Source organism: Erinaceus europaeus, chromosome 3 (assembly GCF_950295315.1).
Source record: "Erinaceus europaeus chromosome 3, mEriEur2.1, whole genome shotgun sequence".
NCBI lineage: Eukaryota > Metazoa > Chordata > Mammalia > Eulipotyphla > Erinaceidae > Erinaceus > Erinaceus europaeus.
The window spans coordinates 146,619,455-146,691,543 of record NC_080164.1 but is presented as its reverse complement, the minus strand read 5'-3'; the positions used below and the strand labels follow the sequence as shown (position 1 = coordinate 146,691,543).

General features: G+C 39.3%; 1 protein-coding gene and 1 long non-coding RNA gene across 5 annotated transcripts; both read left to right on the top strand.

Annotated features, from left to right (window-relative positions):
• The first annotated feature begins 32,135 nt into the window (after positions 1-32,135).
• OCIAD1 (OCIA domain containing 1) lies at positions 32,136-64,659 on the top strand. 4 transcript variants are annotated; one of them, XM_007539693.3, is made up of 9 exons: positions 32,137-32,327; positions 33,565-33,627; positions 34,192-34,272; positions 39,775-39,828; positions 52,063-52,110; positions 53,985-54,120; positions 54,570-54,745; positions 60,010-60,162; positions 64,129-64,659. In XM_007539693.3, the coding sequence occupies exons 2-9, from the start codon at positions 33,570-33,572 to the stop codon at positions 64,164-64,166; spliced, it is 744 nt and encodes a 247-aa protein (XP_007539755.1). In that variant the 5' UTR covers positions 32,137-32,327; positions 33,565-33,569; the 3' UTR covers positions 64,167-64,659. The 4 variants fall into 4 exon arrangements, with proteins under 4 accessions (XP_007539756.1, XP_007539757.1, XP_016040394.1 ...); XM_007539694.3 differs by lacking the exon at positions 60,010-60,162 and having other exon boundaries at positions 32,136-32,327; XM_007539695.3 differs by lacking the exon at positions 60,010-60,162 and having other exon boundaries at positions 32,136-32,327; positions 54,570-54,790.
• On the top strand, positions 54,797-58,857 carry LOC132537557 (uncharacterized). The gene is made up of 2 exons (XR_009549034.1): positions 54,797-57,083; positions 57,389-58,857. It is a non-coding gene; the product is annotated as an uncharacterized LOC132537557 (long non-coding RNA).
• Positions 64,660-72,089: the final 7,430 nt, after the last annotated feature.

Below are 72,089 nucleotides of genomic sequence, written 5' to 3'. Positions count from 1 at the left end.
ATGGCTGTTGTGAAATCCCACTCAACACAATTTAGTATTTTGGATCTATTTATAGAAGTCCCGCTATGTGAACATTTTTAGCCTGTACGATGTCAGCCTGGTAATTTTCACGCAAGAAAACAATTTGTTCTTGCCTCCAAAATGGTGCTGACATAAAAAGTGTCCTTCACATTGGAACACTTGTGACTGAAGAACTTCCAGTGGGGGGGGGAGTGAGGGGAGATGGCAGTAATGCAGTCCTCAAGTGGCAGTACTACTAATGGGCGAGCAGTGACTTTTAGCATAATGGAGGCAGCAGTCTTTGTTGAGAGATGGCAAGGGAGAAAACATCTGAATTCAAAGTTAATCTCTTCCTGACATGAAGATTCTGCCAACCTCAGAGAATCTGGGTTGTTTTTTTTTATGGCAATTTTATTATTAAATTATATTATATTTTATTATTTTTATTTATTTATTTATTTATTTATTTACAGTTTTTACCAGAGCACTGTTCAGTTCTGGTTTATGGTGATGTAGGGGATTGAGCCTGGGACTTCAAAGCCTCAGGCATGAGAGTCTGTTTGCATAACCATTATGCTATCTACCCTCTGCCCTTATTATTATTTTTTTTATCAGAGCACCGATCAGCTCTGGCTTATGGTGGTGGTGTGGGGGGACTGAGCCTGGAACTTCAAAGCCTCAGGCATGAGAGTCTTTTTGCATAACCATTATGCTACTTCCCCAACCTTTAATGGCAATTTTACTACTGATCACAACCTATTTTTTATAGAAACATCTCCCATTACTCTGTAATATTCATATCAAATTGTTGTGAATACTATGTTTTAAATTTCTTCATTTCCCTTGCCTACATGTCAGAGAAAGAGCTTGGGAGAAAAAAAAAGGGGGGGGGACCTTTAGAAGGTTAACAGAGAATCAGGAGAGTAGTATTTGACCATGGTGTCACTGAGCAATGCTGAGATAAGAAAGCCTGCCTGCAGCCCCAGTGAATTGGCTGAAGATGACAAGAAGAAGACAGATGAGTCATTGACACCTCTGTGCTTATTCAATAACTGTGGAGAGACAAGCTAACCAGGGTATAAACCATTGTCAGTTGGGAGACTGCACTGATGTGTTCTTAAGGAATCTGAAAATGATAGGGGTCTAAATGTCATTTTGAAGTTTATTGAGAAACCAGTATACACTGAATCAGGAGCAACACAAAGTCATCATAAAAAAGAATCTCTTCTATCCCTGCAAAAGTTGTCCTAAAGGGAGGATATGTAGCATCATATCATAAAAGTCAATCAAATATAGCAGTAGGCACATGCTTAGTATTCAGGCAGTGAAATTGGAAAATCACAGGAAACTACTTTACATGTACTGAACTCACTGACTTCTTAAAAATACTGTATAGGTTCTATTGTTGCAAATGGCAGAAACCAACCCAAACTAACTTAAGCAAAAAAAAAGGAGCTTTATAAGAGGACGTAAGGATGTTTCCAGATGGGGAAACTGCTGAGTCCCTGAAGGCCTGGACAGAGAGATAGCAGGTGCAGCCTCAGGCTCTTTCTCTGGTATTCATAATGTTCATTTCTACTTTTTAAAGAAAGATCTGCTTCCTTTTTCTTCTTTTCTTCTATGCATTCCAGCCCCAGATAAATCTGACAATATATATGGACAGGCACCATCACTCTGTGGTGGTAGCCTCTAGTCCCAAATTCGCATCGTATCAATTACGCAAACAGGCCTTACTGCATAGAATCTCTGGGCATAAATTACAAATGCCTGGGAGACAGAATATGATTAGCTCTACTTAAATAAGGAATTCACTGCTTATCCATTTCCCTGTGGACAGTGGTGCAAGGTCACAATCTGAAAACTCAGATACTTAAGGTCCACATTTATGGCAGGTGGAAGGGAGGGGTAGTGATTATTCTGTGAGGAAGTGAGGCAGTGTGACCTATGCAGATATCCCAAACAGTTGTCTACCACAAGCAGAAACCATTATTATCTTCATTTTACAGATGAGAAAATTAGGGATTCAAAGCACAAGGAACTTGCCCAGGGTCAGAGAGCTAGTCAGTGATAGACTCAGGATCTGAAGTCAAGTCTGTCTGAGTCTTAATGACTATGTTGTAATGATCAGAAATCTCTATTCTCCAAGCAATGTTATTTGGTGTAGCTTCATATGGAGATATACCTACAAACGTGCTGATTATATAGATGTCACATATTCCAACTCATGTGATAATTATGGCTCTCATCATAAACTCATAAATTGTTGGGTAGTATGCCACCTCCCCCTGGCTTCTGCTTAACCATATGCCTATATAGGGATTTACTGATCCAAAGCTTTGGTCTATTTACATAAATCACTTTTACATAAAGCACTCCAGGGCATTGGTGGTTCAGTGATAGGATTCTCGCCTGCTCCACCCCCTCCTTGTCACACCCTGATCCCTTCTTTGTCACACCCTGATTTTCACCAGTCACTTTTCTCTCTACCCTCTCTATATCACATCCTGTTTCCACCCTACTTGGAGAGTATAAAAACAGCTGCTCTTCTGATTAAAGACACTTGGAAATTGCTTTCCGGCTCCGAGAGTTCCAGAGTGTATCTCCTGCGGAAGTTGGTGCAGCACGAGTTCCTGATCCCTCTCCCACACAGCAGCCTAGATCAGCTCCAGTTGAGTTCTCTCCAACCCAGAGAGCACTAGCTCGGGAAGAAGTACCCTCAGGCTATCCCGGCAATAAATTGTCTTTCTGGTTCATATATCATTATTATGAGTTTGGATAATATCAGCCTAGTCCTATGGAATGGCTCTGATATTAGTATTTTAACAATACTGGATTTCAGAACCTGTAAGGTTAAGGCTGAGATCCCCAGTGAAAGATGTTTATAAATCCCAGAAATGCTGTTGGCCTTCCTGATATGATAATAGTCTTCGTCATGCAAGAAACATTTTAATTTCTACAAAAATAGGGCCTTTTTCTCTACCAAGTCTAACCAAAAAATTGCTGGATTTCTTTTTGTAAATAAGGGAATTTCTATTTTCCATTCATCTTTTTGTTCCACAGTTATTACTATAGCCAGTCATATGTCAGTGTGCTAGGTACTATAAATACAGTAAACAACACAAGCATGGCTTTTGCATTAGGTTTTTTTTACAGTAAAAAAAAAAAAACCAGCTTAGAATTTGAGGCAAGTAAGACTTCTCCTAACAGACTATGGAAGGAGCATGAGATTAAAACAGAGGGAAGAAAGTCTCCTGGGAGGAGACATGTGGATTTTTTCCCATACTTAATTTCTGTTTCTATCCAATATTAAATAAATAAAAATAAAAACCTTAAATCAAATACCATGTTTGTGGTTTTAAAATCATCTAGAGGGAGATTTCATGAGTGTTCATGAATACATTAATCATGAGCTTTATGTCTTCCATCTCACATCCCACTGGGGAAAAAATACACTAAATGAAGCAAGTCTTATCTAAAAAGTAAATAGCATTACATCTATCACAGGGAGATGAGAAATTGTATCCATGTGTCAACAACTGTACTTTAAAACATTAAACATCCTCTCTCTCTCTCTTTTCTTTTTCCTCAAAGGTTATTGCTGGGGTTCAGTGCCTGCACTACAAATCCACTGCTCCTGGAGGCCATATTTTTCCATTGTTGTTGTTGCTGTTGGACAGGATAGAGCAACTGAGAGAGATGGGGAAGACAGAGAAAGGGAGAGAAAGATAGACACCTGCAGCCCTGATTCACTGCTTGCAAAGCAACCCCCCTCCAGGTGGGGAGCTGGGGGCTCGAACTGAGATCCTGGCTCCAGTCCTTGTGCTTTGCAATGTAAGCTTAACCCAGTGTGCTACCGCCAGGCCCTATTAAACATCTTCTCAATAAAATAATAATAAAAAAATTAAAGGCTGAGGGACAATATAATGGTTATGCAAAATGGTTAAGTGCACGTTGGCGCAAAGCAAAAGGACCCGTGTAAGGATCCCAGTTCAAGCCCCCGGCTCCCCACCTGCAGGGGAGTCACTCCACAGGCGGTGAAGCAGCAGGTCTGCAGGTGTCTATCTTTCTCTCACCTTCTCTGTCTTCCCCTCCTCTCTCCATTTCTCTCTGACCTATCTAACAACAATGACATCAATAACAACAATAATAACTACAACAAAAAAAGACAACAAGGGCAACAAAAGGGAAAATAAATAATAAAAAAATGCTTTTTCCCCTGAAGGAATCATGCTAAGTGAGATAAGTCAGAAAGAGAAGGATGAATATGGGATGATCCCACTCATAGACAGAAGCTGAAAAATAAGAACAGAAGGGAAAACACAAAGCAGAACTTAGACTTGAGTTCATGTACTGCACCAAACTAAAAAACTCTGGTGTGTGTGGGAGGATTCATGTATTGGAACATGATGACAGAGGAGGACCTAGTGGGGGCTGAATTGTTATGTGGAAAATTGAGAAATGTTACACATGTACAAACTATTGTATATTATTGTTGACTGTAAGTCATTAATCCCTCAATAAAGAAAAAAAAATGCTTCCCTCACCCTCCGGTGAATAATATGGAAAGAGAGGGGGAAAACAGTAGTGGGTGTATTTAATGGAGTAATTAATTACAGTTAGCCATATAAGGAGAAAGGAAACAGTAGCACATGTAGGAAAATGGACAGCAAAAAGGTGGTAGGTAGACTGACTTTGCCAAATACTTGACTGAGGGCAGAAGTGATAGTAGAGCTAGAAAAATAACAGTTGATTTATCAGAGGAGTTTGGAATACTAGAAATCAATATTTTGGGAGCTGATATAATGACAGTCAGAAGTTCTTTAAGGGCGCAGGGGGAGATAGCATAATGGTTATGCAAAGAGACTTTCATGCCTAAGACTCCAAAGTCCCAGGTTCAATCCCCACCATAAGCACGATAAGCACCACCATAAGCCAGAGCTGAGTAGTGCTCTGATTTTAAAAAAATCTTTAAGCCACTCTCATTGAATAAGTAATTCTTTTAAAAGAAAATATTGAGAGTGAGAAAATTAAGAAATTCAAAGTCCAGGTGTTGTTTTCATGGTTCATTTTTGTAAATGCTAAAGTCAGTAGAGTGCATGAGAACCCAAGTTCAAACTTCTGGCCCCTACTTGCAGTGGGGAAAGCTTTTCCAAGTGGAGGAGAAGTGATATAAATGTCCTATCTCTCTTCCTCCTATCTATCTATCTACCTACTTCTCACCCTGTATCAAAAAGAAAGGGGGGGGGGGAGTAGGTCACCAAGAATGATACAGCCAGGCAGGCACTGAGCCCCCAACAATAATTAAAAAATATAAAATATTAATTGAATAAAGAATTAATCCAGCTCTTGACGAGTGACTAAAAATAGGAATGAGAAAGATGGATTATAAGGGGCCAGGTGGTGGCACACCTGGTTAAGTGCACACATTACAATGTATAAGGACCCAGGTTCAAGCCCCTGATCCCTACCTATAGGGGGAAAGCTTCATGAATGGTGAAGCAGGGATACAACTGTCTCTCTGCCTCTCTCCCTCCCCACTCAATTTGTCTCTGTTTCTATCCAATAATAAATAAATAAATAATCATTTTAAAAAGGAATAATAAAAAATTTTAAAAGGAGAATGGTATATAAGATCTGCAGAGCATTTGCTTGAGTTACTAGATGAAAGAGGTGTTAACTTCTGCTGATGTGAACACCACGAAGGGAGACAAGAAGTTTGACAAATAACAGGAAGATTTGATAAGAGGCTGGCTGACAACTCAGTAATGAAGTGGAACTAGCTAACTAACTAGCTAGCCAACTCACACAGTAGGACACATACTTTATCAGACCATTTTTTTTGTCATCTCCAGGGTATCAGCAACTCTAGACTTACTTTTTCAGCCAGAGACAGAGACATAGAGATAGAAGAAGAGAGAAAGAGAGGGAGAGAGACTGAAGCACTCACTGAGGCTCCCTTCATTGTGGTGGGGCTGGGCTCCAACCTGGATCACACTATCCAAGTGAGCTACTTTGCCAGCTCACACTTTACCATGCTTAGGGACCCATGTTTGAGCATAACAGGTCTTGCGGTGTCTCTCATTTGCTTTTTCCTCTTTGTTTCTCTTCCCTGTCTCTAACTTAAATTGAGTAAATGAAAGAAAAAGAGCCTGAGAGGAATGGTGGAATCTAGTAGGTAAAAATGCTTGGAGCCCAAAGAAAAAAATTAAAATGAGGAAGGAGGAGGAGAAGAGGAAAGGCGGAGAGAGAGGGAAGGAAGGAAGGAAGGAAGGGAGAATGGTAGTGGTCTGACAGCATGTACTTCAAAGAAATTGAGTTGTGGTATTTTCACCAACAATAACATAATTTCAACCAAAGTGAATTGCTATTATTTTTTTTCCTTTTCCTCTTTTTTTCTCCCCCCCTTTTTTCATTTTTCTTCTTCTTGAGTTGCTATTATTTAGAGAATAAAAACAATAAAAATAAGAACAGTGATTGATGATAAGCAAGAACATAACTCCAGCTCCTCTTTAAGTACAGTGAAGGAGAATACAGAACTATTACCTTAGAGAGTTTAAAAATCATCAAAGGGGAGTTGGGCGGTAGCGCAGCAGGTTAGGGCACGTGGCTCGAAGCACAAAGACTGGCATAAGCATACCGGTTCAAGCCCCTGGCTCCCCACCTGCAGAGGAGTCTCTTCACGGGGCGGTGAAGCAGGTTTGTAGGTGTCTGTCTTTCTCTCCCCCTCTCTTTCTTTCCCTTCTCTCTCCATTTCTCTCTGTCCTATCCAACAACGACGACATCAATAACATCAACAATAACTACAGCAATAAAACAAGGGCAACAAAAGGGAATAAATTAATTTAAAATTAATAAATAAAATCATCAAACATGGGGCTAGGCGGTAGTGCAGCAGGTTAAGCGTACATGGCACCAAGCGCAAGGACCAGAGTTAAGGATCTGGTTCCAGCCCCCAGCTCCCCACCTGCATTGGGGGTTGCTTCGCAAGCTGCGAAGCAGGTCTACAGATGTCTATATCTTTCTCTTCCCTTCTCTGTCTTCCTCTCCTCTCTCAGTTTTTCTGTCCTATCCAAAAACAGCAATAGCAACAATAACAAGGGAAACAAAATGGAGAAAAGATTCATAGTGCAGGTATAGAGCTCCAGCGATAACCCTGGAAACAGAAAAAAAAAAAAAAAAAGTCTACAAAGACTTGTCAAACTTGAGTTAAACAAAGAGGAGCCGGGTCGGGCGGTAGCGCAGGGGGTTAAGTGCATGTGACACAGAGTGCAAGGACCCGTTAAGGATTGGTTTTAGCCACTGGTTCTGCACCTACAGGGAGTCGCTTCACAGGAGGCAAAGCAGGTCTGCAGGTGTGTCTATCTTTCTCTCCCCCTCTCTGTCTTCCTCTCTTCATTTCTCTCTGTCCTATCCAACAACGATGATATCAGTAACAGTAACTACAACAACAATAAAACAAGGACAACAAAAAGGAATAAATAAATATTTTAAAAAGCAAATTAAAAAAAATAATAAAATTAACAGAGAAACCATAAATTCCAAACTACATACTGGAGGGGTGTGGATGTGCTGAACTCTATGAATGAGCTTTTAGGTTTCTATTGGTGAGCAAGAATAAGCAAGAGCTTTTAGGTTTCTATTGGTGCTGCTGTGTACGTGTACACGCGTGTACGTGTACCCACGTGTGTGCGCGCGTGAGCACACGCGCACACACAGTTTGGTATAATGAGATTTTTATAATTGCTTAACGGAAGATGCATAGAGATCTTCATTGTTGCCTCTACTTTGTACCTGATTTCATAGCACTGGATAGCAGAAAGACAGGTGGTGTCATGATCACTGAGGAGAGACAGTTTTGCCAGTTGTGGGACTGAATGTGGTGTCAGAGTAGAGAAAGAGTTGATTTTACAAAGACCAAAGGAGTTCTCATGACTGTGAGTAACTCCTCTGTGATTTTCTACACATAATTCCATTAAACCACCAATAACACACTCTGGGGGGTGGGGGATATTGGGAGAGAGTTCTCCAGGTAGAACACACAATTTGCCAAGTACATGGATTTAGGTTCACACCCTTGGTCACCACATAGAAACACCATTCACAAGGGAAACTTCATCAGCAGTGGTAAAGTGCTACAATGCATCTTCTCTCTCTCTCCATCTCTCTCCATCTCTATATCTTTCTCTCTGTACCTAAAGAGTCCTTTGGGAGCAGTGGAGCTGTGTGGGTAGAAGCCCCAGAGAATACCCTGGTGAGAAAAGGAAAAGAAAAGAACACATTCCCTAGGAAAATTCCTTCCATCAGTGTCCAAAGGCATATGGCCTAATTCCCAGGCACAGCAATCAACAGCTTAATCACTTTTACTGAATCCTCCTTACCCTATGGATCTTTGAGCATTGAGATGGAAAAAGCAGCCATCTAGGACTGGCATTGACCTTTCCTAGATTACACCAGTGAAAACTGATGTGATGTAATGGTCCTGCTCAAAGGATGTATATAATTAAGAAAAGAGCCACATAATCAATGTCCCTTGAGCTCCCTAAAACCCATAATTAAAACACAGTATATTGGAAAACCATAACTATTTAAAATATATTATTTCCTTTTTGACAGTTGTGAAATTACTTCACAGCTAACTTCCAGCACATATTAACACTCACCATTAGTCAGGATATCGTTTTTTTAAAAAAATGCACCTGGTATAAAATTAGAAACAGTTTTGAAAAGAGAAAGGAAAAAAATGTACAGGCTGCTAGCTGTTTATCCAACAACAAACAGCTCTGGATAAATAGGAGGAGTTCTTGAGTTCAAAGAATGGAGACTCATGTCTCAACAAGCTAAAAATTATTAAAGGAGTCGGCATAACAGCCTTTTACCCCCACCACACAACATCTCTTAGCATAAATTCATGATACAGAATGATGTTTGAAACAATGGGTGTTTTGTTTAGAAACTTCAAGGCCAAAGTAGTGAAGCTTACTACTGGAGTTTGGAATGCCCAGATGGTTGGGCTCCACAACTGATTAACATGCCTGAATCTTGTTGGGGCAAAGCACAAGGTTAATGCAGGTGGTCAAAGCCGACAGTCAATTTAAAAGTTTTCTTTTCCCTTTGGTGTGGAGGCTAATGGATTACGATACAGCTATTGACACATGGGTACAATTTCTCATCTCCCTGTGATAGGTGTTTTCAGAACACTCTCACCACCAACTTAAGTCCTTTTGTACCATCATGCACCAGGACCCTACTATTGTTACAATGATTGTGAGCTCTTAATCAACGCTAAACTCAAAAGGATGGTGGAGAGATGAAAAGGTGATTACAGGAAGCTGAACTATAAACTCATAAAGATTTAAATATTTATTTACTTGTTCACTAGTTATTTTTACATAGAGACAGAGACAGAGAGAGCTAGAGAGTGAAAGAGACCACAACACTGAAACTTCTTTCAATATGGTAGGAACTGACCTTGAACCTGGGTTGTACACATGGCAAAGCAGTACATTATCCAAGCAAGCTATCTTATTAGCCTCATCCCATAAAGGTTTAAAACAGGTGGCACTTGTATGTGCAAACTTTTCCAGTTTTGAAAAGCCATATGTATTGTAAATGTACGTTATGACTCTTGAGAACAAGTCTTTGCTCTGAATTTTTTTTTTTCTCTTCTCAAGTTCTTTCCAAATACTGCTGCCAAAATCAACTTCCTCTGTTGCCATTCTGACAGTGTCACTCCCTTCCTAAAACTCCTGTTAATGGCCTTTGCTGGTCTTTGTATGAGGTAAGACTTTTTAGCCTGCCTTAGGACAAACACACTATTCTTGCCCAGATTTATTTAAAGCTCCTACCTATTTTTACAAACCCACATAGCATTTCCCTCTCTATGCAGGTTGGTTGTATTTCAGTGCTTGGACTTCTTTATGATCATTTAAGTTTAGATTGTTAACCAACTAATTTAGTTTAGGTTGATAAGAGCTCCTTACTTTATCTCTCACCTCTCTACTCCCCCCACCCTAATAAAAATGCATATACATTAAACACCTCCAGAGTTGTTTGACTTATTCAAATTTATTCTAAAATTTTGTTATTGTTATAAAAGAACCATGTAACTCATCAATCACTGGCACTTAAATTTTTTTGATCAATGAAAATCGAACATTATCAAAAACAAGGTACTCTAAAAGAGGAAAATAATACTGTGGAATTCCCCTAGTGAGTGAAAAGATTTTTCAAGGTGAGTCACAGGAAAAAATATCTAATATTATCATCATGGGCAACTTGTAGGAAAAGGTTTTCACTGAATTCTGAAATAGCGCCAGCACTATGTTTTCTTCCTTCAAGAAAATTCTAATTCAAGTCTCAGTACAGTTATTCACAAATTCTCTTATTGATGACATATAATCTGAGTATCACCTTATTTGTAAAGTGAAAACAGTATGTATACATTTTCTGATGAAACAGTAACATTTTGCAAAAAAAAAATGTTTTGTAAAGTAAGAAGTGTTAACATAAATACATGGCATAATTACTTCTCTCAAGCATTCCCTTTTGACTGAGAACTTTTCCCGTATTTCCCCTTTCCCAAGCATTTTTACCTGAAGTCAAGTCTGGTAGTGTAGTTACAGACCTACCTTCAAAGGAGTAATTGTATGAAATCTCAGACAACGAATACTGCTGCTGATAATTTATTCTGCTTTCACTTTTAAAGGAAACCAGATATATTAAACTTGTGTTTTAAGATCACAGTTTTAAATATATAGTCTATTGAAGAAAATAACCAGTAGCCTCATCACCCCTTCAAAAAAAACTATTAAAATTTTGATGTGTTGGGAATGAGCAATGGTGCAGCTGGTTGAGTACACATGTTGTGAAGCACAAGGACCTAGGATCAAGCCCCTGGTCTCCGACTGCAGGGAGGGAGTTTCACAAGTGGTGAAAGAGTGCTGTAGGTTTCTTTCTCTCTGTCTCCCCTTTGCTTATTGATTTCTCTCTATTTCTATACAATAAATAAATTAAATATTAAAATATTTTATGTGTGTACATATAATCTTTACAGAGTGTTTACTCTGTTCCAGATGCTTTTATGATCTCATTTATCCATCACAATAAGTTTTTGAGACAGATATTCTGAGCATCTTAAATGGCAAACGCTAGAAGAAGAAGAAGAAGAAGAAGCATCTTAAATATTTCACAGAGAAGAAATGAGTTTAAAGAAATTAAATTGATGAAGATGATAAAACTTAGATGGTTACCTGATGTTAAAGTCCCTACAGTGAAAAGCCCATCTGCAATAAAACATTGTACTCTTAGTGTGCCACTTTTTATTACTATAAAATAGCTATTATTATATTATGCTATTGCATATTTATGTAAGACATTATATAATTTTTGTCTTATGCATAAGCCATGATTTACCTCCCTATTATAATAATTCAGTTACTTCCAATTTTTCCATTATCATGATCACTTTTTAAAAAATTTTATTTTCCCTTTTGTTGCCCTTGTTGTCTTTTTATTGTTGCTATAGTTGTTGTTATTGATGTCATTGTTATTGGATAGGACAGAGAGAAATGGAGAGAGGAGGGGAAGACAGAGGGGAAGAGAAAAATAGACACCTGCAGATCTGCTTCACCACCTGTGAAGCGACATCCCTGCAGGTGGGGAGCAGGGTGGGGCTTGAACCTGGATCCTTATACTGGTCCTTGCGCTTTGCATCATGTGCGCTTAACCCGCTGCGCCTGACTCCCCACGAACACTTTTTTAACTGAAATTAAGTATGTTTATTATCTATAAATTTAATTTTTTTTTTTTGGATAAGACAGGGAGAAATTGAGAGGGGAAGGGAAGATAGGGAGAGACAAAGAAAAAACACTTACAAACCTGCGTCACCGCTTGTGAAGCAATCCCCCTGCAGGTGGAGAGCCGGGGGCTCAAACCAGGATATTTACTGGGGACCTTGTGCTTCATACTGTGTATGCTTAACCTGGTGCGCTACCACCCAGCTCCCTTAAAATAAATTTTAAAACAAAAAAATCTTTAAATAAAAGAAGTAAAAGTCTGTGTACCATTCTTCAAAGGAGCAGTTCTATCATCTTTTGTTTTCAGATAACCATTTCTAACACTTTTGTATTTATTACTTCAGGATTTTTTTTTCCCCTCCAGGGTTATTGCTGGGCTCGGTGCCTGCACCATGAATCCGCTGCTCCTGGAGGCCTTTTTCCCCCTTTTTTATTGCCCTTGTTGTTATAGCCTCATTGTGGTTATTATTACTGCCATTGTTGATGTCCTTCGTTGTTGGATAGGACAGAGAGAAATGGAGAGAGGAGGGGAAGACAGAGACGGGGAGAGAAAGATAGACACCTGCAGACCCGCTTCACTGCCTGTGAAGCGACTCCCCTGCAGGTGGGGAGCCGGGGGTCAAACCGGGACCCTTACCAGTCCCTGCACTTTGCGCCACATGCGCTTAACCCACTGCGCCATCCCTATTTCAGAACTTTTAAAAATGTGTTGTATTTATCTGTTTTGAGAGAAATAGAAAGATATAGAGAGAGAAAGAGAAAAAGAGGGATGACAAGAATACTGCTTAGGTCTGGCTTACGGTGGCACTGGAGATTTAACCTGATACCACAGAGCTTCATGTATGAAAGTCTTTTGCATAACTATTACGCTATCTCCCTAGTCCAATTGCTTTGCTTTTGCTTATCTTATTCATGTCCTATTCGTGTTTTGTTGTGTGTGTGTGTGTGTGTGTGTGTGTGTGTGTGTGTGTGTGTGTGTGTGTAAGTAGTCTCTTGCACAGGCAATTTTTTGCTCTGGGTCACTTTTTCATTCAGAACAAGGCGGACAGAAGAAGAAACACCCAAACACAAAGTCTTCCTCCATTGCCATAACACCTCCCATCTGGTGACAGGCTGAAACCTGGGTCATATGGTTCACAATGCAGACACTCTATCTGGTGAGCTAGCTTTCTGGATAAACCCCTCCCTCCCTTTTGGTGCTAGGGAGTGAACCCAGGGCCTTGTGCATGTGCTAACATCACTGGGTGACCTCCCAGGTCTTTTTTTTTTTTTTTTTTTTTTGATTGAGGGAGAAAGAGCAGAAATAAACCACAACACCCTTCACCATCCATGGAGCTCCCTTTGTTTTATCTATGATATTCCATGTGGTTTCAGGGTTCAAGGCCAGAGCTACATGTAAATGTTCCTTTTGGTGAAACTCTTGCACAGTATTTTCATTCATTTTTTTGTTGAATTTTTTTCATTCAGACCAGGTTTTCTTCTCTTTTACTTCTTTACTCTCCTCCTCCTTCTTCTCCTTCTCCTTCTGCATCTTCTTCTTCTTCCCCTCCCTTCTCCTCCTCTTCCCCCCTTCCCCTTCTTCTTCTTTTCCTTCAGGGTTATCACTGGGGCTTGGTGGCTGCATTACAAATCCACTGTTCTGGGCCGCTGCTTTGTTTTATTCTTCATTTTTTGAATAGGACAGAGAGATATTGATAGAGGAGGAGAAGATAGGGAGAGAGAAAGATAAGACACTTACAGACCTGCTCCAGCTCTTTTGAAGTGAGCCCCCCTGCAGGTGGGGAGTCTGGGGCTCAAATTGGGATCCTTTCTGTGTCCTTGCATTTCATATTATGTGCATTTAACCCGGTGTGCCATCGCCCAACCCCTTTTTTTCATTGTTTTCTTAAACTCAATTTATTTTATTCATTTTATATTTTATTTTATTTACATAGAAACAGAAGCAGAAAGAGAGTGAAAGAGATCACAGCACCACTTCAATGCAGTGGAGGCAGGGCAAGAACCTGGGGCATGCACATGACAAAAGAACAGAGTATTCAAGTGAGGTATTTCATTAATCCTCTTTGCTTTTTTTTTATTATTATTATTTGGGATTGATTTTCTTCTTCTTCTTCTTCTTCTTCTTCTTCTTCTTCTTCTTCTTCTTCTTCTTCTTCTTCTTCTTCTTCCCCTCCTCCTCTTCCTCCTCCTCCTCCTTCTTCTTCTCCCTCTTCTCATGTAGCTGCAGAGAAGTAGATAGATCTGTACCTGTATCGGGTACAGCTGGATCTAAGAAGCATAATGATTATATCAAGACACTTTCTTCCCACAAAGTGCTTTCACTTCTGAGATCTAAAGTCTCAGGTTCAATCTCTGGCAATCCATAAAAATAAAAAACAAACAAGCAAAAAAAATTGAAGCCTTCTCTTAGTGTCTCTGCTTTCCTCTGCAGTGTCCGCATTTCTGAGAGGGCACCAGCAGCTTTGCAAAGCTGGTGAAGGAGTTTGCTTCTTTCCCAATACCTCCAGTGCAAATTCCAGAGTGGCCAATCATCAGCCTAGGTTGCCTCATGGACTCAAAGCTAGCACTGATGGGGTGGAATTAGACGAAATTTCCGCTAACCAAAAGTGAATGAGCAGTGCTTCTCTTCACAAAGGCAAACGAAGACATTGTTAACAAAAGGAGGAAGGATGGAGTCTGACCAAGTGCAACAATTAATGTTTATTTTTCTTTTTTTTTTTTAATAGATTTTATTTATTAGTGAGAAAGGAGGATAGAGAACAAACCAGGAATCACCCTGGTACATGTGCTGCTGGGGCTTAAACTCAGAAACTCATGCTTGAGAATTCAGTGCTTTATCCATTGAGCCATCTCCCAGACCACACAATTAATGTTTCTTTTTTTTTTTTTTTTAAATTAACCAGAGCACTGCTCAACTCTGACTTATGGCAGTGTGGGGGACTGAACCTGGGACTTGAGAGCCTCAGGCATGAAAGTCTCTTTGCATAACCATTATGCTATACCCCCAGCCTACAATTAATGTTTCTACAATACCATATAGTCTGTCTCATATTGCGTAGCAATTTACTTTTTTTAACCTGGCAATTCAATGATAATTCTTTTTTCTTTTTGAATAATAAATCTTTAATTAATCTACTGATCACTAACTCAGCTATTTGCACCAAATAGTCTAAACTAATATATTTTTACAGACATTGTTTGACTTTAGAGCAATATTTTAAGGATCCTTACCACTCAGCTGGCTTCATATTTGTTATACAAGATACCACAACCTTCTTTTGTTAGTTTAGCAATGATTCGCATGGACATGATGCATTTGTGTTATGGGCTGATTTGTCTACTCCCCCACATATGTAGTACTCCTAGTACCTGGTACCATAGAATGTGGTTTCCTTGCTCAGAAGCAGAACATTTCACAGTAGTAATAAAATCAAAATGAGCTATGAGGGTGGGCCCTAATCCATATGACGAGTGTGCTTATAGGAGGGGAAATTTTCAACATAGAGATACATGTGGTGATAAAGGAAGAAGAACAGTTGACTGAAGCCAAGAAACAAAATGATTGCTGGCAAACACCAGAAGTTTGGGGCATGTAAAGTCTGATATTGCCAACCAGACATATGTAGATAGATATATGAGTCTGGGGCTTCAAGGAAAAGGTTTTGCACTAGAGAACCAAATTTGGAAGTTACGGAGTATGGATGTATTTAAAACTTTGAATATCAAGGAAACAAGAAAAGAGATGTGTAAAAGGTACCCCAAAGACAAAGGAACACTCCTGCTGTTGGAATGTCAATTGGTCCAACCCTTGTGGAGAGTGGTCTGGAGAACTCTCAGAAGGCTAGAAATGTACCTACCCTATGACCCTGCAATTCGTCTCCTGGGGCTATATCCTGAGGAATCAAACATACCCATACAAAAAGATTTTTGAATACTTATGTTCACAGCAGTACAATTTGTAATAACCAAGACCTGGAAACAACCAAGGTGTCCAACAACAGATGAGTAGCTCAAGAAGTTGTGGTCTGTATAAACAATGGAATACTACTCAGCTATTAAAAAGGGTGATTTCACTGTTTTCAGCCTATCTTGGATGGAGTTTGAAGAAATCATGTTAAATGAGATAAGTCAGAAATGGAAGGGTGAATATGGGATGGTCTCACTCACAGGCAGCAGTTGAAAAACAAGATCAGAAGGGAAGACATGAAACAGAACCTGGACTGGAGTTGGTGTATTGCACCAGAGTGAAAGACTCTAGGGTGTGGGAGGGGTGTGTGTATGGGGGGGGTTCAGGTCCTGGGACATGATGACAGAGGACCTAGTGGGGGTTGTATTGTTATGTGGAAAACTGGGAAATGTTATGCATGCACAGACCACTGTATTTACTGTTGAAGGTAAAACATTAGCCCCTCCCAATAAAGAAATGTTTTAAAAAGGTACCCCAATATTTACAAGCTAGAGAGATGGGAAGGAGACTGGGTAGTGGAACACCTGGTTGAGTGCATGTTACAATGCATAAGGACCAGGGCTTGAGCCCCTGGGCCCCCACCTGCAAGAGGAAAGCTTTGTGAGTAATGAAGCAGTATTGCAGGTATCTCTCTGTCTCTCACCCTATCTACCCCATCCCTCTTTGCTGGCACTTGCACAGGGTGACTCTCAGCCAGGAAGATAAACTACCGGTTCTCCCTTGCTAGCTCGAGGACTCAGCAATATAGACAAGAGACACCAGGGAGAATTGGAACACTCTCATTTACTGGAAGGTGGGCTTGGGTTTAAATAGGAATGCAGACAAAGAACATTTTCCAAATACGTCAGAAATTACAGGTTTCTTAAAGGTCAGCTTGCCCCTATGGTAGGGGGCTGGTATGACAAAAATTGATGCAGATACATAAAGGTCAAGATAATTAGTCTCCTGATGCAGGCATTTAATAACCCAAAGGCATCTGAGAGAAGAATAGGGGTTAAACCAGCAGTGTGAGATAGAGAGAAGATAAACAAACTTGGTGTAAATCAAAGATATCAAAGAATATAAGGAAATCGTGTTTTGGGGGCTTCACTGACTGATGTCAGGGAGGTGTTTGATGGAGTATGTTCTCTTTAGTGATCAAAAGTGAGGTGGTTATGTGAACTCTGGGTGACTATGTGAACTTTGAGTGAACCTTAAAGCTGGCAGTCATGTGGCCTGCAGTTAGCGGGGAGAAACATTGAGATATCTGTGGGCTTGAGAGTCTGATAAAGGAAAACTGAGTCTGAGAGACATTTTTCCCCTTAGCTCATCTCTGTGAGAGAGACTAACAAGGGTGTGTCTTTCCCAGACCTCCATCCAGGGATGAGGGGAGTTTTCCCTAAACTCTACCACGCTTATACATAGTCCCACACCTCTTGATTGCTGGCTGTCTCTGTCTAACAAAGATAATTTAAAAATAAAGAAAAAAGGGGGTCAGGTGGTAGCACAGCGGGTTAAATGCCAGTGGCACAAAACTCAAGGACCAGCCTGAGGATCCCAGTTCGAGCCCCCAGCTCCCCACCTGCAGGGGAGTTGCTTCACAGGTGGTGAAGCAGGTCTGCAGGTGTCTATCTTTCTCTCCCCCTCTCTGTCTTCTCCTCCTCTCTCCATTTCTCTCTGTCCTATCCAACAACAACAATAATAACCACAACAGTGATAAAACAACAAGGGCAACAAAAGGGGAAAAATGGACTCCAGGAGCAGTGGATTCGTGGTGCAGGCACTGAACCCCAGCAATAAATCTGGAGGCAAAAAATTAAAAAAATAAAGAAGTTTTTCAAAGATTGAGAATTGAAAAGTCAATTTAGAAGCCATGAAGGCTTTGCAATGGTTCTTGCTGTCATTCAGTTAAGCATATATTTACACTTGAAGGAGGTCTAAGGGAAACGGGGAGAAAAGGAATTGGAAACTGGAAGTTTATACATGGAAAACAAATAAATAAGAATAAGAGAAATTGGTAATGGTAGTTGTTATTGTGAAAAATATGAGAATGCAAGTGTGTGACTTGTTTCATGAATAGCTGATGGGAATTTTCAACAATGAAGGGAAATCAGTAATGAGAGAGAGAACAAGCAGAAGTGTGGAAGGACTGTCCCTGAAATGAAACAAGGAGGCCTGTCTTACTAGTGTAGAGCTGGTTTTGGGTAGGAGCACGGTGATAGGAGGAAAGAGTCCATGGCTAAGTAAGAAGGTAAATATTGTGATAAGAATGTGTGACTTTTGTTAGCATCTTAAAGGACTTTTCAAGAACTATCAATGGTCCCAGGGAGATAACATAGTTATTATGCATTTGTGCCTACGGCTCTGAAGTCCCAGGTTCAATTTGCCCCACCATAAACTACAGCTCAGCACTGCTCTGGTAAAGCAAACAAAAAACCATATCAGAATACTTTTTCTATTACATACATAAGTAACTTTTCACTTTACTAAACATTTGAAAACTAGCCTAGCATATGTAATGCTATTGATATAAACATGAGATATAAAAATGTCTTTATTCTTCTGGGAGTATAGATTGACCATGTTCAGTGGGAAAGCATTAGAAGCCAGGCCTCCCACCTTCCACACCCTATAATAACTGTGGGTCCATACTTCCAGAAGGATAAAGAGTTGGGAAGCTATCAAGGGAGGGGATTAGATATGGAGTTCTAGGGGTGGGAATTGTGTGGAATTGTACCTCTCCTATCCTATAATCTTGTCAATAATTTCATTTTATAATTAAAACTTTTTAAAAGTCTCTTTTCTTGCAAGGATGCAATGTGTAAACAAAGTATTATCATGTGGTTAGTGTTATTGTAAGGTATACAAAAATATTTAAGGAAGGGGCTGGGTGGTGGCACACCTGGTTGAGTGCACATGTTACAGTGCACAAGGACCCAGGTGGGATGCATTGGATAGACTTTCTCGTGGTGCATCCCATGAGTACCCATTCATTGGGGAAACTGATGATCCTTCCTAGCCGACTGAATCCACATGGATCCCAGTCACTTTCAAAGCCAGCAACAAGCAGCTCCTGACAGCTTTCAACCTGACCTGTTGACTGGCTACAGAAGAAGGGCAAACGCTAGAAGAAGAAGAAAGACCCAGGTTTGAGTCCCTGGCCCTCACCTGCAGAGGGCAAACTTTTCAAGTGGTGAAGCAGAGCTGCAGGTCTCTCTCTTTGTCTCTCCCTCTCTATCTCCCCCTACCCTCTTGATTTCTGGCTGTCTCTATTCAATAAATAAAGATAATTAAAAAATGAAAAAATGCTTAAGGAATTAATACTGAGGAAAACATTAAACAGAGTTTTCATAATATATAATCATGAAGCAAGGACTAATTTATAGTGGCTTCCTATTCTTGGTTAGTAAGCTTTTAAATTTCTAGGATATAACATCATCAGAAAGTGAAAAACCATTGGCGTATTGTACCAAAGTAAAAGACTCTGGGGTGGGTGGGTGGGGGAGAATACAGGTCCATGAAGGATGATAAATGACATAGTGGGGGTTGTATTGTTAAATGGGAAACTGGGGAATGTTATGCATGTACAAACTATTGTATTTACTGTTGAATGTAAAACATTAATTCCCCAATAAAGAAATAAATTATAAAATAATAATAATAAAAGAAAGTGAAAAACCTCATGTCCTGCGTTGATAAATAAGTGAATATAGTATTTTCCCTTTGGTCAATTTAACCTTGGTACAAGGCAATTGACTTGTTTTTTTGTTTGTTTTCTTTTTTCTTTCTTATTTTCTTTCTTTATTTCCTTTTTGTTGCTTGTTGTTTTTCATTGTTGTTGTAGTTATTGATGTCGTTCATTGTTAGATAGGACAGAGAGAAATGGAGAGAGGAGGGGAAGACAGAGAGGGGGAGAGAAAGATAGACACCTGCAGACCTGCTTCACCGCCTGTGAAGCGAACCCCCTGCAGGTGGGTAGCCGGGGGCTCTAACCGGGATTCTTACATCCGTCCTTGCGCTTTCTGCCACCTGCGCTTAACCTGCTGTGCTACCGCCCAACTCCGTTTTCTTTTTTTTTAAAGTTGTTTTTTTTTAAGTTGTTTTTTTTTAAAGTTGTTTTTTTTAAGGTTCCAGATGTCATCAGGATGCCGGCCAGGCTTCCCTGGACTGAAGACCCCACCAATATGTCCTGGAGCTCCGCTTCCCCAGAGACCCACCCTACTAGGGAAAGAGAGAGGCAGACTGGGAGTATGGACCGACCAGTCAACGCCCATGTTCAGCGGGGAAGCAATTACAGAAGCCAGACCTTCTACCTTCTGCAACCCTCAATGACCCTGGGTCCATGCTCCCAGAGGGATAGAGAATGGGAAAGCTATCATGGGAGGGGTGGGATATGGAGATTGGATGGTGGGAATTGTGTAGAATTGTACCCCTACTACCCTATGGTTTTGTTAATTAATCCTTTCTTAAATAAAAGAAAAAAAAGAATTATTTATTTATTTATTGTCTCCGGGGTTATCGCTTAGTATCTGCACTACGAATCCACTGCTCCTGGAGGCCATTTCTTCCATTTTGTTGCCCTTGTTGTTATTATTGCTGTTGTTGTTGTTGGATAGGACAGAGAGAAATTGAGAGAGGAGAGGAAGACAGAGAGGGAGAGTGAAAGATAAGACACCTGTAGACCTGCTTCACCGCTTATGTAACAACCCCCCCCTCAAGGTGGGGAGCCGGGGACTCAAACCGGGATTCCCCTTTTTTTAATGACTTTTAAAAATTGTCTTTATTTATTATTTTTTAAAAATGAGAGAGAGAGACAGAGACAGAGAGAGAGAGAGGCCAGAGTATTGCACATCTCTGGCTTACGGTAGTGCTGGGGACTGGACCTGGGACTTCCGGAATCTCAGGCATGGAAGTCTTTCACACAAGGATTATGCTATCTCCCCAGCCAAATTCAAAGGTTTTTTTTTTTTTTTTTTATCTCCATGGTTATTGCTGGGGCTCAGTGCCTGCACTATAAATCAATTGCTCCTGGAGGCCATTTCCCCCATTTTGTTGCCACTGCTGTTGTTGATAGGACAGAGAGAAATCCAGAGAGGAGGTGAAGGCAGAGAGGGGGAGAGAAAGACACCTGCAGACCTGCTTCACCGCTTGTGAAGCGACCCCCCTTTAGGTGGGGAGCCGGGGGCTCGACCTGGGATCCTTGTGCTTGGTGCCAAGTGTGCTTAACCCGCAGCGGTACCGCCCGGCCCCCTAGAATTCAAATTTTTAAAGACATTTTTTACGTGATACTTTTTCTTTAGAGGAATTCATGAATAATTGCTTAAAAATTTATAACTGACTTGAAGGTTAAACATTTGATGGGAGTTATTAATAACTAATTTTTTAAAAAACTAAGAATAAAATTTGAAGGTCCACTCACATTGAAGTGATTACTATGTAATGAATTACTCTTTGTAATTCATTAAAATCAGCTCATGCAGCTGCAGTTTGCTTCCCCTAATTCATCTAGTGGCTTTTCGTGGGTTCTGTAAGTGACATTAGAGAAGGCACAGCAGATGTGCAAGATGGCTCCTGAAAGCTAAAACGGGGCAGATGGCTCTCTGGCTTGACTGACAGTGTGAGGAGCAGAGCAGTAAGGGTCGCCTCCTGGGGAGCGGTTCCCTAGCCTCCTCTGCCCGCAAATGAAAATGTCATACAAGAAAGAAAAGCAGGGAGGCTACTCAGAAAGCCCTTCTTTTCAAAATTGTATTGTGAATAGCTTCTCAGCAAAGGAAACCCTTGGAGGTGAGGGAAAATTTTTCCTCCTCTCTCCTTTGACAAATAATTACTTTTGCATAACAAGAAAGACATTTATTTTGAATATAATAATTGCTCAGGATTCTGGAAATGGACTTGAGATTAATGAAAGAACAAAGAAATGATACAGTAGGAATTTATAAGCACCAAACAGCATAGACTAGAATTGCATTATCTCATTTTTGGAAGCTCTTAAAATGAGACTTCTTGTTTTAAAGTTTAAATGAGAAGTTGGGCAAACCAGTTGATTTTGTTAAATAGGGATTTCCAGTCTAAGTTATATCACCTGTATGTATCCTCTCTTCCTGTTTTCATCCTTTCAAATCTATTTCTAGTACTTCAAATCTAAAAAAAAAAAAAAGAAAGAAAGGAAGAAAGAAAGAAAAGAAAAGAAAGAGGAAAAAGAAAGAACTCACATGTATTGAAAGTAAATTAAGTGCTTGGTGACCCAGAAAGTGATGCAGGAGTAAAGCATCACACGTGGGTGCAAGAGATTCAAGTTCAATCTTGGCACCTCACATACCAGAATGATGTTCCGGTTTTATCTTTATTGATAATAAAAATATGTACTTTTTAAAATGGATCTGGAACAACAACAAAATTGGAAAAAGATGGCTGCCAGGAGCAGTGGATTTGTGGTGCAGGCACCAAGCCCCAGGGATAACCCTGGAGGCAAAAAAAAAAAAAATCAGGAGGGGACCACGCAGTGGTATACATTTTACTATAATCAAATACTAGGGTTCAAGCCCCACATTCTCTACCTGCAGTGGTGAAGTAGTTCTGCAGACATAACTCTTTTCCCCTATTTCCTCTTCCCCTCTCAATTTCTATTAAGTAATAATAGTAATGGAGGAAATGACTGGACTCATTTTACTGAGCCCTAATGATAACCCTGGTAGCAATTAAAAATAAAATAAAATGGATCTGAAAGACAGCTCACTTTGGTAGGGTGTGGGCCTTGCCATGTGTGGAATTGGATTCCTGTCCAAGCACTATAGGGGAGTACCATGATGCTGAGGGGAAACTCTCTTTCTGTCTGTCTGAAATTAAAAGAATGAAAAAAAATCTCTCAAGAAGTAGTGAAAGCATGCATGAGGTTGGTCCTAGTGCCACAAAAATAAACAAACAATGTGACTCTGTGCTAGATCCTTTCTCATAACTTAATTAGATTTGAGGTCTCAGAGCTTAATTAAATCTTTATTAGGTTTATATTAATATAGTTTTTTTGGTTTTTTTTTTTTGCCTCCACGGTTATCACTAGGGTTCAATGCTTGCACTACAAATCCAGTGCTCCTGGAGGCCATCTTTTTTCCATTGTTGTTGCTGTTGTTGTTGGATAGGACAAAGAGAAATTGAGAGGAGGAGAAGACAGAGAGGGTGAGAAAAATACAATACACCCTGGACACCTGCAGATCTGCTTCACTACCTCTTGCAAAATGACCCCCTCCATGCAGGTGGGGAGACAGGGGCTCAAATTGGCATCCTTGTGTAGGTCCTGGCACTTTGTTTTATGTGCACCTAACCTGGTGTGCTACTGCCTGGCCCCCCTAGTTTTTTGTTTTCTATGTTAGTGAGAATAACACACACACACACACACACACACACACACACACACACACACACGACTTCCATAGTTTTTTTTTAAATTAATTTTTTCCTTTATTGCTGGGCTAGCTTCGCAGGCAGGAGAGAGACAACCAGGGACTCATGGCTGAGTGGGACTGAGTGGGACGCAGTTCAATCTTTATTGCCGGGCTAGCTTCGCAGGAGACTCTGGGACTGAGTCAGAAGGCAATTCCACTGTGTTCAAACAGAAGAGCAGCTGTATATATACTCACCAAGTAGGGTGGAAACAGGATGTGCTGTAGATAGGCTGGAGTGAAAAGAGAGTGGTGGAAATCAGGGTGTGTCTGGGAGAGGGGGCAGAGCAAAAAGAGAGTTCGAATCAGTGGGATTAAACCAATGCCCTGCAGGCAGAGCGGTTCCCAGGTAACACAGTGTTTATGTAAATAGACCACAGCGATTAAGCAGTGCAACAGAAGGGGTCTTAGATGCAGAATTTAGAAGCAGACCACCACTTTATTGGGGGTTAATGTTTTATATTTGACAGTAAATAGTTTGTACATGCATAACATTTCTCAGGGTTTCTTTCTTTCTTTTTTTTTTTTTAAAGAGTTTATTTATTCAAGAGAAAGACAGGCAGAGAGAGGAAGAACCAGATATGATTCTTTTATTCTTGGGAAGGTTTTTTTTTTTTTTGGAGGGGATAAGGTTTTTGATAACTGTTTCAATTTTGTTGCCTGTGATTGGCCTGTTCATATTTTCTAATTCCTCTTTATTTAATTTTGGAAGTTTGTAGGTATCTAGGAACATGTCCATTTCTTTCAAGTTCTAGGTTGGTGGCATATAGTTGTTCATAGAAGCCTCGCATGGTATGTTGAATTTCTGTGGTGTCTGTTGTGATACCTCTTCTCTCATTTACAATCCAATTTACTTGTGTCTTCTCTCTTTTTTGTTTTGTGAGTCTGGCTAAAGGTTTGTTAATTTTGTTTACTCTTCTGAAGAATCAACATTTACGTTCACTGATCTTTTATATGGTTTTCTTATTTTTCAATGTTATTTATTTCTGCACTAACTTTAGTTATTTCTGTTCTTCTGGTTGCTCTAGGATTCCTTTGTTCTTCTTCTTCTAGGTCTTTAAGGTTGTGCAATCAGATTGTTTATTTGAGCTTTTTCTTGTTTCCTAATGTGTGCTTATATGGCTATGAACTTCCCTCTCAGTATTGTACTGTTTTTTGTTTTTTATGTTAGTGAAAATAACACACACACACACACACACACACACACACACACACTCCTGCTCAGTTCTAGCTTATGGTGGTGCTGGGGATTGAACCTGGGGTCTCAGAGCCCCAGGCATGGAAGTCTTTTTCATTATCAGTATGCCATCTTTCCAGCTACATTAATATGGAAATATGGGTGCCATAATATGATTACTGTATTTCTTTGTTCCTTCTGTTGTAAAAGGGAAACAAAGAACACAATACACCCTGGGCAAAATACACATAGGAAGATTTGAGAAGACAGGGAGATAGTATAGTGGTTACACAAAAGACTTTCATGCCTGAGGTTCCAACGTTCCAGGTTCAGTCTCCTGCTCCTCTATAAGCCAGAGCTGAGCAGTGCTCTGGTCATTCTATATCTTTCTCTTTGTATCTGTCATTAAAAAAAATGAAAGAGAGAGAGAGAGAGGAGAGAGACAGACAGAGAAAGAGAAAAGGGGGAGAGCGAAAGTATTCAGGAATGGCCATGTATTTGCAAGTAAAGCTAGTGGTAAATGGGTATATGCATGTCTTTCATGCTATCATTGTGCTGTCTCCCCAGAAAGTGATTTTCTTCTTCTTCTTTTTTTTAACCTCCAGGGTTATCGCTGGGGTTCTGTGCCCTGCACAAATCCACTGCTCCTGGAGGCCATTTTTTCCATTTTGTTGTTGTTGTTATTGCTGTTGTTGGACAGGACAGAGAGAAATTGAGAAAGGAGGGGAAGATGGGGAGAGAAAAACGCCTGCAGACCTGCTTCACTGCTTGTGAAGCGACCCTTCCCGCAAATGGGGAACCAACCGGTATCCTTACTCCAGTTCTTGTGTTTTGCACCATGTATATGTGTGTTTAACTTGGTGTGCTACTGCCCTGACCCCACAAGTGAATTTTTTTAAAAAATTGATTTCCCTAAAACAATGCTTATTTGGAGTTATGTGTCAAATGTTCCAATGAATCCTCTGTGCCCTGGAAAATCTGTTTTTTCATAGGGTCTTAAGTGTTACACATGGATTAAAGTATACAAACTATAAACAATGTAAGCATTATATGTCAGTAAATTGAGATGGTCCTATTGAGGTTTATGAACTAAATTGGAATCTGGCAATGTGGACAACAATATTTCAAGTTCCTCTTTGCATTCTCATGTTGAACAACTTCTGCTAGAAAACACTCAAATCCCTACTCAAATAGCTGAGGAAAACAAACTGAGGAGTTAGCTCAGAATCTCCAGGAACCCCAGGCTTTGCTGTCTTTTATTTCTAATCCCCTTTGTTTTAATGATGATAATGCCTTTTGTAATAATAGAGTAGAATAAGAGATATTTACATTCTATTATCTGGTCAACATCATATTTTTCCTGGTCTCCCACAGATATCCCCACATACACCTGAACTCTGAGGTCATGATGACTGCCAAAGACTTAATACCCCTAGCTTTATCCCTATCTGGTTGGTTGTCTTCACTCATTTTTACCCAACTTTGATACCACTGACCAACATTTTTTTAAATTTATTTTATTTTATTTATTCCCTTTTGTTGCCCTTGTTGTTTTATTGTTGTAGTTATTATTATTGTTGTTGTTGTCATTGTTGGATAGGACAGAGAGAAATGGAGAGAGGACGGGAAGACAGAGAGGAGGAGAGAAAGACAGACAGCTGCAGACCTGCTTCACCGCCTGTCAAGTGACTCCCCTGCAGGTGGGGAGCCGACTTACCAACATTCTGACCACTTGTTTGCCAATATCCAATATCCTCAACTCCTTTTATTTCTTTCTTTTTTTCTTTCTCTTTCTTTTCTTTCCTTTCTTTCTCCCTTCCTTCCTTCCTTCCTTTTTTAAAAAAAATTCTGTATTGGGGAATTAATGTTTTACATTCGACAGTAAATACAATAGTTTGTACATACATAACATTTCCCAGTTAACTCCTTTTCTTTCTGTCACAAATATATGGACAGGACTATATTTTGTACCTTTCTTCCCAGTTCCTCCCCTTATTTCTCCTTATTTCAAAGAATAGTTCAGTCTTTTCCCCATTTATAATGATATATTCAGTTGTATACATCCCAGTACTTATCTCTCTCTATTTAGAAAGTCTATGTATTACTAGACTTTTTTTGTTTACTAGAAAGATACAAGAGGAATTAAGGCTTCTACACAGCTTAAATATATAAATACAATTTATTTATATGTATAGATATATATAATTATAGTATAATTGTGATAATAAAATACAAGACAGGGGAAAAGCATAATATTAACTTCTAAAAGTGAATACTAAATTGTGTAAAACTAAAAATATTATGTCTTGCCCCTGAGACAGATTGATATAGTAAATAGTCAATTGTATTTACATATTTTCTTCAAGATTAGGAGCTACTCTCAGCCCTAATCCAGCTTTCCTTTTCTAGTCTCAATTCTAACAACATCTTCCCAGACAATATTTTTAGCCCACCTCCATATTTACTATCAAGCTCAAGCAAAAGCTACTAAAGTCATGGGCTCATAGGAACATACGTAAAATAGACTTTCTATCTTCTTACCATTCTAAAATTCTTATTCTCACCTGCTCTATTCCTACTTTCTGGCTCCTATTTATTAAACATTTTGCCATGCTCATAACTTAACTGCCTTTCAGACACCAAGTTGCAGATGCTACTATAATTGCATCCTGACTTCTCTGGGCAGATGAACTCACCAATGTGTCCTAGAACCTCACCTTTCCAGAGCCCTACCCCACTAGGGAAAAACAGAAATAGGCTAAAGGTATGTATTGACCTGCCAATGTCCATGTCCAGCAGAGAAGCAATTATAGAAACAGAACTTCCACCTCCTGCACCCCCAAAAAACTTCTGGTCCATACTCCCTGAGTGGGAGAAATATTAGGGGCAGATGACTAGAGGGCTATGAAACCCAATTCCATCAAGACCCAGAGAGAGAGAGAGAAGAAGGAGGAGGAGAAGGAGAAGGAGAAAGAGGAGGAGGAGGAGGAGGAGGAGAAGAAGAAGGAAACATTCAGAAGTAGTAATAGGTGTGGATGTGACTTAAAAAGGAAGGCAGGACCCATAGAAACAATGGGCAAAAATACAGATAGACAGACAGGTAATTACAGAAATAACAGTCAACCCACATCTGTGACCTTAGGAGAACTACTGCAGTTTCCAATGGAGGAAATGGGGACATAAAACTCTGGGTGGGAACAGTATGGAATTGTACTCCTGTTATTTTGCAGTTTTGTAAATCACTAATAAAAAACAAAATGGTCTTGCTTCTCAAAATGTGACCATTAAATATTGGGTTTATATTTTAAATTGCTACACAGACTTCCTGATAGTTTTAAATGATCTAATTTTATTTATTTATTTATTGTCACCAGGGTGGCTTGGTACTACAAATCCACGGCTCCTGGCAGCCTTCCTCCCTCCCTTCCTTCTTTCTTTCCTTCCTTCCTTCCATCCTCCCTTCCTTCCCTTTTCTTTTTTCTTTCTGTATTTTATTTGATGGGACAGGAAGAAATTGAGAGGGGAAGAGGAGACAGAGAAGGAGAGAGAGGAGGCTAGGCAGTGGCACACCAGGTTAAGCAGACATGGTATGAAGTGTAAGGACCCACACAAGGATCTCGGTTCCAGCCTCCAGCTCCCCACCTGCGGGGGGAGGGGGGGGGTCGCTTCAAAAGCAGTGAACCAGGTCTGCAGATGTTTATCTTTCTCTCCCCCTCTTTCTTCTCCTCCCCTCTCAATTTCTCTGTCCTATGCTTAAAAAAAAAAAAAAAAAAAAAAGGAAAAATGGCTTCCAGGAGCAGTGAGTTCATAGTGCAGGATCCCAGCCCCAGAGATAAACCTGGAGGTAAAAAAGAAGAAGAGAGAAAGACAAGAAACCTACAGACGGGAGTTGGGTGGTAGCACAGCGGGTTAAGCGCACGTGGCGCAAAGCATAAGGAGCTGCGTAAGGACCCCGGTTCGAACCCCCAGCTCTCCAACTGCAGGGGGGTCACTTCACAGGTGGTGAAACAGGTCTGCAGGTGTCTTGAACTTGGACTGGGTCTGGTATATTGCACCAAAGCAAAGGTCTCTGGGATGAGGGGGGAGGGTTCAGGTCCTGGAACATAATGGCAGAGGAGGACATAGAGGGTGTTGAATTGTTATGTGGAAAATTGAGAAATGTGAACAGGGGTAGATGGCATAATGGTTATGCAAAGAGACTCTTCTTATTCCTGAGGCTCCAATGTCTCAGGTTCATGGTGAATTCATCTTCTTTACCCCATCCTGGATGAAGCTCAAGGATATCATGTTATGTGAGGTAAGTCAGAAACAAAATGATAAATATGGGATGATCTCACTCATAGGCAGAAGTTGGAAAACAAGATCAGAAGGGAAAACTCTAAGCAGAACCTGGACTGGAGCTGGGGTATTACACCAAAGTAAAAGACTCTGGGTTGGAGGGGAAGGTTCAGGTCCTGATACATGATGGCAGAGGAGGACCTAGTGGGGGGTTGTATTGTTATGTATAAATGTTATGCATGTACAAACTATTGTATTTTACTGTTGACTGTAAACCATTAACCTCCAACAAAGAAATAATAATAAAAAAAAGAATTCATATGAATTGGGTACTCTAAGTATTTTCTTTGTTATTTTTTAAGTTATCTTGAACAGGTAGACATTTAATTTTTTTTTTATTGGGGGATTAATGTTTTACAGTCAACAGTAAATAGTTTGTGTATGCATAACATTTCCCAGTTTTTCACATAACAATACAATCCCCACTAGGTCCTCTGCCATCATGTTCCAGAGCTAGACAGTCTTTATGATGACATTTCATTAACTGTTAATTCAGTGGTGATATTTTAAAGTGAGCTGAGTACATTTAAGTCATAGAGATTGATTTCTGCTCATCTCACAGTTCAATATTAGAGCCCAGGGAATAAATTGGATAATAAATCCTATCAAATGTAAATCTAACTATCTAGGAAGCAGATCAGTGGTTAAGGTTTGCATATGCATTGAATATGTGTAGGTGCTGGGTTCAGTCCCCAGTATCATTCTCTCTCTCTTTCACACACACACCTTCCAGGAAAACTGTGAGTCTTTTTACTCAGTTTATATTTGAATTATTTGATTGCTGCTCTGCTCAAATTAACAATGTATTAGAGAACATCTAAATATAAGTACAAAAAAAAAATATGACCGTTTACCATTAACACTTAGGATCTCATTTATTCCCATAGAAAGAACATCATGTCTTTTTCCCAATAAAATCCAATTTACTAATTTATTGAGAAATATGTGGGCAATAAAAAGTAAACTTATTAATATCTGCTGTGTTTTAGATCTGGCTCAGGAAATATAAAGTGCATGACAAAAGTGAATTGTAGAATCTCATAGTTAGTCAGAGTGAAGAAAATACAGATTTTGCTTTAGCATAAAGCTCACTTAGTATAGCTTTTATTTCCTTATCGCTGCTTTTCTTAATGTTTTTATCATGAGAGCCAGGCAGTGGTGCCCCTGGTTAAGCACACAATTACCAAGCTCAAGGACAAGGTCCGAGCCCTTGCTCCCCCCTGCTTCACTAGTGGTCTGCTTCACTAGTACTCTGTAACAGAAACTGTACAAAATAAAAAGGTTTAAAAAACAAGTAAATATGTATGAAGCATGATGCACTCTTTCAATTGTTTGTGCAAAGTCATCACAGATAATGTAAAAACAGGGTTTTGAATGTCAATGAAGTTGACAAGGCAGAGAAGAGGACTGTGCCCCTAGAAGGTACAGCAACATAAAGGAGAGAATGCAAAGGACTGTGGGTTGTTTCCAACTGGTTAGTGCTACCATGGAAGAAAGTGAGGTTAAAAATCCAGTGGAATAGTTCACTTGGATTGCATGTTGATCTGCCATGTGTGACCCAGGTTGGAGTCCAGCCTCCATTGCACAGAAGGAAGCTTCTGTGCTGTGGTCAACTCTGCAGTGGTCTCTTTAGCTCTCTCTCTGCCTCTATATAGTGGTAATGGTAATTAATGGTAATGGTAATGATAACAATAAATGCTCAGAAGGACAGAGGCCAGACAAGACAGACCTTATCTTTTGTGCATGATGGAAGCTATCAAAAGGCTCTTGGGGGCCTGGCATTGGCGCACCTGCTTAAGCACACATAGTGCTAAGCTAAAGACCTGGATTCAGCCCCAGCTCCCTACCTGCAGAGGGGAAGGGATGCTTCACAAGTGGTGATGTGGATCTGTAGGTGTCTTTCTCTCTCCCTCTTTGTCTCCCCCTCCCTTCTTGACTTCTCTCTGTCCTGTTGAATAAAATAGAAAAACAAATAAATAAGGAAAAAATGGCTGCTGGGAGTGGTGAATACGTAGGGCTGGCACCTAGCGCCAGTGATAGCTCTGGAGGTAAAAACAAAATCAAAAACAAAATAAAGGAAAGGAAAGGAAAAGAAAAAAAAGACTCTTAGGAAAAACCACAGTAGAGAGTTTGATTGTAGATGGCTCAACCAGGAGCCGTCTTTCCTAAATTACTCTCTTGAAGAATAAATTTAGGGCCACTCTAGAGGCAATGAAGAATATGAAGTATTACAGTGGTTGAGCAGCTCAGGAAGAGAAGGAGCAGAGAGACGATGTGAGATGATGAAACAAACTGATAGGGCTGACTGTTAACTGTTGAATCCCTGGCAAATTCAACATCTGGCTCATTGTGGGTTCCTAGTAGAATCTGTAGTATGAATGGTGGCTGGGCGTGGCCATATAAAGTCTGTATAACAGTAAGTGAAGAAGAGTTTAAGTCTCCTCTTTTGGTCTGCTGTCAAAAAAAAAAAAAAACCCGGGTGGACGGTAGATAGCAAAATGGTTATGCAGAGACTCTCATGCCTGAGGCTCCAAAGCCCCAGGTTCAATACCCCACACCACCATAAGCCAGAGCTGAACAGTGCTCTGGTAAAAAAATAATAATAATAAGGGGCCAGGAGGTGGTGCACCTGGTTAAGCACACACATTACAGTGCACAAGGTCCCAGGTTCAAGCCCCTGGTCCCCCCCTGTAGGGGGAAAGTGAACAGCGAGTGGTGAAGGAGAGCTGCAGGTGTCTCTTGTCTTCCTCTCCCACTCTATCTACCCCACTCCTCTCAATTTCTCTCTATCTCTATCCAATACTAAATAAATAAATAAATAAAATTAATAATAATAGTAATAATAATAATAAATCCTAACAACCCTAGGACATATGAATTATTTTCACTCTTCAAATGAGAACAACCTGAGGCTCAGAGAACAGGCACCCTTCCTGTAATTTCTACAGCTAGTCAGCAGCTAGATGTAAAAGTCTGCCAAGTGCATATGCTTATTAATTACTTTATACTATTATTTTTTCTTTACTACTTTCTACAGTACTTACCCTTGAGGTTAAAGATATAATGGCATGGATTATGTAAATTCTAGAAATTGAGTAGAACAAAGAAAGTTGGTTCTCAACATGGAGACTAAGGGGGTTCCAGAACATTCCTGTGATCAGGTCGGTCGGTCACTGGAAGGTCAGAGTGGTGCTTTGACCAGAGGCAAAACCAAGCGTAGCCCTGCGGTTTAGGAGGGACAAGGCGGGACTCCAGGCCCGCCGAGCGGGCAGCGCAGCCGCGGAGCAGCTCGACAGCGCCCCAAGCTGGGGACAAGGGGGGGCGGGGCAGCTCATGATGCAGGCGCAGCCGCTGATTCGCGCCTGTCTGCCGCCTTTCCTCTCGGCGGGCTGGGCTCGACGTCATTTCCTCGCGTAAGTCGCCAGTGCTTCCGGGTCGCGGTCATTTTGCGTCCATATCTGGGTGACTCGTCTGCGCAGTCCGTTCCCCGCCCCCCAGCCTGCTGCGGTCTTGCGCGGCTCCGCATTTTCTCACCTTCCCCCTCCACACCCCCCTAGCGTGATCCTTCTCCGGTCCCCTTCGAGCCCTTGGTTGTCTGGGCTCGCTCTGCCGTCGCCCTCCGCTGTTGTCTAGAGGTGGGTGAAGTGATGCTGGAGAGCCGCGATCCCCCACTTACACACTCGGCACCTCTGCGCGGCCCGCTGCTCCCCCGTCCCTCCCGCCATTTTCCCTTTTGCTGGAGTGGGCCGAGCGCGCCTGGGCCTCTAGCGTCGGAGCACCGGGGACCCCGGGCGGCGAGCGAGTGAATTTTGGGGTGATGCTGACAGGAGTCGCAGATACTGCAGTGTTAGTGGGGGGTGAAGTGCAGGGATCGACGATCATGGCCCTCCCGGGGTGCCATTTCGGCTTTTCCTTTGGGATTAAGCGCTTCAAGTGGCGTGTTTTCCTAAGGAGACCGTGTCAGATTCTTTCGCGGGGAGGCGGGGGGGCGGTTAAGGTGGAAGGTTGTCGTGGGAAATAAAGGGTTGTTATTTCTTTCGCGACCATTTTCAAAATAACGTTTACTCGGCAAGGCCCACCCATCCATGAACGAAATCTTACCGTGTCTGTTGTTCTTTCCTAGCTAAGGCATTGACATATGATAGTTTAAGACGGAGGAGACTCAGTCTCTCAGAATGTTTTATATAAAATACTGTCGTTTCGTTGGTTCTAAATGCCGAGGCGCGGCTTAAAAAAAAAGTGACCTTGAAGTGTTATGTATTCAAACAAATCCCATGTATATTGGAAGTCAACTCGGGGAGGAAGGGAGGCTTGGAGGACAGTTTGCTGTTAGTTTGACATCACAGGGAGAAGGATGACGTCTGTTACTCCATTATTTTGGAGCATTGCTTTGTGGGAGAGATTATATGTTGCATGATGATTACTTAAAAAATAAGAAGTCTTGTCACTTTTGAGATGTTTTTTTTTCTCTTCTATTTTCAGGGGATAATTTTCTCATCATTTGGGCATGTATTTCTGAAAGCATCAGTGACATAGGATAATATGAGATAGGAAATGATCCCTTTTTTATATTTTAGTATAAATAGTGGCAAATACGTTAAAAAATCAGTAATTCTTTCTCAAGAATTAGTTCAAGGATTTTATTTCAATTATTTCAAGGATCATAACAGGAGGAACCAGTTCCAATTAGTAAATAGGCCTATGATATGTTCATTCAAAGGAATACTTTCATTGTGTCAGGTACTTCATATATAACGTAGTGTGCAGTAGATAACTGATTGATTGACCTGGAGATTTGTAATTTTGCTATGTATTATCTTGATTTACTATCTCCATCGTTTCTAACACGTAATAATGCATTTTTTGATGCAGGAAAGATGAATGGGAGGGCTGAATTTCGAGAGCCGAATGCAGAAGTTCGAAGACCAATTCCCCGTAACTATCAATTAAGTACTTATAACTAGAAGTACACTCTTATGTAGAGAGAATTCTTGTACCTTGAGTAACAGTGGCCATTAGGTTGGTTTCGTGGATGTGTAGCCAGCCTCTGCAGTCACGCAGGGACTCAAACTTGATTTAATGATTCGTTGTCACTTTGGAATTCTTAATAATTTGATCAGAGGACCCTAAATTTTTCCTTTTTTTTTTTTTTTTTAATTCCATTTACTTAGTAATGAGAAAGAGAGAAAGAACTAAACATCACTCTGGTGCTGCCAGGGATTGAACTCAGGACCTCATGCTTGAGAGTCCAGTGCTTTATCCACTGTGGTCACCTCCCGGACCACACGTTTTTATTTTGTACTCAACTAACACATGCAGCCAGTCCTCACTAGCAGATAGTTACACTGACTTCTGTTTGAAGTCAAGTTTGTGAAGTGTCTACTAGTTCTTCCATTTGAAAAACTGGGTGTGTTTTGCCAATATTTAGACTAAGCTAACTTATTAGGCTCCCATCTTTCCACATGCATTTTAAATGTGCTGATTTCTTTTGGTAAATAGACATAGGGGCTGATTACATTCCAACAGAAGAAGAAAGAAAACTCTTCGCAGAATGCAATGATGAAAGCTTCTGGTTTAGATGTAAGTTAAATTTAATCCGGTACTTATGATTTTTTGTAGTAACAAAAGGCAAACTGATTACTGCTGAAAGGATAACATTGTATATGATAATAATTTCTACTTTTTCAAGATCATGAGGCAATTTTGGTAGTATTAGAATAGCTAGCATGTATTGCCTATACCTATAAAAACCCAATAAAGTTGGTGCTTGTTATCTTCATTTTACATATGGAAGAAACTGAGGTTTTTTACCAAGTGTTACACAGATGGTAAATTATGATGTCTGAACTTGAAGCCATGACTGTCAGAAACAAAAACTTGTGATTTTAATTCTGACAGTTTTTAACCACTATATATTGAAAACTGACGAGTTTGCACTTTACCTTTGTAAAATGTTAGTGTGCTGTCAGCTCTTGATTTCTGACAAGATACTTTATATATGAAATATTTTATTTTTGGGAGTCGGGCTGTAGCGCAGCGGGTTAAGCGCAGGTGGCGCAAAGCACAAGGACCGGCATAAGGATCCCGGTTCGAACCCCGGCTCCCCACCTGCCGGGGAGTCACTTCACAGGTGGTGAAGCAGGTCTGCAGGTGTCTATCTTTCTCTCCTCCTCTCTGTCTTCCCCATCTCTCTCCATTTCTCTCTGTCCTATCCAACAACGACAACAATAATAACTACAACAATAAAACAACAAGGGCAACAAAAGGGAATAAATAAATAAAATAAATATTTAAAAAAAATTTAAAAAAAAAGAAATATTTTATTTTTTATTGCCACCAGGCTTATTCATTTTCATTATCTTTTTAAAATTTTTTCCACTTGATAAGTCAGAGAGAAATTGAGAGGAGAAAGATAAAGACACCTGCAGCACTGCTTCACCACTTGTAAAGCTCCTCCCCAACCCCCACTGGCAGGCGGAGATGAATGGTGGAGAGGTAGTGCTTAAACCTCAGTCCTTGCACATAGTTATGTGTACTCTTAACTACCCGACTCCTATATAGGAATTCTCTTTTTATGTTTTTTATTATCTTTATTTATTTATTTATTTATTTTTTCTTTTAACCAGGGCACTGTTCAGCTCTGGCTTATGGTGGTGCGGGGGATTGAACCTGGGACTTTGGAGCCTCAGGCATGAGAGTCTGTTTGCATAACCGTTATGCTATCTACCCTCCGCCCTATTATCTTTATTTTTTGGCTAGAGACAGCCAGAAATTGAGAAGGAAGGAGTGATAGAGAAGGAGAGAAACAGATATCTGCAACACTGCTTCACCACCTGCAAAGTAGGTGGGGACTGGAGGCTCGAACCGGGACCCTTGCATATGGTAGCGTTCACTCAACCAGGTGTGCCACTACTCAGACGCTATATGAATTCTTTATTATTGTTTCTTAATTCACTATTTTATTTTTTGTGATGCCAGTGATTACATCTCAGACCTCATAACCCCACACATGTGAAGCTTGTGCTCAGCCACTGAGCTACATCTCAGCACTAGAGATTAATTTTTACTGCAGAATTTTTTCCCTTTTTCTTCTTTTAACGTAATGAAAACAACAAAGCAGACTCTTAGAAGTTTCTTTGTTTTTTTTTTAATTTTATTTATCAAAGATAGAGAATCAGTGTCATTTGTCTAAAGATCAAACTTGGGACCTTGTGTTTGAGAGTTCAGCGTTTTAGCCACTGTGTCATCTTCCAGACTCATATCTTAGTTTTGAACAGATTCTTTTTTTTTTTTTTTAAGATTTTTATTTATTTATTAATGAGAAGGTTAGAGAGAGAAAGAACCAAATATCACTCTGGTACATGTGCTGCTGGGGATTGAACTCAGGACCTCATGCTTGAGAGTCCAGTGCCTTAGCTGCTGTACCACCTCCTGGACCACAGTTTTGAACAGATACTTAATTTTGCTTAAACTGGTCAGTTCTTTCAAAACAAGGGTAGGACAGAATTTGAAAGATTACTTAATTAGAGAGGATGTGCATTTTTTTTTTCCTCCAGGGTTATTGCTGGGTTAGGTGCCTGCACCATGAATCCACCGCTCCTGGAGGCCATTTTTTCCCCCTTTTGTTGCCCTTGTTGTTGTAGCCTAGTTGTGGTTATTATTATTACCATTGTTGATGTTGTTCGATGTTGGATAGGACAGAGAGAAATGGAGAGAGGAGGGGAAGACAGAGGGTGGAGAGAAAGATAGATACCTGCAGACCTGCTTCACCACCTGTGAAGTGACTCCCCTGCAGGTGGGGAGCCGGTCCTTGCGCTTTGCGCCACGTGCGCTTAACCCACTGTGCCACCCCCCGACCCCAGGATGTGCATTTTTTAAAAACTTATCTTATTTATTACATATGAAAGTTTCACATGAATCTTTTCCTGTTATCTTAAGCCAGAACTGAGCAAGAAAAAAGGGGGGGTTGGGGGGGGCTGGGCAGTGGCTTACCTGGTTAAGCATATGGATCACTATGCAGAAGGACCCAGGTTCAAGCTCCAAGTCTCCACCTGCATGTGGGAAGTTTAAAAGTGGCTTTAACAGTACTACAGTTGTTACTCTTTCTTTTTCCCTGTCTCCCTCCCCTCCCCTCTTAATTTGTCTCTGTCCTATCATATTAAAAAATAAAAGATTAGGGGCTGGGTGGTGGCACAGTGGGTTAAGCACACATGGCACCAAGCGAAAGAACAGGAGTAATGATCCTGGTTAGAGCCCCTAGCTTCCCACCTGCACTGTGTGTGTGTGGGGGGTCACTTCACAGGCGATGAAGCAGGTCTGCAGGTGTCTTAGCTTTCTCTCTCCCCTTCTCTTTCAATTTCTTTCTGTCCTACCCTACAATAATGATAAACAACAAGAGCAACAAAAGGGAAAAAATAGCCTCTAGGAGCAGTGGATTCCTGGTGCAGGCACTGAGTACCAGCGATAACCCTGGAGGCAAAAAAGAAAAACAAAACAAAACATGATGTCACCTTGCTCTTGGTGTCATTTTTTCACTAGAAAGTCATTTTCCCAGTTAAAAAAATAAATAAATAAAAGATTAAAACTTTTTATTGCCACCAGGGTTGTCACTGGGGCTAGGTGCTAGCTACTGTCCATGATGGCTTTGTAAGGGGTGAAGCAGTGATGCATGTGTTCTCTTTTCTCTGTCACCTTCCCTTTTAATTTCTCTCTTTATCCAATACATAAATAAAATAATAAAAACAAAAAAGAGAATGAATAAGAGGAGAGATTGACAACCAGAGCACTGCTCAGTTCTTGCATATGGTGGTGCTAAGGGTTGAACCTGGGATCTGGGACCTAAGTTAAGTGAGTTGGTGCTTTAACAGATGGAGGTATCTTGGGAGCCATAAGTTTAGTTTGGATATTTTGAGGTTGTTTTTTTTTAAATATTTATTTTCCCTTTTGTTGCCCTTGTTTTATTGTTGTAGTTATTGTTGTTGTTGTTGATGTCGTCGTTGTTGGATAGGACAGAGAAAAATGGAGAGAGGAGGGGAAGACAGAGAAGGGGAGAGAAAGATAGACACCTGCAGACCTGCTTCACCACCTGTGAAGCGACTCAGGTGCAGGTGGGGAGCTGGGGGCTGGAACCCCAGGTCCTTGTGCTTTGTGCCACATGCGCTTAACCAGCTGCGCTACTGCCCGACTCCCTGGATATTTTGAGTTTATGGTGCATGATTCAGTTATGAAAGGTCCATAAGCAGTCAGCAACAAAGACACGGGTGAGAAATTAGTGTTAAATTCAAGGTGTCCATAGACCACGTGCAGGGGGGTCGTTTCACAGGTGGTAAAGCAGGTCTGCAGGTGTCTATTCTCCCCACCCCCCCGATTTCTCTCTGTCCTATCCAACAACAGCAACATCAATGGCAACAATAATAATAATGACCACAAGGGCAACAAAATGGGAAAAAATGGCCTACAGGAGCAGTGGATTCGTAGTGCAGGCACTGAGCCCCAGCGATAACCCTGGAGGCAAAAAAAAAAAAAAATATATATATATATATATATATATATTCAAAGATTTATACATGTTTCAAATCAGAGAGGACCTGTATGAAGATTCATTGATGATGCATATCTCCAGGTGAGAAAATTGTTTTATTGAATAGATGCATAGTCATCATGATTGAGGATTAGGTAAAAAAAAGTTTATAGCTCAGCATGGAGATGATTAACTAGATAACTCCATTGTACTTTGGCAAGCTTTTTTATTTTTTAAGTCTTTTTTTGAGAATTGCAGAGTAGATAAATTAAGTAATCAGTTTTCTTTTTGTTTTGTTAATTTTCTATTATATATATGTTTCATAGGAGTTGAGATGAGGGAGGGAGAGACAAGCCAAAGTATCACTCCCACACATGTTATGCTGAAGATCGAACCAGAAACTTCAAACATACAAGTCTGATGATCTAGTTGAACTATTTCTCCCATCCATTAACGTGATCTATTTTCAAGCCTATTGATAACATAGAATTTTAAAAAAGATAGTCTTGTAAAGGATGTAGGGTAATTGTAAAATTAAGCTAACAATCTCATAGTTACTATCAGGTTCAGGTTTCTTTTCAGCTGATAAATTTAATAGCTAAAACAGTATTACTATTAGTATTACCATGCTAACAGTATTACTCATGTATACCTACCTGACTGTTAAAAGTAGGGCATGTGGCTTATGAACAGTAGAAGCAGAAGTAATTCTGTATACTCAAACAGGCAAGTCATACATTACTCAGAAAGCATGTAATAAGGGCAGGCTAAAAATTAGCTTATTGTATACCATATCTTAATTACTGGGAAATCATAGCTGCCCAAATTAACATATTAATTAGTGATTACTCTTAAAACATTAAACCTTGGCATTGCATATCATGATTAGCATCAAAATTGAAAATACACAAACCTGTTTTGGGGACCAATTGATGGTGTACATGGTTCAGCTCACTTTACTATGCTCAAGGACCCAGGTTCAAGTCCCCAGTCTCTATCAGCAGGGTGGAAGCTTCATGAGTGGTAAAGCAGTGCTGCAAGTATATCACTTTATCTCCTTTCTTTTTTTCTTTATTTATATTTTCTTTCTTTATTTTGGATAGAAACAGTGAAATTCAGAAGGAAGAGAGGAGAGAGAAAGAAAGCATTTTAATCATAAAATCTTTCTGATAATGCACGTAGGGGCTTAGAAGTTAATAGTTGCCTTTTATTACTTGTAGTATGGCTTTTGCCTCTCATCCTTATTTTCTTCCTTTATCTGATAACAGAAAAAGGTCATTAGTATGTTGTCCTAACTTGATAATATCAGTGAAAGGCTCTTTAGAATTTAGGTATTTGATTTTGAATTATTTATCTAATATTTTATAATGTTATATTAGTTGAAGATGCTTTTTCTCCTTCATTTTTCTGGTTTGATACTGAAAGATCTAGTTATTAAAGATCTCCATTGTGTAATGCACTTTCTAGATGATTTTTACTGATGTGCTATTTTATATACTAATGAAGTCAGGGCAAATCTTTCCTTTTGTTGTTGACAAGTTTTGTTTTGTTTTCTTCTGTAGCTTTGCCTTTGGCTGCAACAAGTATGTTGATTACTCAAGGATTAATTAGTAAAGGTAAATATTTAAACTTCATATATACTTGACATTTTGGATCTTGTATTTTTATGATTTTTAGATAAATTAAGATAGTAATATACAATTCTTTTCGGGGTCTCTGGCGGGGTGATCTCCAGGGGAAAGGTAACAGACCGGTTCTTTCTTGCTCGCGACAGGGACGACATGAATTAAAGACACCGGGGAGACCTGCAGCGTGCTCAGACCTCAGATCTCAAGTCTCAGGTCTCAGGTCTCGTTTATTAGCAGGTGGGCAAGGTTTAAGTAGAAAACCAAACAAAGAACATTATTCAAATTTGTCAGAAATTACAGGTTTCTTAAAGGTCGGCTTGCCCCTATGGTAGGGGGCTGGTATGACAAGAATTGATGCAGATACATAAAGGTCAAGATAATTAGTCTCCTTATCCCACCAAAGTAAAAGACTCGGGTGGGTGGGTGGGGAGAATACAGGTCCATGAAGGATGATAAATGACATAGTGGGGGTTGTATTGTTAAATGGAAAACTGGGGAATGTTATGCATGAACAAACTATTGTATTTACTGTTGAATGTAAAACATTAATTCCCCAATAAAGAAAGAAATTAAAAAAAAAAAAAAAGAATGAGGGAAACAATGTAAAAAAAAAAAGTCTGATGCAGCCATTTAATTACCCAAAGGCGTTTGAGGGGAGGAGAGGGGTTGAACCAGTTAAGGCAAGATAGAGAGAAGATAAGCAAGGTTTGATGCAAATTGAGGACATCAAAGGGCACTGCTAGGAGTATGTGATAAGGTGTGTTCTCTGTGAACTTTGAGTAAGTGAATCTTAAAGTAGGCGGCCATGTGGCCTGCAGTTAATGGGGAGAAGAACTGGGGTTTCTGTGGGCCTGAGAGTCAAGAAGGAAAGAACTATGAGTTTCTCCCCTTTTGCTCACCTCAGTTGAGAGAGATTAACCAAGAGGGTATCTTCTCAGACCTTCATCCAAGGATGGGGAGTTCTCCCTAAGCTCTATCAAGCTTACACATAGTCCCAACAAATTCTTATCATTGGTAAGTAAACCCATTCTTGTTTATCAGCTCGAAAATGTGATACCCATTCATAAAAGCCAAGAAAGTAACTAAAAGCCATGATTTGCAAAGTGAAACAAACCTTATAAGTAGGCCATTAACATCAATATCACCTAGAAAATTGTTAGAGATACAAATTATGGCCTCTATCCTAGATCTACCTCTTGAATCAAAATCTCATAAATTATGATCCAGGAACCCGTTTTTACAAAATCCAAGTGATTATTATGCCCTGGTTTAAAAAGCAGCAGCTTCCTGGCCCACAAACCAACTTTTTCTTAAAATTAACAAGATGGATATGATTTTTCTTGTCCCAGTTTTATTGACTTAAATCATATAGTATATTCAGACTATTTAGTATAGAGGTTTCACCATTTTAAAATTAGTCATTATGTTTATTTTATGAACTCTTTTTGGAGTGAAATGATGTCCTAGAAAGGCTCCATATATCCAAAAAAGTAAAATTTTGATTCACCAGCTCTACCTAAAATGTACCTGTGATGGGAAGTTCTAGGTTTTTCAAATTGGGAGTATTAAGTATTAAAAACTAGTATTGCCACAACTGTCAATACTTGAGAAAGGTAGCTTTGCAGCAAAATGAAGTTTTTCTTTAATTAATTGATGGGGCTAGGTGATGGAGCACTTGGTTGAGTGCACATGTTAGAATGCACAAGGACCCAGGTTCAAGCCCCCTGTCCCCACCTGCAGGGGGAAAGCTTCACGAGTGGTGAAGCAGGGCTACAGATGTCTCTCTCTCTCTCTGTCACCCTCTTCCCTCTTGGTTTCTGTCTATCCTGTTGTTTTCGCTGGGCTATGCAGTGGTTATGTAAATAGAATAGTGTTAAGTAGGGGGGATTTAAACCAAATGAAACAGAAGGGGTCTCATGCATACCAACAATTCCCCCTTTCTTTTTAACTAATGGCCATAGTATTAGGAGTGTGGGGTGAACAGAAACCTATATCGTACAGACGTTTTCAAAAGAACTGGCATAAGACATGGAAAACAAAATAGGTGAGCAGCAATAACCAGTGTGATGCCAAGGGGAACATTTCTTGCCTCAAAGGGCAAGGCCTAGCAGGCGAAAGGGCATTTCTTGCCTCTGGGAGTGCTTCATGCCTCTGGGGGCATCTCTTGCCTCAAAGGGCGTTTCCTGCCTCTGTGGACATAACCTAATAAGGAGGGAGAGTTTTCCGCCTCTGGGGACAGAGCCTGCAGGCGAGGGGACATGGTCTATAAAGTCTCAAGGCAATTGGCTGAAGTTAGTCTTTGAGAAACACAGCAGCATGTACCAGTAAGTCCGATGGAGGTGTCAGTCCAAAGTAGTTGACCACAGAAGAAAATGCCAAGGGATGAAATGCTGCATGTCTGTCTCGATGGGGAATGTCAGCCACCAGAATTCTGCTTTGCTGTAGAGAGTGAGCTTTGGAGTCTGTGAATCTGTTTCTTCAGGTCGTGCCAGGTCACATTATTGGTCTCCGGGGGTGCGTTGTAGTCATTCCATCTTGTGGACGATGTCAGAGAACAGGGGTCCAAATGCATTTCCAGAAACTTTCATTTGAGTTAATGCTTTTTCATGTGAAGACTTGACAGCTGAAATTCACTTACTTGTCAAACAAAACTTGTAGCAGATTAGAAGTTTACTATAATTGATAACTCCATTATAATTGGAAGTCCTTTCTAGTATGATTTTAAGGTTTGTTTAAACAGTTTAAACTCAATAAAATGTGGAAAGGTAAACAGAAGAACCACGGTTAAAAGCCTCAGGCATGAGAATAATTAACATAATAATTGCACTATCTGCCCCACCCATAACTCATACCGTTTCAGGATTAAACATTTCAGATTTATGCCAAGAAGTAAAAAAAGAAATCAAAGGAGGAAAAAACAATTTTTTGGATTGTTTCTGGATGTCTCTAGAAATCATGGCTGTGTCTAGCATTTTTTTTTTTAAGTCAATGTCAAACAAAAATTCAGTCATTCAAATCACTCTCTTATGAAACAGATCTCACCATGTAGCATCAAGAGTCCCCGGAGGGCGTCCTAGTCCAAAAAGCTCCTCGAAATTCCATTTAGGGTGCTTCTGACTGTTCCTGCTGTATTGCTTCAGGCATCTACTTTTAAAAGCATCTTCCCATCGAAGAAAGAATCCAATCAGGAGAGTAGAACTAACCACCACGTGTCTTCATTCTTGCGGACTGCCAGGGTACTGGAGAACACTCCTCAAATTAGAGTAGTCCTTCTCCATGGGAAACATGCGAGAAGAAGTCCAGAAAGTCCCAGTGGAAATCCCCATGCATATCCCTACGATCACGGTCATAAAGAGCCAAATTGTAGTCCTTTTCCTCAGGAAACATGGGAGAGGGAATCCAGAAAGTCCAAGGAGAAATCTCCGTGCATCTCCCAAGCTCTATGATCCCAGTCATAAGAAACCAAAGTTCCCGGTCAGGGAACCGAAGTGTGGCCCAGAGCAAAATGTTCCAGAGACAGAGTAACTGTCTCATGATGAAACAGTAGAGGCTTTGGCAAACCTCTTCATAAGTAGAAGAGAAGACCATAGTGCATAGGTAGGCAAAGTCTTCACTTATCTGGGAGTTGCGCAGGTCCAGTCCCACATTGTAGCGCTATATGTTGTTTTCGACGGGCTATGTTGTTTTCGCCGGGCTGGCTTCATGGGCGGGTAACAGACGACCAGGGACTCATGGTTGAGCTGTAGGCAGTATCTCTTTATTCATGCAGGACGCAGCACAATCTAAGCCGAGCTAAGCTAAACTCAAGGTACCCTAAAACTCACAATGCTGTCTTTATATATACTTGCCAAGTAGGGTGGAAACAGGATGTGACATAGAGAGGGTGTAGAGAAAAGTGACTGGTGAAAATCAGTGTGACAAGGAGGGGGCGGAGCAGGCGAGAATCCTATCACTGAACCACCAATGCCCTGGAAGGAGGGTGGTGCTTGTTAACAGTGGTTATGTAAATAGAATGCAGTGGTTATGTAAATAGAATAGTGTTAAGCAGGGGGGATTTAAACCAAATGAAACAGAAGGGGTCTCATGCATACCAACACTATCCAATAAGTAAAATAAATAAAGATAATGGAAAATTAATTGATTGATTGATTTTTTAAAAATATTTCCTTTTTGTTGCCCTTGTTTTTATTGTTGTTGTAGTTATTGTTGTTGATGTCATCATTGTTGGATAGGACAGAGAGAAATGGAGAGAGGAGGGGAAGATAGAGAGGGGGAGAGAAAGATAGACACCTGCAAACCTGCTTCACCACCTGTAAAGCGATCCCCCTGCAGTTGGGGAGCTGGGGGCTCGAACTGGGATCCTCACACCACTCCTTTTGCTTTGTGCCACATGTACTTAACCTGCTGCGTTACTGCCTGACTCCCTGATTTATTGATTTTTGACTGAAAAGAATTTTCAAAGGACTCCCAAAGAACCTCATTACATTGCTACCTTGACAAGATTTTTCAGAATTGAAACATGTCGGGAAATGTATACACTTAATGACCTTAGGATTAAGTTGTTTTAGGACAGAAATTGCTACTATGGTGTGAAACAAAAGACTTTTTTTTTTGGCCACCAGGGATATTACTGGGGCTTGGTGCTGGCACTATGAATACATTGCTCCCAGCAGCCATTCCCCCCCTTCCTAATTTTTATCAGATAGGACAGAGAGAAATTGAGAGAAGACAGGGAAATAGAAAGATAGATACCTTCAGACCTGTTTCAATGCTCATGAAACTGTGTGCCTGCAGGTGTGGAGTCGGGGCTTGATCCCTGGTCCTTGCACTTGGTAATATGTTTGCTTAATATGTAGGCCACTGCCCAGCCCCCAAAGAAAAGGCATTTTAATTATATAATTTATAAGAGAAAACTATGACCTGGGGAGTTATTAATAAAGAATGTATATTATTATACTGCTCTTTTTTTATTTAAGATTTTATTTATTTATGAGAAAGACAGGAGGAGAGAGAAAGAACCAGACATCACTTTGGTACATGTGCTGCCAGGGACCTCATGCTAAAGTCTAAAGCTTTATCACTGCGCCACCTCCCAGGCCACTATACTGCTTTTTTTTTTTTTTTTTTTTAAGATAGGACAGAGAAATGAAGAGAGGAGGGGAAGACAGCGGGAGAGAAAGATAGACAGACACCTGCAGACCTGCTTCACCACCTGTGAAGCGACTCCCCTGCAGGTGGGGAGCTAAGGGCTCAAACCGGGATCCTTAAGCCGGACCAGTCCTTGCACTTTACACCATGTGCGCTTAACCTGCTGCGCTGTTGCTGACTCCCTATGATGCTTTTTTAAACTTTTTTTTTTCTGCAAGAAAACTGCTCAGCTTTGGCTTATGGTGGTGCTGGGGTTGAATCTGGGACCTCCAATGCCTCAGGCTAGAAAATGTTATTCTGCTGATGGTGCTATTTCTTAGGTCCTGTTTTTAACCTTTGATTGAAGTAGAAATGAGAGATATACAAAAGAAATAGGAAAGTTATTAGAGTTAATCTGAGGAAACAAAGTGAGTACAATGTTGAGGTAAATAGAATATAAATAATAATGTTACTGTTTAGTAGAAACTTTTAAGAGTTATAGGTTCTTCAAAGATATCTACAGGGCTGCTATAATCAGGGAGAACTGGGTTTCGAAGATGAGCAGACTAGATTGAAAGAGGAGCATGTCAAGTAGGTGAAGCCATGCCTGTGGAGTGGGGCTGTCAAAATCACGTCTAGTGGGCAAATTATTCAAGGAGAGGGGAATTTGAATCATTAAGGCAGAGCCAGGAGAATACTTTTGATTGGGTTATAAAGATAAAATCTGCAGGTTTTAGGCTCAGATTTTGAAGATCATGAAAGTGGGCAGAAGTGGTTAAAAAAAAAAAGGGGGGCCGGGTGGTGGCACACCTGGTTGAGCGCACATATTACAATGCATAAGTACCTACCTCCAGTCCTCACCTGGAGCAGCTGTCTCTCACCCTCTTCACTCTGGATTTCTGTCTGACTATCCAATAAATGAAGATGATTTATTTTTAATTTATTTTATTTTTGAGAGAGAGAGAGAAACACCAGAGCACTGCTCAGCTCTGGTTTATGGTGGTGCGGGGGATTGAACCTGGGACTTAGGAGCCTCAGGCATGAGAGTCTGTTTGTATAACCACTATGCTATCTCCCCCGCCCTTCTCCTCCTCATTATATATATATATATATCTACATAAATAAAAAAGGAAAAGCTTTATTTATATTTACAGCAATAAAATCCACCACTACTGGGGTTTTTGTTTACCTGACTTAAGAACATTTTGCTCCTACATATAACTGAATCACAGGCATTAAATTGGAATAATGTCCTGTTTATATCCAGGTAGAAATGTTTTCATAAGGGCGGGGAAGACAGCATAATGGTTATGCAAACACTCTCCTAAGTCCTAGGTTAAATCCCCTGCACCACTGTTAAGTCAGAGCTGAGCAGTGCTCTGGTGTTTCTTTGTGTGTGTGTGTGTCTCTCTCTCTGCATGTCTCTAAAAAACAAAATTAATAATAAAAAAGAAAGGTTTTCATAAATAGGGGGTAAACCTGACTGCAAATATTAGAACCTTCTACTGAAATGGGATTATTTCTGTAGTCAAAATTTCCATGTTTCTAGCCACCATTTGATAATAAGTTATTTGACTTGTAATCAGTGACAATTTATACCTCATTTTTATTTGCAAAGGTCATGTTACGAGCAACAGTGGTGTTCCAACATCTTCCTCTGACATTTCCGTGATGACTAAGCCTGCAACATTTCAGTGGAATTTAGCAACCCATTCTTAAAGGAAAAGATGTTGAAAATAAGTTTACATAATTTTGAATAACATCTATATTACTTTATTAAGCATGCTATATGTTAAGCTTTTATTTTTGTCTGGGTTTTTACTGGGGTTTCATACTTTTGAACCCCCTCCCCCCAAATACTGAATAATGTATATCACTTGTGTAACTATTCTGCAGAATTAAAGACCCATATTACTGTGGAAATTTTAATTTTGGGGGTGGGCTGGGTGGTGGTGTACCTAGTAGAGCACACACATTACAGTACATGAGGAATCAGCTTCAAGCCCCTGATCCCCAAGGTTGGGGCGGAGAGATGTGGGTTGCAGTTTCATGATTGGTGGAACTGTGATTTAGGTGTCTTTTCATTCCCTTCCTTTCACCCTCTATTTTTCTGTTTCTATCAAATAAATAAAAAATTTTAAAAAATATTCTGAACGGGGAGCGTCATGCAGACTCTGAACCGTGGTGGTAACCCTAGTGACAAAGATAATAAAAATGAAAAAGTAAAAATGATTCCTTAAAAAATTGTTTTGAGGAGCTGGACGGTGGTGCACCTGGTTGAGCTCACATGCTCAAGGCCCTGGGTTCAAGCCCTTGCTCCCCACCTGCAGGGGGAAGATATACCAGTGGTGAAGCCATGCTGTAGGTGTCTCACTCCCTCTCTATCCTCCCTTCTCCTCTTAATTTCTCTCTGTCCTACCAAATAAATTAAATTAAAATTTGTTGTGGAAATTTTTTTGTTTTGGAATTTTAATTGGGGAAGTGGAACATTAATAAAAAATCCAGTTTGCAAAGAATTACTTTGTAATATGGAACATCTATCAAGGTATGTTGCATTTAGTCAAAATGCTTGGTACTTTGCATGTCCATCTGCAGTATGCCATCTCAGAATAGTTTTAAAGCTGCTCTTTTTCAAAATGTTAAACATGCTCAGGTTCTAACTTGAGACCATAAAGGAAAATCTTTCCCTCACATTCTTCTTTTACTGCTTCTGTCTTACATTTGAAACCAGACTTCATAAAGGAGCACTTTTATTCCTTTCAGTCAGTGCAGTCTGTATCATAAGTTAAACATGTACCTGAGCCATTACCAGTCCTTTTCATGATTATTTATTCATTTATTTGTTTATTGGATAGAAACAGTGAAATTGAAAGGGAAGGGGAAACTAGGGAGAGAGACAGACACCTACAGCACTGCTTCACAGCTTTTGAAGTTTACCCCCTGCAGGTGGATTAAACCTAGGTCCTTGTACATTTTAACATATGTGCTGAACCAGGTGTGCCATTGCCCAGCCTCCTTTTATTTTTTAAAAAATATTTAGGGGCCAGGTGGTGGCGCACCTGGATGAGCATACATGTTACAATGCACAAGGACCTGGGTTCAAGTCCCCAGTCCCTGCCTGCAGGGGGAAAGCTTTGCAAGTGGTGAAGCAGGGCTGCAGGTGTCTCTCTGTCTCTCTCCCTCTCTATCACTCCTTTCCCGCTTCCCTCTAATAAATAAATAAAGAAAAAATATTTTATTTAAATGATAGAAATGGGGGTTGAGGGAGAGAGCTGCCAGACCACTGCTCAGCTCTGGCTTATTCTGGGGGATTGCACCTGGGTCCTTAGAGCCTCAGGCACAAGGGAGTCTTGCATAATGATTATGCTGTTTTCCCAGCCCCCAGACCTTTTCAAAATTTCCATGTTGTGTAAATTCCATAGACAGATAACGGTTCTTTACTGTTATATAACTTCAACCAACATTTTATTCCTTGGTTTCCTTGATAGCACTGTCCTGATTTTTCTTCTGTTTGGGAGAGAATTTTTGGCAGCTTCATTTTTGTATATGTATTTTGAATGTGATGATGTTTATTTTTTGGTGTATAGCAGTAAAAGAAATTCATGTAATTTATTTGTGCTTATATTGAATTGTGTGTGGCTTCCCTCTTCTATGCATTTGTAGTGTTCTTGAGAGTTTTGCCTTGACTTTTAAGTTTTCAGTCTATATTCTATACCCAGTGATAATGTGGATTCTGTGATCATTTATTACCTAAAATTTCCGTAACTATCTTTAATGCAGATTGAATCCTATCCTGTGTATCTCCACATAGATGATCCTTTATTAGCCTCCTCAAACTTAACTCAGTTTGTTTCTAATTAAATTCATTTTTCTCCTACTTCCGCAAGCCAATTTCTATGTTTTCCCCATGTCTGAATATCACTGTTACCTAACTAAGAAACAGGTATTATTTGTCACTTCTGTTCCATGTCTGTCTTGTCTGGCAAATGGTTCATTCTAATTCAGCTTTAAAATCTCTCTGGAATGTCTCCCATTTATACCTACACTATAATGCATCTATAGTTTTTGAATATTAACAAAAGTTTTGCTGTGAATATATTGCCTCTTGGTAGATATTTTCTCAGTCATAGATTATGAATGTATCAGCTTTAATAAATACAAGTTTTCCCCATTTGAATATATTCTTATTTGTGAATTATCTGTTCTAAGTTTGTTATCCACTTTCTCCATTGGATTTCTTTTTCCTATTTTGTGAGAGCACTATGTAGTTTGGAAGTCAATCTTTTGTTAGATCAAATATATTTATATATAACTTTCCCCTCTTTTCTGATGAAGTAGTTTTTAATATTATAAAATTCAACCTAACATCTTTTTTGCTTCTCTGGTCTATTTTAAGATCTTTATTACAAGGACATGGGTCTATTATGTGCCCTTTTATAACCTTTATATGACTTTACATACTTAAAATTCCCACTTACCTGCAATTATTTCTTAATATTGTATGAGGCAGCATCCAAGTACATCGCCTTTCATGGATATTCAATGAATACTGAACTACAATGCTTTATGTTGCTTTTGCCATATATAAAGGTGACTGTATGTGCATGTCTGTATGTAGTCTGTTGATTTTAACCAGTTTATCTAGCTTTGCATATATTATAACAGGCTCTTATTATAGATTATCATAGATCTTGATGTCTGGTGGCAGTTCTCTAGTTTTTCAATATTTTGTTGGCTATTTCTGACCCTTTATGTTTCCACATTTTTAGAGTGAGCCAGCCTGCCTGCCTCTCTTCTTCCATTTTTTCCTTCATTCCTTCCTCCCTTTTTTCCTTTGTTTCCTGTCCTCTTTCTGTCATTTATTAAAGAACCAGAGCATCATGGCACATGCATGTGATGCCAGGGGTAGAATGCAGGACCTCATGTGAGTATTACACTATCAACTGCATGATCTTCCATCTGCTAGATTGAACTTTTCAGTATAGGGTTTGAAGACCTTGACTTTAATTGGAATTGAATTTATTTTAATTTTATTAGTTATATAATACTGATTTACAAAATTACATCACTACGGGTATAATTCCATACCATTCCTACCATTGAGTTCTGATGCTCTACCGACTGAGCTATCCAGGCTCTCTCTTTTTTTTTTATTTTAATTTTTTTAAAAATTTACTTTATTTATTCCCTTTTGTTGCCCTTGTTGTTTTATTGTTGTAGTTACTATTGTTGTTGTTGGATAGGACAGAGAGAAATGGAGAGAGGAGGGGAAGACAGAGAGGAGGAGAGAAAGATAGACACCTGCAGACCTGCTTCACCGCCTGTGAAGCGACTCCCCTGCAGGTGGGGAGCCGGGGTTCGAACCGGGATCCTTATGCCGGTCCTTGTGCTTTGCGCCACCTGTGCTTAACCCGCTGCGCTACAGCCCGACTCCCTATCCAGGCTCTCTTAACCACTGAGTTCTGAATTCCCAGTCCCTCCATTGCGAACCTCAGTAGTTCTCTCCCAAGGTTGCAGATATGAGGTTACTATCATCTCTATAACTATCTGTCTATATTTGTATATAATTGCTCCTTTTTTCTTCCTGGTCCAGTCCTCTCTCCCCCTTCAAGCCACACATCATCCTATTACTACATTGAAATGTCTCTCCCTTTTTCCTCTCTCTTCGGGTCCTGATAGAGCTGGAGTTCAGAGCCCTCTTATCCTCTTCCTCCTATCACTTCTCCCCCACTGGGAGTATGGGTCAAAATTGTTTTTGGGGTGTAGACGGTAGGAGTGCTGGCTTTTGTAATTGCTTCTCTGCTTGTCACGGGTGTTGATAGGTCGATTCATACCCCCAGCCTGTTTCTGTCTTTCCTTAGTGGGGTAGGGGTCTGGAGAGGTGAGGTTCTAGGACATAGTGGTGAGTTCATCTGTCCAGAGAAGTGAGGAATGGAATCATGGTAGCATATAGAACTTGGTGTCTAGAAGGTGGCAGGATACAAAAAGTGAGACAAAATGGTTAATGAACTGGAACCAAGAAGTAGGAACAGAATAGATGAGATTAGGGATCTTAGGGTGGAAGGAAACTAGGAAGTTTATTTTAGGCATGTTTCTAGAGGCCCATATGAATACCATTTAATTTATATATTAGTTTATGGGTAATTGTCATCTTTGTAGTATTTAGTCTTTCAGTTCATGAATATGGTATACTTACTCATGTAGCTTTTGTTTTTTTCAGTAAGTTGTTTTTAGTGTTGAGCTTTTTCACTGGGTTCCTGTGTATATGTAGTAATAAATCATATAAAGTTTATTTTACTGGATAATGAGCTCTACATAGTCAAGTGTATGACTAGGATTCAAGCCTGACCCCTGCCACATTGGAAGAAGCTTTGGTGCTGTGGCATCTTTTCCTTTGTTTCTAAACTCTGTTTGAAAAAGTTGACCCAGAAAAAAAAAAAGTTGACCCAGAGTGGTAAAAACTTGGTGATACCAAAATAAATTAAACACTTTTTTTTTTTTTTACTTTTTATTTATCCCTGAATATAAAGATTGCATGTGTATTGGCTAAATCTTGCTAAAAATAACATTTGTTTTAATAGATTGTAGTGTTTTGGGTTTTCTTCACTTTTCTTTTGAAATTGAGATCTTTCTTTTTTTTTTTTTTAAGTAACTCTAGACTTTTTTGGGTTTATGGAGAAAGCTAATACTATCAGGTAATATTTAATGAAATTCTATACTGATTTTTTCCCCTCTATCTTTGTGGGTTGCTCAGTTTCTGAGAAGTAGACTATCATACTGCATTGCTAAACTCAATACTACTTTATATAACATTAGAAGAGACTATATAATTGCTATTACGAATAGCTGATTAGGGTGGGGTGGGGGTAGATAGCATAATGGTTATACAGAGACCCTTATGCCTGAGGCTCTGAAGTCCCAGGTTCGATCCCCTGTACCACCATAAACCAGAGCTGATCAGTGTTCAGGTATAAAACAAAATGGGGTGATTTGTATTTTTTATCATAATTTCTGTCATTTTCTCCAATGTTTTCATTATAAAGTTCAATGGTGTAAACGGTGCTACTCTGAAATATTAACTTTTTTTATCTTTAGGAATCCTTTCAAGTCATCCTAGATATGGTTCTATCCCTAAGCTTATATGTAAGTATGAAAAATACTTGTTTTCTTAAGTTAAGAAAACTCATGAGAGAGTGTATAGAGTACTACTGGGGGTTGAACCTAAGTAATTTTTTTTTAAAAATATTTATTCCCTTTTGTTGCCCTTGTTTTATTGTTGTTATTAATGTCGTTGTTGGATAAGACAGAGAAATGAAGAGAGGGGAAGACAGAGAGGGGGAGAGAAAGACAGACACTTGCAGACCTGCTTCATCACCTGTGAGGCAACTCCCCTGCAGGTGGGGAGCTGGGGGGTCTCAAACCGGTCTCTCTTACTCTGGTCCTTGGGCTTCGCTCCATGTGCACTTAACCCGCTGCGCTACCGCCCGACTCCCTCTTTTTTTTAATCAAGTATTTTATCATATCTTATTTATAACAGTTATTTGCTTTCTTGAATCAATTCATTTAAATTTTTCATTAATTAGACTTTATCATTTTACTGTTGATATTTAAAATAAAATATGTTGAAGGAAACATTTAATCTAGTTTTTTCAAAAAGTCTCTTTAGTTGATAGATACATTTAATTTCATGTAACATAATTTACATTTTAAGATAAAAATCAAAGACTTCTTTTTTTGTCATCTTTATTATCAAAATGTATGTTACAAGATTGTAAGATCACAATGTATAGTTCCAGACCACACTGACCACCAATGTTCTGTATCCTCACTCTAGTTACCCACCATAGTACTCACAAGTTTTACAGTTTGCTTGCTTCTGTCTTATCAAACACTAATTAATGTGATACTATGATTACTAGGAAAGAAACTAAATTGCCCCTAAAACGAGCATGGGGTGACCGGTGGTTGGGGGTGTAGCTGGGGAGATAGCATAATGGTTATGCAAAAGACTTTCATGCCTGAGGATCTGGGATCTCCATTCAATCCCAGCACCACCATAAAGCCAGAACTAAGCAGTGTTCTGGTAGGTCTCTCTCTCACTTAAGTAAATTAAATTAAGTAAATAGGTAATTAAGTAAAAATTAAGTAAAAAATTAAGTAAACTAAGTAAATAAAACATTAAAAAAAGGACTAGAGCATGTAGAAAACTTCATGAGTTTTTCAAAGTCAACTTTTCTTTTCTATTGAAAGCAGATTCATGATGCAGCATGTAGTCAGTTACCATTAGCCACACAAATGATAAAGATGCCCATTTTACAGGGCATCTCTTGCTAGGCTAGAATTCTGTTTTGATTCTTCATTATATCTTTATCAGATCTTTTCTGTGTTAATAAGGCAATAAGGGAGAATTAATTTTATTGCAACTTAATTCTAGCTTACTTTTGACAGTAAATTATGTTCATAAAAAATCTATGAACTATAGGGGCTGGGTGGTAGCGCAGCAGGTTAAGCGTGCAAGGACAGGTGAAACTATCCAAGTTTGAGCCTCTGGCTCCCCACCTGCATGGAGTCACTTCATGAGCGGTGAAGCAGGTCTGCAGGTGTCTGTCATCCCCTCCTCTCTTGATTTCTCTCTGTCCTAACCAACAATAACAACAACAAAGGCAACAAAAATGGGAAAAATCGCCTCCAGAGGAAGTGGATTCAATGCAGGCACCTAGCCCCAGTGATAACCCTGGAGACAAAAAAAAAAAAAAAAGAGAGAGAGAAGAGTTTAACATTTCCATTGTGCATTTAAATGGTCCTTTCTTTATATTGTCCTTACAATCTTAGCAAAAAAAAAAAAAAGTAAAAAAAAAAATCTGTGAACTCTAAACTTGATATATAAGGTGATCCATCCTTCTATGATTATTTCAGAAAATGTCTTTGCATACCACATTTAAAACCGCAGTTTTAGAAAATATTTTTGTCTAATAAGATGCATTGAGTCACACCTTTTGTTTCTTTTTACAAATAAGTTGCTTGTATCATGGGATATTTTGCTGGAAAGCTTTCTTATGTGAAAACTTGCCAAGAGAAGTTCAAGAATCTTGAGAATTCCCCTCTTGGAGAAGCTCTGCGATCAGGACAGGCGCGCCGATCTTCACCATCTGGGTAGGCCTGAATCTGATCTTTATTAAATATTTTTAACTTTCCATAAAAACAATGACGACATCAATAACTACTACAACAATAAAAAGGCAAGGGCAACAAAAGGGAATAAATAAATAAATAGTTAAAAAACAAAGTAGCAGCTGGAACTTGGTGGCTGAAAGGAAGAAAGAAACAAAGCAGGACAAAATGTATGTAAAAACATTTTGTCAAGCTCCACTCAAGATGAGGTGAAGTAGGGGAATTCATCATTCATCTGTATTGACTGTAAATCCCAAGCAAAAGAAAAAAAAAGAAGTACACCTTAAACAAAGTCTTTTAAATAATATATTTTCTTTACTAATAGAATCCAAGTATGATAGTCAATTTTCATGTAACCTTTTTCTCCAGTAAGATCTAGGCAGTGTTTCTTCTTTCTTCTTACATCATCTGACTTTTTTTTTTTTTTACAGGCACTATTCTCAAAAGTCAAAATATGACTCGAGTGTGAGTGGTCATTCATCTTTTGTGACATCCCCAGAAGCAGACAACATAGAAAAAGAGACGCTTCCTCGCTATGAACCAATTCCATTCAGTGCTTCTATGAATGAATCTACTCCCACTGGTATTACTGACCATATTGCCCAAGGTAGAAACTTCTCTTGAAATGAATTTCAGCATTTTATGGTCCAACGTATGTATAAACTTTATTTGATGACTTTTTCTGCTGGGTATCACCTGTCTTGTTTCTCCATCAGCCTGTACTAAGCATGGTCGCTTGCTTGTTCATTTGCTTCTTCATTCATTCAACATTTTGTGAGGTCCAATATCTTGGTTAGGTATGGAGGATATAAAGATGATAAATTATGGGCCTTAAAAAAAAAGAATCTATGAGTCTGTTAGAGACTGAAACAGGATAAATTACTAATATATCCCATTAATTGAAAATGCCAACAGGTTTAGTAGAATAGCAAGTGAATTAATTAAGTTGTGCCTCAGGGATTACAAAAAAATGGTTTCATAGGATGACTTAAAGACTTACAGCTTTTTTGTAATGTGAGAAGAATAATAACTACCTGCCATATAGAACTGTTGCCATCTGAGAAAATGTGTATGAAAATGCTTTGTGAAGTTTGTGTATTTAAATACTAGCTTTGAAGATCACATAACATAAACTGAAAAACATCAATTTTGGATTAAGGCTTAGATTTGAGTCATGATTGACATTTGCTAGCTATGTAGCCTTAGGCAAGTAACTGATTTGTTATCCCTCCAGTTTCTTGATCTCTTGAGATGATAATATTGCTCTTAAAAGAACTTTTGTAATTAGATGAAATAAGTGTCTTGGAAGAAACTAGCTCTCAGCAATAACTAGTTTCCTTTTTTTTTAAATATTTATTTTATTTATTTATTCCCCTTTGTTGCCCTTGTTGTTTTATTGTTGTAGTTATTGTTGTTGTTGTAATAACTAGTTTCCTATCTACCATTTGTCTATGTTATCTTCAGTGAGAGATGAGATTTTGGAAACAAAACACAGATATAAGAGTTTTGATAAGGGATTGTGAGCTTCTGTAGAGCATTTTATAGATACTTGCTTTGGGGAGTCGGGCAGTAGCACAGCGGGTTAAGCGCAGTGGCGCAAAGCGCAAGGACTGGAGAAGAGATCCTGGTTTGAGACCCTGGCTTCCCCACCTGCAGTGGGAGTCGCTTCACAAGTGGTGAAGCAGGTCTGCAGGTGTCTATCTTTCTCTCCTCCTCTCTGTCTTCTCCTCTCTCCATTTCTGTCTGTCCTATCCAACAGCGACAACAACAACAATGGTAACTACAGTAATAAAACAACAAGGGCAACAAAAGGGAATAAATAAATATTAAAAAAAAAAATGCTTGCTTTGATTGGTCTGGAAGATGGCGCAGCGGATAAAGCATTGGATTGTCAACCATCAGGTCCTGAGTTCAGTCCCCGGCAGCACATGTACCAGAGTGATGTCTGAGTCTTTCTCTCCTATCTTACTCATGAATAAATAAATTCTTAAAAAAAATAAATAAATATTTGCTTTGAAGCAGATAGAATTAAGCTAGTAATTGGGAAGATGAACAGAATTAAAGGAACACTTGAGGATTTGTTTGTTTTTAATATGGGAGAGATTTAGATCCTTATTTGGGATAAAGGGAGAGAGGAAGGAAAAGGGTAAGCTGAGTATAGGTCAGAGAATGTCTCAGACGATGCTGTAGCTCATTTCAGAAGGAACCCTAGGTTGGTCCATATGTAAAATAGTCACTGATTCTGTATGCTATTTGAGATCATTAAAACTAAATTGAGGGAGTCTGGTCTAGGTAGCGCAGCGGGTTAAGTGCAGGTGGCGCAAAGCGCAAGGACCAGCGTAAGGATCCCGGTTCAAGCCCCCAGCTCCCCACCTGCACAGGCGGTGAAGCAGGTCTGCAGGTGTCTGTCTTTCTCTCCCCCTCTGTCTTCCCCTCTTTCAATTTCTTTCTGTCCTGTCCAACAACAATGACATCAACAATAACTACAGTAATAAAACAACAAGGGCAACAAACAAGGGAATAAATAAATATAAAAAAAAAAAACAACTAAATTGAAGGGCCGGGCCTGGTGGTAGAGTTGGTGGAACACATATGCTACAACTCACAAGAACCCAGGATCAAGCCCTCTCCTATATGGGGAAGCTTCATGAGCAGTGAGCTGGTGCTGCAGTTGTCTTTCTCTCTTCTATCTCCTACTTTCCTCTTGATGTCTTTCTCTATCCAGTAAATAAATTAAGACAACAGAAATTAAATAGAAAATTCATTTCCTTAGTTGCTTTGTCAGTTACGCAGTAGCCACGTGTGGTGTTGGCTACAACTGGATCATGAAGATAAAACGCATTTTTATTATTACAGAAAAGTATATTCGATTGTATATAGAAAGTATATTGCTTTAGCACGAAAGTTATGAGGCAGAAAGAAGAGAATGAAAATTAGTTCAGGGAGTCGGGCGGTAGTGCAGCGGGTTAAGTGCACGTGGTGCAAAGTGCAAGGACCGGCGTAAGGATTCCGGTTCAAGCCCCCGGCTCCCCACCTGCAGGGCAGTCGCTTCACAGGCGGTGAAGCAGGTCTGCAGGTGTCTGTCTTTCTCTCCCCCTCTCTGTCTTCCCCTCCTCTCTCCATTTCTCTCTGTCCTATCCAACAACGACAACAACAATAATAACTACAACAATGAAACAACAAAGACAACAAAAGGGAATAAATAAATAAATAAATATTAAAAAAAAAAAAAAGAAAATTAGTTCAACAGATTCTAAAGTAGAAGTTGTGGATAGTCTCTTAATACTGAACTTTTTTCAGGGCTGGCTGGTGGCACACCTGGTTGAGTGCACATATTACAGTGCATAAGGACAGGGGTTCGATTCCCCGGTCTCCACCTGCAGGGGGAAAGCTTTGTGAGTGGTGAAGCAGTGCTGCAGGTGTCTCTCTGTCTCTCTCTATCTCCCCATCTCCTCTCAATTTCTGGCTGTCTCTATCCAATAAATAAAGATAATAAAAAAAATTAAATACTGAACTTTTTCTTGAGCGATTGCAAAGAATTTACTTAGGGAAGGAGGTGGGCATATTAGGAGAAAGTGGTGAATGCTGTTACCTCCAAAGGTAGTTGTCATGGACCCTCACTGCATTTCACATTTTAGTTCAAATCCATTCTATTTAAATGTTATATTCTGGCCATGCACCACCACCCTCCTTGTATTGGTTTGCATTCTTCCTTCCATTTGCATTAGAAATTCCCATTCTATATTATGTCATTTCTTTTGCAAATTAAAAAAGCCCTTTGCCATCTGCCCAGACTACAGCAGAAATTTGAGAGTAACGTGTGTCCTTCACAGCAGCCATGTTTATCCATTGCTCTGCATTCTTGAACCCTGTCTCTACATTGGCACTTGGGCAGTTTTGATTAGCCATCATTCCATTGCTTTGCCCCATCTTATATCTGCCCTCCCTTATATCCTCACCCTTTGGTTAAGTCCTGCTTCCTCTCTAGCTCTGCTTTCTCTAACCGGGAATTAATTATTCATTTTTCAAAGTAGAAAGCACTCCTTCGTAGCTGTTAGGAGATCTGTTACGGTTAGATTTAATTCAATGCTGTTTTATGTTTTCTTATTCCTTCCAGCTCTTTATAACTTTCCTAAAGCAGTTAAATTATGCTCCCCACACAATATCAGATATTTTCATTTGACTTTTGTAAATGGAAAAAGTTCCCTCTATTTTTTTGTCTGGCTTATACTTTCACTATTTGTCACAGAATTTTAGAACAAAGGAATATTTTTCTTTTTGGTAAGAAAAAGCATTAGACCTGGAAGGAATGTTAGAGGGAGATCATCCGTAAAACTTACTTCACAATGAAAATCAAGACTCTTTTAAAGAAGCTTAGTGATTTGCCCAAGGACATTCTCTTATTGTGGGCATAGTGGGGATGAACACCTGAGGGTCCTAACTGCAAATCTAGTAGTTATTGTCTTCAGGATCTTGAAAATGCCATTTATGGTGAAGGGAAAGGGCTCAATAATTACTGATTACTAATGAAATGTAACATATTTTGAATGCAATGCGAAGTTATAATATTGATTTCTTTATTTTATTAGTAAAAACATTTAGTTTTCAACTATCATATAATTATTACCACTAGTTACTCGAAATCTCAGTCATTTTTGTTTTGCGCTAGTACTGCATTTACTTTGTAACAAAATAAAAATTATGGTGGAGGACTGTGAAGATTGTAGAGTGTTTATGTAAAAGATTTTCATGTCTGAGGCTTGGAGGTCTTGGGTTGAATCACCATAAGTCAGCTGAGCAGTGCTCTGGTTAAAACAAAATGAGTATGGTTGAAAACATTTAAAACTTAACGTTGCTTTGAAAATTCTGCTTATTTACTAAGACCTTACTGTTAAGTTCCAAAATAACACAAAAAGTATCTTCTTAAGAAATACTTTAAAAACCAGTGGTTTATTTTGTGAGAGAGAAACCAGAGCACCACTCTGCCATATGTGTCACTAGGTATCAAACATATTCAAATCCTGCATGCTTTACCTGCTGAGCTGTCTCCCTAGACACTGAGACAGCATTTTAGTTAAGATGGGTAGGTTATTAAAATACTGTGCCCACTTTCTGTGACCCACTAAAAACTTCTTTAAAAAATACTGCTTTTGCAATATTGCTTAAGACTTTGTGATTGTTGAGTAAATATGATTAATTTCTTTTGTAATGTTTATATTGCCTGTTTGCTGGTTATACTTTTTTAAAGCTATGTTCAATGTTTGTTCTGTAAATCTATATTAAAAGTAACTACGTCCTTTTTAAAAAAATTATAGTTGACACTTGGTTCTGTTTCAGTATTACACCTATATGTATTAAACTTGAGTAAAAGCAGTACACGCCATAATTAAAGGCTGTTTTGTACTTTGCAGTAGTTATCACCAAATAATCCTTTTTAAATACTAAGATGATAAGATACATCTTTTAGGTAGCTAGAGTGACTTGCATGTCGACTGTAGTGATACTGAACTATGCAATTAGTGCTTTTAAAAGTTCTGTACAATGTCCATGTTTTATTCAGTTGTTACTAGTAAAATATATTTCTACTATTTTAAATTGTGCTGGTATATATTATATATCCATTCATCTGGTTCTGATTAATTTTAAGTACCTTTTATGTTGATTTTAAATTTTAGAAGTAAAGGTTAGATGTATAAAAAATACATCTTTTAAAAAAAATGCCTTTAAAAAAAACAGTACCTTTGCAATGATGATAATTCATCATTTATTTCACATTATTATATTTTTAGTATAAGGCATATTTATAAAATTAGTTGCTTTAGATTTATTAAAATCCTTTTATCACCATATATTAACTGTTTGTTGTTTTAGGACCAGATCCCATCCCTGAAGAAAGTCCCAAAAGAAAAAATATTACATATGAGGAATTAAGGAATAAGAACAGAGAGTCATATGAAGTAACTTTAACACATAAGACTGACCCCTCAGTCAGGCCTATGCAGGAAAGAATGCCAAAAAAAGAAGGTATGATAGTTTAGTTCAAATGACTTTACTGTTTAGGGTTGGAAACTAGCACTAGTTAAGAAACATTCTAATGTGATTTAATTCCTTAAGCAATTAACCAATATATAATGAAGAAAAATTACTATTTCACTGTTGCCAATTCTTAGTTTTTTAAGGTGTTCCAAAGTTCATTTTTGTCTTCAAAATAATGAAGTCCAAATAGTCCTTAAGTTTGAAACAGTGAATCTGGTTTACTAATACATGGTAAAAATTATATGGCAATATTATGGTTTTCCTTATGAGAATTCACTTTGGGAACTGACTTTGTTTTGTAATGATGTGTCAGTTGTATAAAACTAGATCTGGTGACATTTTTTTGCAAAAACACAATATTGAGATGGTTTAATGAAATTGCTTTTCTTACATGCTTGTGAATTTGAAGTAGAGCTCTATACACAAACTTTTTTTTTTAATTTTTTTTAATTTTTTAAATATTTATTTATTCCCTTTTGCTGCCCTTGTTTTATTGTTGTAGTTATTATTGTTGTCGTTGTTGGATAGGACAGAGAGAAATGGAGAGAGGAGGGGAAGACAGAGAGGAGGAGAGAAAGATAGACACCTGCAGACCTGCTTCACCGCCTGTGAAGCGACTCCCCTGCAGGTGGGGAGCCGGGATTCAAACCGGGATCCTTATGCCGGTCTTTGTGCTTTGCGCCACCTGCACCACCTGCGCTTAACCCACTGCGCTACAGCCCGACTCCCCCACAAACTAACTTTTAAAGCATTTCCAAAAGACAGATTTTACTTTTTTTTTTTTTACTAATATGTTTTGTTTTTTAATTTTAAAGTTCTGGTTTTCCTAATTAAGTTTTCCTAGTCTCTAATGTAAACTTTCTGACACAGATGTTTGTCTCTAATGGAAGGAGGGCCTTTTAAATAAGATTTATAACTTTGTTACAATTTTATGATGTCTCTCTTGAGGAAGTTTAGAGGTTATATCATTATTTCAAGGTTTTCTAGTTGCTATTTTTAAAGCCAAAGGAAGGAATAGATTCATAGTAACTTCTTGAATCATATATTACAAAGAATACTCCCCCAAAAAAATTTTGTACTTTTTTAATGTTATTATTCTAACATAGCCAATGTCATTTCTTTTTTTTTTTTCTCTTTTATTTAAGAAAGGATTAATTAACAAAACCATAGGGTAGGAGGGGTACAACTCCACACAATTCCCACCACCCAATCCCCATATTCCACCCCCTCCCCTGATAGCTTTCCCATTCTCTATCCCTCTGGGAGCATGGACCCAGAGTCATTGTGGGTTGTAGAAGGTGGAAGGTCTGGCTTCTGTAATTGCTTCCCCTCTGAACATGGACGTTGACTGGTCAGTCCATACTCCCAGTCTGCCTCTCTTTCCCTAGTAGGGTGGGTCTCTGGGGAAGTGGAGCTCCAGGACATATTAGTGGGGTCTTAAGTCCAGGGAAGCCTGGCCGGCGTCCTGATGACATCTGGAACCTGGTGACTGAAAAGAGAGTTAACATACAAAGCCAAACAAATTGTTGAGCAAATTTCATTTCTTTTAAAAGTTGACTTTAGAATTCTTAGAATTTAGAATTCTTTCTTCATGACAGTGATAGATATCATTGTTTTTTGCTCTCACTGTTATTGATGTAAAAAAAAAAAAAGATCTAGCTATTAAATGACTGTAATCAACAGGGTTCATGTTTGTCACTTTAAAGACCATTTAACTTGACCTGCATATGCATTAATACAGACATATTACAGACACATGACTTTGTTCTGCTAATTAGATTAAGGGCTTAGACTGTTAAGTTCCATGAGGGCAGGTGGTAGAGGTGGTAGAGTGTTTTTTGGTTGGCTAGACAGACATTTTATAGTAATAAAGGCTAAGAATAGGAAACACAGTAGATATTTGACATTTACTGGATTTTGACTTGGTTTTAACTATACAGTTTTTAAAGTTATGTGGCACAATAAGGTAAAGTAATTTTTTCCTTTGTAAAAAGGTAATTTATGTAAAGAAAACAATTTCTAGCGTGTTCTTAGAGTCGAGAGAGAAAAGATTTATTAGTATTGTGTAGGTTCACAGGATTTTAGAAAATGTCAGGCTTTTGTCATTTCTGAGTTTGGGTCAACTTTTTCAGATTAAGAAGAGAGGAAGAGATAGCACAGCAGCTAATCTTCCCATTTATTTATTCATTTAAAATTTTTTATATTTATTTATTTTCCCTTTTGTTGTTGCTTTTCATTGTTGTAGGCATTATTGTTATTGATGTCATCATTGTTAGATAGGACAGAGAGAAATGGAGAGGGGGAGAGAAAGACACCTGCAGACCTGCTTCATCACTTGTGAAGCAATGCCCCCTGCAGGTGGGGAGCCGGGGGCTTGAACCAAGATCCTTAAGCTGGTCCTTGCGCTTTGTGCCACGTGCACTTAACGCCACTGAGCTACCGCCGGACTCCCCTCTTCCCTCATTTAATAGTATTCCCATGTGGTGTACTGGAGGCTCAAACTTGGGTCATAGACATACATGACAAAACAGGTGCCCTCCTAGCTGATCTATTTCATTTGTCAGGGAGTTTTGCTGTTTAAGAATTATTAACATGAGAGAAGAAACAGAGTACTATTCTGGCATATGTGATGCTGGGTATAGAACTCAGTACCTCATTCCCAGGAGTCCAATGCTTATCCATTGTGCCACATCCTAGGTCGCAGAAGTATTGGTTTTTAATTTTCAGTTTGTATGGATTATATGCACTGCTATTTACCTAATTAGAAATTGGGATATAGGGTGCCTGGCAGTTTCACACTCAGATGAGTGTGCATATTACCCTGCTGCCCATCTGCAAGTGTCTCTCTCCCTCTCTATCTTCCCCCTTCTCGTCTCAATTTCTTTTTCTCTGAAATAAGATAGAAAAGGGGGGTGGGTGGTAAAAGGGAAATATGGCCACCAGGAGCAGTGGATTCTTAGTGCTCTGACCAAGTCCCAGCAACAAGTGAATGGATTAACTGAGATAAGAGAAATTCTAAAAGCTTAGGCACATTTGCTTTCACAGCAGTAATCTCTTTGCATACCATGGTTTGTTTTGAACACTGCAGCTCTAGTTTATGGTGATGATGGAGTTTAGACTTGAGACCTTTGGTGTCTCTGGAATGAAAGTAGAGAGGAAAGGCAAAACTGAGGGAAAGGATACATAGTCACTTAGAATTTATAGTAATAAAAGTTTCAGTTTGATTCCCTGAACAAGTCAGGGTCTCTAGCTCATACTTTGATAATGACTTTATGGTGTTATAAATACTGGGTCTTCTAAAGAGTTATAATTAACAGATGAAAGCTACGTAAAAGGCTAAAAGAAGACGGGAGCGTGTTTTAAAAAATAAAATTTTGTGAAAAATGTGTATGATCATTAATACTGTATGTTACAGTACTATAGTTCAGGAAAGGGAAGTTTGAGTTAAGCACAACATGAAGAAACCATTTAATTACTTTTTTTTGTTGTTTAAAAAGTTAAAATGTTTTATTAATTTTATTTCCTAGTGATTTTTATATGTGCCATACATAGTACATACCACACTTTCCCAGATCTTAGGGTACCCCACCCAGCTTCGAACCTAAACAGATATTCAGACTTAGATTTCAATCAATTCTGTTTTATTAGGCTTGTACCTTGGGCAAGTTACTAATCTGTTTTCTCACCTTGGGCAAGTTACTAATCTGTTTTCTCACCCTTAATGTGGGTACTATATTGTCATGTTGTGAGGATCAGGTTCTTGAAAGAGTGCACTAGTGCTTCAGTCCAGCTTTCAGTTCACACAGTCTAGCCAACCTCCTTTATAACTTTACTGTCAGATACTTTTACTTCAATAAGAAACATAACATCATCATCACAGCAAACTAAAATTTGACTTACAATTACTACTTTTGAGAATCATCAATTATTTGTGCTTTTTTCCCCCCTCCCTAGTCAAGGTAAACAAGTATGGAGATACTTGGGATGAGTGAAAAACTGCATCATTGGACCTACTGGAGGAATTTCAATATCCCGCTTCATCTAAGTGGTCATGAATATCTGCATGCTTTGAGCTCAGCAGCAGTCTTCATAAACACATTTAAAACCAGAGTCTGGGTTTTTGTGGTTTGGTTCATTATGTTTAAAAAGAAAACACAGATTTTAATGTTAATATTGTGTAAATGTACTCACCTTGGGGAACCACATGAATGATGGTGTTACACCATGCTAGTGTACAGTTGGCAAATTTATTTTAAGTTTCAGGGCAAAGATACCTTATAAAATCATCAAGAAATAATAATGCTCTGTAATCAACAACATATGTGAAAATATACCTGCATGTTGAATTGGGGTGGGTGGTGGGAGCAAGCATACTTTCAAGTGTTAAGCTTTACCTCAAAAGATTATTACAAAGTCTTTCTCCATTGTTTGCTGTATTCTCTTAATGTTTATGGTAAATAAAATAAAAAGGAACATGCATCTTTATTCATCTCATGGCTTTATTTAAAGTTTTTTAAGTTGAATTAAAAATAAGCAGTACTTTACACGGAAAGGAAGTAAAGCCATTACATCTCAATATTTATGACTTGTACATCAACAAGTAGTAAATAGCTGCTTTAAAAAAAGCAGTGGCTATATTTGAAATTTTTGCATATTGCAGGGGGATAAAAATTTGTTTCTACAGCAGTGAAAAATGAAATTGAAGTTTCTTCTCAATGTTACTTACTTGAACACCAGAAATGTGGTATTTGAGTTATTGGTACAAATTGCCCCAAAACATACTAACTTAGAACAGCAGAGACTTGTTTGCTTTTCCTGTGAGTCAAGTACTAAGGGAGGAATCAGCTGAGTGACTTACCTCTGGATTTGCAGTTAAGACACTGGGTACAGCTGGCACAGCAAAGAACTAGAAAAAGCAGGGAACCTCACTCATTTGCTTTCTTTTTTTAGAGATTTATTTCCCATTATTATTATCTTTATTTATTGGATAGACAACCAGAAATTGAGAGGGAAGGATGTTATAGGGAAAGAGACAAGACACCTGCAGCCCTGCTTTCCCCCTACAAGTGGGGATTGGGGGCTCGAAGCCTGGTCCTTGCACATTGTAATGTGTGTGTTCAACCAGGTGTGCCACTACCCGGCCCTCATTTGTTTTCAAGACTTGTCATGCCTCTTTCTAAGTTTCATAGGCTGTCTATAGCTTAGTGTGCTCATAGCAATCAAATTTCATATTATTACTTCTTAGGCTCCTGTGTGAATGTCCTTAGCACACGTTAAAAACTGCATTATCTTTTACTTAGGAAGTAACCTCAGAAGCCAGGTAGCATTTCTTCACCAGCCCACTTACCATAAAGGGCAGGAATTAAGATTCTGCATCTAGTCACATTTTAAAAGATTAGAATGGAATGTATTAGAATTATCTTTTCAGTCCACTATTTGCCTGAATAGATAGTTAATAATAGTTCACAGGCTTCCCATATGCAAAAGAAACATCTCCCCAGCTCAGCTCATTCTTTTCCGAGCCCTTCTAGTAGGGACTAAAGTGCTTAGGTGAAGGTTCTTAGTACCATTTTTCAGTCTGAAGAGCTTCCTTTGTCCCTGTCCCAAATGCCTACTGGGCATAGCATTACTTCTCTGGTCATGTCTATTCAAAAAGGAGAAATGAGGGAGTCGTGCGGTAGTGCAGCCGGTTAAGTGCAGGTGGTGCAAAGCTCAAGGACGGGTGTGGGTCCTGATTCAAGCCCCCGGATGGAGTCACTTCACAAATGGTGAAGCAGGTCTGCAGTTGTCATATATATATATATATATATTATTATTATTTATTCCCTTTTGTTGCCCTTGTTTATTGTTATAGTTATGATATCTTTGTTGTTGGATAGGACAGAGAAATGGAGAGAGGACGGGAAGACTGAAGGGGAGAGAGAGAAAGACACCTGCAGACCCGCTTCACCACTTGTGAAGTGACTCTCCTGCAGGTGGGAAGCCGGGGGCTCGAACAGGGATCCTTAGGCAGGGATCCGTAGGCAGGTCTTTGCACTGTGTCACGTGCGCTTAACCCGCTAAGCTACCGCCCAACTCCCTTGTCTTATCTTTCTTTCCCCCTCCTCTCAATTTCTCTCTGCCCTATCCAAGAACAGTGACAACAATAAAACAACAAGGGCAACAAAAGAGAATAAACAAACATTAAAAAAAAAAGGCGGGAGTCGGGCGGTGGCGCAGTGGGTTAAGCGCACGTGGCGCAAATCTCAAGGACCTGCAAAAGGATCCCAGTTCGAGCCCCGGCTCCCCACCTGCAGGGGAATTGCTTCACAAGCGGTGAAGCAGGTCTGCAGGTGTCTGTCTCTCCCCTTCTCTGTCTTCCCCTCCTCTCTCCATTTCTCCCTGTCCTATCCAACAACAATGACATTAATAACCACAAGGGCAACAAAAAGGAAAATAAATATAAAAAAAAAATAAAAAACTTAAAAAAAAAAGAGGCCTATGTCAGTCACTTGTTCACTCAAATACATAACCAGCTTTATGTTACCGGTTCTTTGGCCCAAGTGGAGCCATATCCCTGATACCACTCTCTATGTTTGGCCCTGTCCTGAGTCTTTTCTATAAAGGTTCACACCTTCCAGCTGAGTAGTTCTCTCAATCTGTTTCCTATCCACAAAAATTAGGAATGCCAAGTAGCTTTTTTTTTTTTTTTTTTGCCTCCCGGGTTATCACAGGGCTTAGTGAATCCACTGCTCCTGGAAGCATTGTTTTTTATCGTTGTTACTGTTGCTATTAAGTAAGACAGAAGTTGAGAGAGGAGGGTAAGATGGGGGTGGGAGGGAGAAAGATAGCTGCAGACTTGCTTCACCATTTGTGAAGTCACCCCCCTGCAAATGTGAAGCCAGGGTCTTGAGCAGAGATCCTTATGCTGGGCCTTGTGCTTTTAACCTGCTGCACTCCCACCAAGATTTTCTATTATCCTGTCCAAGCTGATAACATTTTCTTAAGCCTGTGGGGCATCAATTTATAGCTTATCTCATTAGCTCTACTGCAATCAGTTTCTTTCCTATGCTGGGTTCATTGTGAGGCTGATAAAATTCCAAAGATTTGAGGGTCTATAAAGTTACATCTATCAGACATGTAGAGGCCTGTGTGTCCGAAGTGAGGAATCTTTCTGAGGTCTTATACACAAAATTTACTGCTCCACTAGTTTTGGTCTTTGTCTGGAGGCCATTACTGAACATTAGAGCTCTGCTGGCTTAGAAGACTATTGTTTCTATGTCACATTTGAAAGCAATATTCTATACACTAGAGAAAGCCATTGTACACCATCAGCACTGCACAGAAATCTGAGCTAATTCATCACGTTCAAGAGGTACCTTATTTTCCATGTTACCATGTGTAGCAGTTTATATAATCAAAACTCTTCCAGCTCCCAATAATGCATCCCTTTCTCTTCTGTAATTCCTCCTAGACAGCTTCCTTGGAAGCCCCTTACACTTCAGTTAACACTCTCATCCAGGTCTTTTAGATTTTCATTAATAATCTAAAGATCCTGCCAGCATTCATCTGCTACTTGATCCCCAAACCACATGTTATAGGTTTTCACTTAGAACACTATTTTTAGCTACTTCCCCCCCTTTCCTTTTTAAAAGTATATAGATCTTGTATATAGTTAATTTCATTGAAGTTGAGAACAGCCAGTTTCATAAGCATAAAATGGGAGAATTGACTTAAAGGTAACTCATGAAAAAGCCTAGTATGGGGTCAACAAAACAGCTCACTTGGATAGTGTCCTGGTTTGCCATGTGCATGACCCAGTTTCAAATTTGACCCCCATCCTCCACCCCCTCTACCTTTTTAAAAATTTTTATTTATAAGACGGAAATATTGGCAAGACTATAGGATAAGAGGGATAGAGAACACTGGATTCTCAAACATAATGCAATAGTTATTGCTATAACCAAATTATTTGGCAATTGGGTTAACTTTGAAAATCCCTTTGTTAGCATTTGCTGTCTGCCTCTCTTTTTATCTGAAGATGTCACCCTGGAGTGGTTAAGCCCTGTAAATAACCCCAAAAAGAAAAAGTCTATCATGGCTCAAAGTGGAACACAGTTACCTAGATGGAGTGTATAATTGTAATAGTGGTAGCAGTGGTAGTAGTAGGTAACATTTAGAGTGGTTACTCTGAACTATATTCACTGTGTAGACATTTTATAAATAATGCATGCAATTGTCATAAACATACTGTCAGCTAAGTCTAATATTTCTACTTTACAACTTTAGAATCTATCAGAACAGACAAATTATTGACTCAATGTCAAAGTAACCAGTAAATGATAGAATATGGACTTAAACACAGAGTGTGATCAGACTTTTGTTCTAAGGCTAGAGAGAGAGAGAAACCCCACAGCACCGAAACTTCCTTCAGTGTGATGGAAGGCTGGGTTTGAACCTGGGTCGCACACATGGCAAAGCAGCACATGATCCAAGTGAGTTAGTACACCAGCCTTACCCCCACCTTTTATTTTGTTTATTTTAATTTTTAAAAAAGATTTTAAAAATATTTATTTCCTTTTTGTTGCCCTTGTTTTTTTGTTGTAGTTATTATTGTTGTTATTGATGTCATCGTTGTTGGATAGAACAGAGAGAAATGGAGAGAGGAGGGGAAGAGAAAGACAGACACCTGCAGACCTGCTCCACCGCCTGTGAAGTGACTCCCTTGCAGGTGGGGAGCCGGGGGCTCAAACCGGGATCCTCATGCTGGTTCTTGTGCTTTGTGCTTAACCATGTATGCTTAACCCGCTGTGCTACCACCCAACTCCCTATTTTGTTTATTAATGAAAAGAACAAACCAAAGCATCACTCTAGCATATGTACAGTACTGTAATGGAAGTCTGGATCTCATGTTTGAAAGTCCTGTGCTCTACCCACTTTACCCCCTGGGCTGCCATAAGTTCTACTTCCTAAAGCAAATATCATGATAAATGCTCTTCTCTGTACTGGTGAATGCATTTCTGGATTCTTGGTAAGGACGCCACAAATCAAAGGATACCTCAAAATTAAGGAATGACCAGGCTAGAACCCCATTTCGGTTATTGAATAAACTGGGGCCCTTTAGCCAGAACTCATAGAGGAACATGCCTTCTAGTATTTGTAAGTTACTAAGAGAAAAAAGATGAAGAATTCTACTTTGGAGCCACAAGGGCATTCATTATAGGTTCAGGTTGACAGACATACAGTACCTACCTATATCTGGCTAAGAATGATTACTGGGGGCTGGAGATTCAGAGTTAAGTGCAAATATATATGTTCCCTATCATGGAGGACCATCTAGTCTATAGAGGGTGAGGGTGGCAAACCTGACTCCCCTTCCCTAAGATCTGTCAGCACAGTTGAGCAGCTGGACAGTGCTGACTTCCCCTGGAAGTACACCTTCCCTAGGACGTAGGTCCTGGAATCTTACCTGCCCAGAGCAGATGACGTTCCTATATTGGGTATGTGTGTATGGCGGGGCGGGAAGAGGAAGAGCGGCAGCGGTGGTGGTGGTGGATCTTGTTGGCTCTCAAACTATAAACAATAGTTTTCAACAATGAAAATATTAGCTTCAGGAAGATGTTGCATTTTATTGGTTGTGTTTGCTGTGACATTTCCAGGACACAGCCTAGTAAAAGGTATTCCATAATGTAAAAACCAGGAAATAGAGGGCTGGATGGTGGCATACCCATCATGTTACAATGTACAAGGACCTGGGTTCAAGCCCCAGGTCCCTACTGCAGGGGGATACTTCATGACTGGTGAAGCAAGTGCTGCAGGTGTCTCTCTGCCATCCTCTCTATTTCTCCCTTTTCTCTTGATTTCTGTATCTAGTAAATAAATGAAAAATAATTAAATATAAAAAACTAAAATACAGGATTTATAAAATGGTAGGATATTTCAAGTAAAAAAATTTTTTTTGGGAATTGGGTGGTAGCGGGTTAAGCGAAGGTGGCACAAAGTGCAAGGACTGGCGTAAGGATCCCAGTTCCAGCCCCTGGCTCCCCACCTGCAGGGGAGTCGCTTCACAGGCGGTGAAGCAGGTCTGCAGATGTCTTTTTCTCCCCCTCTCTGTCCTCCCCCTCCTCTCTCCATTTCTCTCTTTCCTATCCAACAATGATGACATCAATAACAACAACAATAAAACAAGGGCAACAAAAGGGAATAAATAATTTTCTTAAAAAGTCTTTAAAAATAATTTCTTTTACTTGTTTTGAAAAATTAGGTGTGGTAACAGTGAGTCCACATATTTCTGAGTGTGGCAGTGGAAAATAGGCCTGTGTTTAGTATGCCACTAGTCCAACTTTACTCAGTCACATTATCTGTCCCTGAACTTTGCAATCTGTGAGTTAGTCATTAAAATCTCTGCCAACTCTAAATGTCTACAGAATCAAATTCTACAGATGAACTTTGAGGGCAGCCCATCAAAGTAGAAGTTTCCTGATGATTAAGAGTTTGCATTATTTGAATATTAAGAAAATGACTTACATGACATTTTCATTAATCAACCATTCAAGATAAATTTTATTGCTTTCATTATACTAATGGAAAATAGACTACCTATTTTAACAGCAAGGAAGGAAAATATCTTTGTTTTGCTTAAATGATAGAAAAATTACATACAGCATATTCTTTTATGTTGCTTTGATAATCATATAACCAGCTTGGAATGAGGGAGTGCTGGCCACTGCTAAATGCTAAAACTCAAATGCTGCTTGTTTACCCCATTTTACAAGAAACAGGTAGTGTCCTTCCAAGCACCTGCTTTCTTATATAACCAACAGATAATGCAGCAGCTGTCAGAATTTATTTTTTTATGACCTCCCAGTTTCTTGCTTACTGATTTCCTTTTGCACTATTGCCACTATGATGAACTGCTTCAACAAATAGTTCATCTGCTTAGGAAAAGCAGAGAGTACAAACATTAAACTCAATTTGATTTAGAGGAACTATGAAGTTGTAAGAAGTAAGAGCAATGTTTCATTTCAGCAATAATAGATTCATCCCCCCACCCAGCCCCCGTACCCTGAGACTGACTTTACATTGACTTGCTGTACTTAGTAATGTGAAAACATTCTGATTCCTGGCAAATCATTTTCAGAGATGCAGGAACTGAGTATGTCCAATTCTGACATTTTGCCAGTAGCTGAGATAATAAAGTTACCAATTGCTAGTGGGCAAAATCAAGAGTTAAACTGCATCCAAGAAGCTCAGATATTGGCTCTGTTCTGATTTACAGAAATAGAATGTTATCCATATAAAAAAGAGAGTCAAAATCATTTCATTTTATATACTTACTGTTCCTATAAAAAATCAAATATATGTGATGCTTAAAATAACATTTCGTATTAAATATTAACTTTTGATAAGACTTTCCTTTTTTACTTCAGTGGTACAGGAATTTAGGTACAGTAAGTAAAACACAACTATATATATACATATATATGTATGTATATAAATATATATACATACATATATATACATACACACACACCCTACTACATATAAGTTGTGACATATATAAAGCATTTTCCAGAGATGATGCAGAGATACAAGAGAAATTTTTTTATAGGTCTCAGACAACTAGCCATAAAGATAAAGGTCCCCAATACAAAGTAAAAGTCTGAAAGAACAGAACTTAACTTTTAAAGTTTTTTTTTTTCCTCCAGGGTTATCACTGGGCCTCAGTACCTATAACGCAAATCCTGCTTCTGTGGCCATTGTTTTTTTGATGTTTTTGGGTAGGACAAACAGAAATTGGGAGGGGAAGACAGAGAGACACCTGCAGACCTGCTTCACTGCTTATTAAGTGAAACCCCTGCAGATGGGGAGCCGGGGGCTTGAACCAGGATTCTTGTGCTTCGTACTATGTTTGCTTAATCCAGTGCACCACCACC

Coding starts and splice junctions, on each gene's coding strand:
- OCIAD1 (XM_007539693.3), top strand. CDS start 33,570: ATGAATGGGAGGGCTGAATTTCGAGAGCCGAATGCAGAAGTTCGAAGA. Junction 34,273..39,774: donor TGAAAGCTTCTGGTTTAGAT/GTAAGTTAAATT, acceptor TTTCTTCTGTAG/CTTTGCCTTTGGCTGCAACA. Junction 39,829..52,062: donor TCAAGGATTAATTAGTAAAG/GTAAATATTTAA, acceptor TTTTATCTTTAG/GAATCCTTTCAAGTCATCCT.